The 72089-nt window shown below is 45.4% G+C and overlaps 2 protein-coding genes across 2 annotated transcripts; both read left to right on the forward strand.

Moving 5' to 3' along the window:
• The first annotated feature begins 23193 nt into the window (after positions 1 to 23193).
• Positions 23194 to 24796, forward strand: LOC109752254 (transcription termination factor MTERF8, chloroplastic). Its single transcript, XM_020311163.4, has one exon. The coding sequence runs from the start codon at positions 23293 to 23295 to the stop codon at positions 24463 to 24465; it is 1173 nt and encodes a 390-aa protein (XP_020166752.3). The 5' UTR covers positions 23194 to 23292; the 3' UTR covers positions 24466 to 24796.
• Positions 24797 to 42971: 18175 nt separating this feature from the next.
• LOC109752306 (agamous-like MADS-box protein AGL80) lies at positions 42972 to 43526 on the forward strand. Its single transcript, XM_020311205.1, has one exon. The coding sequence runs from the start codon at positions 42972 to 42974 to the stop codon at positions 43524 to 43526; it is 555 nt and encodes a 184-aa protein (XP_020166794.1).
• Positions 43527 to 72089: the final 28563 nt, after the last annotated feature.

The following is a 72089-nucleotide window of genomic DNA, read 5'->3' on the forward strand; positions in this document are numbered from 1 at the left end:
ACCTGGGAATCCAAACGATATTTCTATCTCTGATGCTGAAACACAATCTGGTAATGAACATGAACCTAGTGAAAATGTTAAAGATGATGTTCATGATGATGCTCAACCTAGCAATGATAATGATGTAGAAATTGAACCTGCTGTTGATCTTGATAACCCACAATCAAAGAATCAACGTTATGATAAGAGAGACTTTGTTGCTAGGAAGCACGGTAAAGAAAGGGAGCCATGGGTTCAGAAACCCATGCCTTTTCCTCCCAAACCATCCAAGAAAAAGGATGATGAGGATTTTGAGCGCTTTACTGAAATGATTAGACCTATCTTTTTGCGTATGCGATTAACTGATATGCTCAAAATGAATCCTTATGCTAAGTACATGAAAGAAATTGTCACTAATAAAAGAAAGATACCGGAAGCTGAAATTTCCACCATGCTTGCTAATTATACTTTTAAGGGTGGAATACCTAAGAAACTTGGAGATCCAGGAGTACCAACTATACCATGCTCCATTAAGAGAAATTATGTTAAAACTGCTTTGTGTGATCTTGGAGCCGGTGTTAGTGTTATGCCTCTCTCTTTATATCGTAGACTTGATTTGAATAAGTTGACACCCACTGAAATATCTTTGCAAATGGCTGATAAATCAACTGCTATACCTATCGGTATTTGTGAGGATGTGCCTGTTGTGGTTGCAAACGTTACTATTTTAACGGACTTTGTTATTCTTGATATTCCCGAGGACGATAGTATGTCTATTATTCTTGGAAGACCTTTTTTGAATACTGCAGGGGCTGTTATTGATTGTAACAAAGGCAATGTCACTTTTCATGTTAATGGCAATGAGCATACGGTACACTTTCCGAGGAAACAACCTCAAGTTCATAGTATCAATTCTATTGGAAAAATTCCATTGATTAGTTTTGGAGGTTTTGAATTTCCTCTTCCTACTGTCAAGAAGAAATATGATATTCTTACTATTGGGGATGTGCATATCCCCGTTGAGGTAACATAGTGTTATTCGAAATTTCTCCGGTTCCATGTTATTCGGAATGAGTTTGTTAACAAGACTGGATCAACATTGTTAGTGGATTCCTTTTGATGAGCATGAGATGGATGAAACTAGAAAGCACAACCTTCTGTACCCTCTCTCTACTTTCTGTTATTAAGTTGAAATAAAGTAAAAATAGTATTTTTCTGTCAGTTTTCTGAATTATCCGTGCAATATAAAAATACACCGAAAATAAAAGTTCTCCAAATGCCCAGAAATTAAAATATGATTTTTTCTGGAATATTTGAGAATATCTGGCATTGAGAACACAGCAGGGGGAGCAAGCACCTGGCCACGAGGGTCCAGGGCGCGCCCCCCTACCTCGTGGGCCCATGGTGGCTCCCCTCCACTTATTCCTGCACCCACACACTTCTTCTTCCTCCCAAAAAATTCACCATCCAGCTCAAGCATGAGTTCTAGCTCATTTTGCTGCGATTTTCAATCTCCTTGCTCAAAGCACCTCTCACAAAACTGCTTGGGGGATTGTTCCTTGGTATGTGACTCCTCCATTGGTCCAATTAGTTTTTGTTCTAGTGCTTTATTCATTGAAAATTTGTGCTACCTAGGTGACCATGCTCTTGAGCTTGCATGTCAAATTTATATGGTTCCAAGTAGTTCTAATGCATGATATAGGCTCTAGGCACTTGTAGGAGTAGTTGCTATAAATTGTGTTGAGCTTGGTTCACTTTTATTTGAGCTTACTAAAAATTTCAGAATTTTTCAGAAAATAATGAAGAGATTTTTGAGGGGCTCATCGAGACGAAGCTCGAAGGAAAAGCAAAGTGAGGAAGCAGAGAGGCCCAAATATAATTTGCCTCGCACTGCGGAGGTTCGGCTGTGTGAATGGCCTTCCGATGATTTCTTAAGAGCAGCCGGGATTTATGATGATTTTTATGAATTGGCTGAGAATGCAGGCCTCACCGACTTCCTCCGCGACCAACGCGAACAGTATCTCTTACTCACCAATAATTTTGTGCAAAACTTCTACTATTATCCTAAGGAATCACCTCCTTCAATAGAGTTTCATTTATATGATGTGGTTAAGAAGATGTCACTAGATGAATTTTGCAGGGTTTGCAAAATACCTTTCGAGGGTAGCTTAGAGCAACCACATCGTAGAGATGTGGATGGGTTTATTGACACTATTACTGTAGGGGAAACTAGGAAGGTTTCCGATGCAAGAATCACTAGCATACATTTTCCTGTTTTACGCTACTTTGCAATATTTGCTAGTCGTTGCTTAATTGGTCGCAGAAACTGTGGAAACCTTAGTGTTCCTGATATTATTATTTTGTTCCATGGTTTATTTTGTGACAACTCTGTTAGTATGGGCGGTATTATTGCTAAAAGGTTAAGTCTGAACCGTACAAAGGGCCCCATCTTTGGAGGTATTTACGCTTCACGCCTTGCTGCACACTATAACATACCTATTAGGCACTATGAAAAAGAAGAAAAATTACTGCCCGCTGCTTATTTGGATTATAAGAGTGTGGTAGCGCATGATTTTATTGTTAAGAATAGGGAAGGGGCGCTTAAATACAAATTTTTCTTTGATAAACATCACCTGGAGACTATTACCTTGCCTGCTCCTTCCTTGTTTGATTTATCTGCGGGCCCGTATCTAGTTCCGTTGGCGGCCATCTACGCCTACCGGAACCCTACATCAGCCACAGAGCCGGAGCCGGAACCACAATTTGAACCTCCACGACAATCTAATTACCAGTGGGATCCGGAAATGATGGCCAACCAGTGGCAATCAGAGTCTTCTTCATCTCAGTACGACCCCAACTACAACTTTGGATATCCGCCAGGCCATCCGTGGCAATAAACCAACTTAGGCCAAAAGCCTAAGCTTGGGGGGTACGTATTTCCCACCGACATTACATTTATGTTCACACATTCATTGCTAGATGTCGGTGCTCATACTTTTTCACTGTAATATCCATGCTAGTTTATTTTTCCTTTTTATGCTTTCTTCTTGTGTGTTTGATAAATCTTAAGAAAAACCAAAAAAATTAGTAATAGCTTTTAGCTAGTTTACTTTTCATGCTGTAGTAGTAATAACTAAAAAGAAAACCCAAAAAGATTTCCCGTTCTTCTTTTGCTTGTTGGGAGCTTTCCCGTGTAAATAATTTATTTTCTTTTCTTTTCTTTGGGGGTCGATAGGAGAAGACCATAATTAAATTGTTGAAGTGGCTCTTATATGCATTATTGTTTATTTAACCAAGAGCCCATATTGCCTTGTCGTCTCTTGTTTATTGAATGCTCGCAAATTCTAGCTTAGTCCAATGCACGTGCACTGTTATTATTATTCACTTCGTTCGGTCGTGCAAGTGAAAGGCAATTATGACAATATATGATGGACTGCCTGAGATGAGAGAAGCTGGTATGAACTCGACCTCTCTTGTTTTTGTAAATATGATAAGTTCATCGTTCCTGATTCAGCCTATTATGGATAAACATGTTTGCAATGACAATTAGAGATTATAGTTGCTCGTGCCATGCTTGATTAGCTATGAGTTATAATGGTTTACCTTGCGTGCCAACATGCTATTAAAATGGTTGTGATGTGGTATGATGGGGTGGTATCCTCCTTTGAATGATTTAAGTGACTCGACTTGGCACATGTTCACACATGTAGTTGAAACAAATCAACATAGCCTTCACGATATTTATGTTCATGGTGGATTATATCCTACTCATGCTTGCACTCAATGTTTATTTAATTTTAATGCATGTTCATGACTGATATCGCTCTCTGGTTGGTCACTTCTCAGTCTTTTGCTAGCCTTCACTTGTACTAAGCGGGAATACGGCTTGTGCATCCAATCCCTTAAACCCCAAAGTTATTCCATATGAGTCCACTATACCTCCCTATATGCGGTATCTACCTGCCGTTCCAAGTAAACTTGTATGTGCCAAACTCTAAACCTTCAAATGAAATTCTGTTTTGTATGCTCGAATAGCTCATGTATCAACTAGGGTTGTCCGTATCTTCCATGCCAGGCAGGTTATTCTCAAGAGGAGTGGACTCCGCTCCTCACTCACGAGAAAATGGCTGGTCACCGGGATGCCCAATCCCATGCTTTATGCAAATCAAATCAAAATAATTGCAAACAAAACTCCCCCGGGACTGTTGTTAGTTGGAGGCACTCGTTGTTTCGAGCAAGCCATGGATTGATGCTTGTTGGTGGAGGGGGAGTATAAAATTTACCGTTCTGTTTGGGAACCGCCTATAATGTGTGTAGCATGGAAGATATCGCCATCTCTTGGTTGTTATGTTGACAATGAAAGTATACCGCCCAAAATATTATCTATCTCTGCTTTAAAATCGAGCTCTGGCACCTCTACAAATCCCTGCTTCCCTCTGCGAAGGGCCTATCTATTTACTTTCATGTTGAGTCATCACCCTCTTATTAAAAGCACCAGCTGGAGAGCACAGCTGTCATTTGCATCCATTACTATTAATTTATATTGGGTATGACTATGATTGGATCTCTTTTACCATGAATTACAATGTCTAGTCAGTCCTTGATCTTTAAAGGTGCTCTGCATTTATGTTTTGCGGCCTCAGAAAGGGCTAGCGAGATACCATCCTGTCATATCATATTATGATTGTTTTGAGAAAGTGTTGTCATCCGAGATTTATTATTATTGCTCGCTAGTTGATTATGCCATTGATATGAGTAAACATGAGACCTAAGAGTTATTGTGAATGTGGTTAGTCATAATCTTTGCTGAAAACTTGAATGCTGGCTTTACATATTTACAACAACAAGAGCAAACAGAGTTTGTAAAAGTTTTTCTTTATCACTTTCAGTTTATCAACTGAATTGCTTGAGGACAAGCAAAGGTTTAAGCTTGGGGGAGTTGATACGTCTCCGTCGTATCTACTTTTCCAACCACTTCTGCCCTTGTTTTGGACTCTAACTTGCATGATTTGAATGGAAACTAACCCGGACTGACGCTGATTTCAGCAGAATTGCCATGGTGTTATTTATGTGCAAAAACAAAAGTTCTCGGAATGACCTGAAACTCCACGGAACTTATTTTCGGAAAATATAAAAAATACTGGAAGAAGAATCCACGTCAGGGGGGCCTCCACCTGTCCACGAGGGTGGGGGCGCGCCTGCCCCCCTGGGCGCGCCCCCTGCCTCGTGGGCCCCCTGACGCTCCACCGACCTCAACTCCAACTCCATATATTCGTGTTCGGGGAGAAAAAAATCAGAGAGAAGGATTCATCGCGTTTTATGATACGGAGCCGCCGCCAAGCCCTAAACTCTCTCGTGAGGGCTGATCTGGAGTCCATTCGGGGCTCCGGAGAGGGGAATCCGTCGCCATCGTCATCATCAACCATCCTCCATCACCAATTTCATGATGCTCACCACCGTGCGTGAGTAATTCCATCGTAGGCTTGCTGGACGGTGATGGGTTGGATGAGATTTATCATGTAATCGAGTTAGTTTTGTTAGGGTTTGATCCCTAGTATCCACTATGTTCTGAGATTGATGTTGCTATGACTTTGCTATGCTTAATCCTTGTCACTAGGGCCCGAGTGCCATGATTTTAGATCTGAACCTATTATGTTTTCATGAATATATGTGAGTTCTTGATCCTATCTTGCAAGTCTATAGTTACCTACAATGCGTTATGATCCGGCAACCCCGAAGTGACAATAATCGGGGCCACTCCCGGTGATGACCATAGTTTGAGGAGTTCATGTATTCACTATGTGTTAATGCTTTGTTCCGGTACTCTATTAAAAGGAGGCCTTAATATCCCTTAGTTTCCGCTAGGACCCCGCTGCCATGGGAGGGTAGGACAAAAGATGTCATGCCAGTTCTTTTCCATAAGCACGTATGACTATATTCGGAATACATGCCTACATTATATTGATGAATTGGAGCTAGTTCTGTGTCACCCTATCTTATGACTGTTACATGATGAACCGCATCCGGCATAATTCTCCATCACCGATCCAATGCCTACGAGCTTTTCACATATTGTTTTCCGCTTGTTTACTTTTCCGTTGCTACTGTTACAATCACTACAAAACCCAAAAATATTACTTTGCTACCGTTACCGTTACTATCATATTACTTTGCTACTAAATACTTTGTTGCAGATACTAAGTTATCCAGGTGTGGTTAAATTGACAACTCAACCGCTAATACTTGAGAATATTATTTGGCTCCCCTTGTGTCGAATCAATAAATTTGGGTTGAATACTCTACCCTCGAAAACTGTTGCGATCCCCTATACTTGTGGGTTATCATATTTTTACATCTGTGCCCCTGGTTCCTTAGCCATACTCATTCATCCCCACGCTCTTAACTTTTGCTCACTTTTCCCCACTCCCTTGCGCGAAACCCTCAGAACTGGTCACAAACGGTGGATGCCGTCGGGTCAGTGCTTTGACCGTTAACTCTGACGAGTGGGGCCACGCTGACTGTGTCGGCCGTTGGACCTGATGAGTGGGGTCGCGGCAGACGGTGCCGCGGTTAGCCCGTTGGGCCATGGTTAGACTTGGGCCGTGCGCGCGCCGCAACGACAGAAGCCTGTTATGCATGCACGACATGTCCAGCTAGCCTGCATGCATGCATGTAGCTAGCCTACGTGCATGCGCCGCCGCCCGCAGCCACGATGCGCTGACCGGCCTCTTTTTCACGCGAGCTGCCACGGACCGGCCTCATTTCACGCGAGCCGCCACGGACGCAGGGACGGTTGCTGCCGCTGGTTCGTATCATCTCCCACGCGTGTCTCCTCGATGTAGAGCATTTTTCACACTTTTAGATCCACTCGCATCTATTCAACGTGGCAATTAAAACCTATTGGCAATTAAAGTGGCATATCGATCGACGGGGCTTGTTTGAACGTAGCAAATCCAAAGTGCGGCCGGTGCCACTCCCCTTCCCTTCCCCTTTCCCTATTTAAACCACCACCTATTCTCCACACATCCATTTGCGCCGCCCCCTTCTCTTCTTCACCCAAAACCAGAGCACTCTCAAAGCGAGGCGAGGATGCAGTACAACGGCCCCACCTTCGAGCTCCCACAGACCGTGCCTGAGAGACGGTATCCGGCCGGCGTCGTCGTGGAGAGGAAGCTCCGAGTGTGGGCGTTCTCACACTGGAGGGGTGCAAGGGGGTTTGCCGAGTGGTTCCTCCGTGCGGGCTCGCCGGTGATGTTCCGACTGGCGGAAGTGCGTCCAAACTGCAGGACTCCGCCGATAGGGCTCACCGTCACCTTCACCAATAGATTTGATGCGTACTACCTCCTCGGCAAGGTGTTTTGGTGTGGATGCGAATTCATCGCATTCACAACCCACAACATCTTCACAAACTTCGACTGCTTCTTCCCCACCCGCGATGGTATGCACAGCCTCCCCTACTACATCGACCAGGACGGCATGCAGAGGGAGCAGTGAAGAGAAGGCGTAGTGAAGATGGTGGTGAAGTCCCGGTCTCGATCGTGAGCTTGTCTTGCCCTAGGGTGTTAGGGCTTTTTATCTTTTATATATTTCTATCTTAATTATGTCGTTGATTGTACCGTGAACTTTTAATCTCTATCGTGTTATCCCCTAAGAACTTTGTTATGCTTGCTACCCTTATTTGATATGTCGTTGGTTATCAGTGTTTTTGCTTGCTTTCTATCTTATTTGATGTGAGATAAATCGCTATATGGATATGGTGCCGTACACGAGCCCTTCTGCTAAATCAATCAATGATTGAGTATTCCTCAATGAAAACCAGCAAGTTTTCGCCCATTTAGAGTAGGGTCAAGTTTTTGCCCATTTAGAGTAGGGTCAAGTTTTCGCACGCGCGGATAATGGAGTAGTTGAAGTGTCAAAAAGGAAACTAAAGCTAGAAAAATGAGCCATGTTGATGTTGAAAAGAAGAAGAAGAAAAGCTAATTCTTTGAATTGTTGGTGGCCCTATTCCGTATATTGTATGAACAAAAACAAGTTAATGTTTGAATAGTTTGTGGACTATGCTATGGTTTAGGGTACCCTATGTTTTATGTAAGAAGTATGCTATGGTTGCTAGTTTTTATGTTATGGATGTATGCTTGCTACGTGAGATATCGGTCGATGGATATGGTGCCGTAGCCGAGCCGTAGACAAGCTCTCTAGATGGATATGGTGCCATAGCCGAGCCTAGACATGCTCTCTAGATGGATATGCTGGCTAATCATGCCACCGGACTTTATTTTAGACGTGGTTTCAGATGGATATCATGATCTACATAATTAAGTCTGACATGTTCTTAATAAAAAAACAAAAACAAAAAATCATGTATACAATATTTTTCTTGCAACAAAAACTTGTTTATAATACCCGCATGTCAAAAAATGAAAGTGTTGTGCCGTAGGCTATATACAGAAGGAAATTTCCATGATATGTACAAATAAATTTGACATGTGCAAGTCCAACAATAAATTGATTTACCATCATGCACTATTTTTGTTCGGCATGGCAATAAATGGATTTACCATGGTAATAATCAAGGGAAAAAATAGAGCCAGCGCGGTGGCCTTCGACACTCAACGCAATGAGACGGCCCAACCAGAGCTTAGTTTCAATTTGGGCCCTAGAACTACGTTTTTTTTCTTCTGCGGTCGGTGTTGTCTGACGAAACTGAAGAAACTGAAAGTGTACAAAACTGACGAAACTGACGGGTACCCGAAACTGACATGATCCACAAATTAAGCAACACAGAGCATAGAGCACATGCTCCACAAATTAAGCAACACAGAGCATAGAGCACATGATCCACAAATTTAAGCAAATCGTAGAGCACATGATCCACAAATTTAACCAAATCCTAGAGCACATGACACCACACTAATAACATCTCTAACGAGTGTTGACCAGCAAGTAAGCAAATTCTAGAGCAACAACACAAAAATAAAAGGGATAAAATCTTAAAGCTATCAGATTCGCCTGCTTGTTCAATTGAATCATCTGCTTCAAGTTCTTGTTCATCTTCTTTATTTCCCCCTTCAGATCTGCATCCCCAACTGTCAGAGCAGCACTTTCAGAGACCAAATTCGTTGTTGCTGATGGCAGATTGAGCTTCCGAGTTGGGGCCCCATTGAATTGAATCCGCTTAACGTAGTCATCCAGCCATTCAAAATGTGTGCATTTCTTCACGATCTGAATCGAAAAAATGAACCCTAAATCCAAGATCGAAAAAGAATTAAAAGCAAATAGAAAAAGAAATCAGAGAAAAATCATGAGATCTAACCTGCCCCTCTGGCTTGCTCTCGCATTTCATGAACTCGCGCCCATAGTTGCCATTCTTGACCTCCTTCGAAGTCAACCGTATCAGTGGCGCGCTGCGTGGGCAGTCAGGATATCGCTCCATGGGAAGTAGACCATACTGGGTCCATGAGGGGCGGGAGGCTGAAGTGGAGCTCCACATATCGCCCAAAGTCGCCGGAGAAGAAGAAGCATAGGAGTGGCTCCTCTCGTCGCCGGAGAAGAAGTAGCAGAGGAGGAGTGGCTCCTCTTGTCGCTGCAGAATAAGCACCAGAATAAAGGGGGTACCCGAAGAAAGGGGAGGCACAACCAACAAGTCTCGCAGATCGCCTCTCGCGGATCGGCCCACGATCCGACGATGCGGAGCCGTCCATGAGATCCAATGGCGCGGAGCCTGGTCGCAGCCTACCCTCGGAATTACTTCTAGAAGACCACATCTGAGGGTTGTCGCTTGGCGCTAGGGTATGATCGGACGGCTGACGTTCGGAGCTACGGTTAGGTGAAACCCCGCGGGGTTTAGAGGGGTTTTGAGCTGGTCAACGGGGTTTCAAAGGCTTTGACTGAGCATAAATAATTTTAAAAAATCGAAAAAAATATGAAACCTTCGTCGTTCGTTGTTTTATAGGACACACTAACGACAAAAAATACTAAACTTGGTATACGTATATTTAGAGAAAATAACCTAGCTAGCACGATCGAGGTAAAATGAGCACCATTAATTAAAAAAATCAAAAAAATATAAAACATGCGCACAATGTTGTCTTGTGTCACATGTAACAACCAAAAATCATAAACTTTGTCTATGGACATTTTCATGAAAAAACCTTCACACATATGAGCTATCATGTACAACGTTTCATAGAGACCAAGGAGAGGAGGTAGGGTTTCCCTTCGGTTTTTGAAAATTAAAAAAAATCAAAAAAATCACTAAAGCTTGATTTCAAAGTGAATAAGAAGGATCTGAACTTAGTTTTCCATTTTCATATGGTAAACGTGTTTTTAATGGTTTTTCTATTAAAGTATATTTTTTGAAAAAATGTAAAAATAGAAATATTAATTCAATAAATAGTGATTCTTCGAATCTACACTATATAGATTGATTTGGTGTTAATAAAAAAATATTTGGCTCATTTGGAGTAGGTCCAAAAAAAACTTGATTACAAATGGGGTTGTTTACCCTAGCTTGGGAGCTCATTTGGAGCACATTTCTCATGACTACAAGTTTTGTAGATGCAAAAGAGATCGGATTGATCACCCTAATGTTTATAATAGTTCAGCAAACTGTGCAACTCACACCACAGGGGAATGGACTGAAGTGTTGGTTCAAATTCAAAGTTTGCCTAAAATTCAAAATTTGCCTCGGTAGTTCAAATTCAAAGTTTACATATAGAATTATTACACCGTACAAGTTTTCACAGTACTTCAAATTGACGACAGAATCCTTATTACAAATCTTTAAAGTTCAAAGTTTATGACTTGCATTCAAGTTCAAATTCAAATCTTTGCCTTGCTCCTTGTGTTCAACCGTCTTGCTTCTGGTTTCCCTGGCTGGGATATTTTGTGCTTTTGAAAGCATTGTCTTGTTGCTTCTGATCTTCACTTCTAGTGGTGGCAGTTTTGTTGAGCTTTGACTGATCGAGCAAGTGATGACCAGTTGACAGTCATCTGTGGGCTCACTAATCTTTAAAGGAACTTCAGACAAAATAACTTCCTCCTCTCTTATAGCTTCAAAACCTTCGTAAGCCATGGTTTCAAATTCCGCATCAGATGATGTTTCAACCGAAGTTTCTTCTTCTCTAGGTCTTTTCTGTCTTGTGCCTCTAATTATCATAGAGCTGGGTCAAACAGAAATAAGCTTAGCCATCGATAAAAAAGAGAACATATGCAAAAAAATGGAAAGATTGCACACATACCAAGCTGCTACTTCAGTTGCTTCATTCTCTAAACTTGTTGCATTCTCCTCTGCTGTTGCATTATCCTCTAAACTTGCTGCATTCTCCTCTGCATTTGTTGCTGCCCATTGTTCCTCTTCTCCAAATGATGCATCAACTGGACTGGTACAACGCCTAGCAATACACCCTAAGATACCACATCTTTTGTACTTACGCTATTTTTTACACGACCCTCTTCACCAGCTCTTATCCTGTTTTTCCTTGGTCTTCCTGGTGGTCTAGTCAGTACAGGAGAATGGAGTTTGAACCCTGGGTCTACTATGTTCCATTGGTCATTTCCCAAGAGTGCAGGCACATTTTCAACATAACAGCCCTAAATTTGGCAACAGAGAAATATTCAGAGGAATACTGATCAACTTCACCATCTTCACCTCCAATAACAGTCATGAGATGTAGGGCATGTATGCACGGCTTCCCGCGGATCTGCCATTGCCTACAGCTGCATTCATTGGTTGCAAGGTTCACTGGATATCTCCATTCCCTATTTTTACTGTCAGTGTATGTCACCTTAGCCTCGTATGTCGACGGTCGAATGCATTTCATTATTAGTCCTCTTGCCTTGGCATGCAATGCCTTAATCAGAGATGGGAGCATAAGATGGCCAACATATTGTGTTTCTGCAATTCTTTTACAAAGAGCCATCTTTACCATGATCATTTGCTTGATCTTATCAAATGCTTGCCACAACAAAAGCCCTTTCACTGACTTGAACTTTGCATTGAAACACTCAGCGAGGTTATTGGTCACATAGTCTACTTTGCAGATTTCATTGAATTTGCTTCTTGACCACAGCTTTCCATGATGTTCATCCATGTACTCCTTCACCAAAGGATTATGAGCATACACCGCTCTCAAATGGTGCTCATGCTTCCTCAAGCTGCATGTGTATGATGTTGGCCATAGATTCTCATCATAAACTTTGCCTTTGAATTTCTTTTTAAAATTCTACGCTAGGTGTCGCATACATTCCCTATGTTCCACTCCAGGGAATACAATTTCTACTGCAGTTTCTAAACCCTTGCAAGCATCTGTGTGTATAACTAAACCTGAGGGTGTGCCTATATTCTTGCGCAACTGCTGCAGAAACCAAACCCAACTCTCCTCACTCTCTACCTCCAACACACCAAATGCAACTGGGAATAGCCAGTTGTGTCCATCAACTGCAGAAGCTGCTGCTAGCTGGCCTCTCCATCTTCCATTCAAAGCAGTCGCATCGACAGCCAAATAGGGCCTACAACCATTCAGAAACCCCTGCCAGCAAGCCTTGAAACAAACAAATGCCCTCCTGAAGCACTCCTTCTCTATTGCCTTCCCTTTTAATTTGTACTTAATTGTATGATTGTCAATCTCTACAACACTCCCTGGACTAGCCGTCTCCACTTCAGCTTTGAAGGTGTAAAGCAACTTAAAACTCTCATTCCATGGACCATTAATCCTATCAAGAGCCCTTTCCTTAGCATAGAAAATCTTCATGTATTGTACATTAATCTTGTACTTCTCAAATAGCTTCCCATGGAGTGCTATTGGACCGATTGTTGGTGTTTCCCTCACTCAATCCAAGATTGCATCTGCCACCCACCTAGTCTTTGCAAGCTTAGATTTGTCCTTTCCCCCTCCCCCTCTAGGTGGGCAAGTGTGCCCGGGTGGGTTGCTTTTTATCTGAAACAAAATGAAAAATGATGTTAAATACAATTAAGAAACAGTACACATGATCTGAATATAGAATGGATAAATAATCTGATAACAATATTCAGTTGTAATACCTGAATCAATTTGCTCTTTCGCATAGTGGATGCATGCAACCTCCACCTACACCTATCATAAGGGCAATGAACAGTGAATCTTTCAGGCTCACTCCTATCAACCTCATAAGAGTTTTCAGTGAGAATGCAATATGTAGTCGCTGCATTACGACAGTCCACCATCGATTCGAATACGGTTCCTGGAGTAAGGTCAGGATTCTCCTTGTTCCACTCAATTGTTGGCATGTTCTCACCATCATATTCTTGTAAAACTAAGGAGTCGATGTTCTCCTCCCTCTCTTCATCATCAGTTTCATCAAATCTAGCACGGCTGCTAAGCTCCTCTGCATATTCATCTTCCACTGCCTGTTGACTGACTCTATCTACCAGTTCAGGGAATAGAATCTCATCCTCGTCATCATGTCGAGGCACTTCCTCGTCAGGCTCTGCATCTACTTCTACATCAGGTGCAGAAGGGAGAGGAGAAGTGGCAGAATTAGCGCCAGCCGACATGTTGTGGCTTTCAGAACCACTAGGTTTACTTGGTATTGACCTACAAGGAGTGCGAGGACGCTCGATATTAGCAGAGACAGATGATGTCTGAACACCCTTCGGAATACATTGTTTGCTTGCCTGAAGCACACCGATATGGATTTTACCGAAACGGCTGTCAGCATTCAAACTAAATAGCAATCCTGGATGCTCATCACAAGTTAATGGGAGAAATCTCTGCTCGGTACTATCGAAATATCTCAGTTCAACAGCATCGGCAGGGCTCCACGGATACTCACAACAAAGTGCCTCGCGGAAATCTCTGAACGAAACGCTGGTTTCTACCACTTTAGGATAGAAAAATCCAGAAATCACACACGGTTTAGTTCCACGCAGCTCGCTAGTTTCCATTCTAACCGCCAGCCGAAAAGCAAGTGCAGGATCAACCCTATTCGATTGAAATAAGATAAAGGGCGCAGTTAGGCCGAAAAATTTCAGATAAATTGCACTGATTCACACCAACGGTGGTCAAATACAGCCTAATTTACAGATCTCCTAATCAATTTGAGAGGAAAACGATGCTTACCCAGGTGGAATCCATGAATTATCAGCCTCAGATTCAACCCAATCATCTCCACGGTCGATAGGCCGGACAGGGTGCCCCCCGACATCGCTTCCTAATCCTAGATGGGGAGAGAGGGTAGATGCGGCGGAGGCGGCACGACTGCGGGGGAGGCGGCACGACAGCGACAGAGGCGGCACAACGGCGGCGGAGGGGGCGGCGCAGAAGCGACTGGATCTGATTCAGGTTACCGTGAGTGTCAGTTTCGTGACCCCACTAGTTACCACGTAACGGTAAAAATGTGGACTCCGCCCTACGCGGCCCCACTAGTCAAAGTTAACGGTCAAGCCATTGACCCGACGGCAACGTCCACTGTGACCAGTTCTGAGGGTTTCGGGCAAGGGAGTGGGGAAAAGTGAGCAAAAGTTAAGAGGTGGGGATGAATGAGTAGAACTAACGAACCAGGGGCACAGAAATAAAAATCCCAATAAACATTTATCATGATATAAGGAAATATAAATAACAACTTTATTATTGCCTCTAGGGCATATTTCCTTCAATACATGTTATTGATGTGTACTTTACTAGTGTTTATAGCAACCCCTCGGTATTTTATACTGGTTCAGTTGCAAAGAGTAGTAACTCGAAACGGGAGTTGCAAAATAAACAAAGACTAGTTAAGGGCGAGGTGATGATGTGTGTTGGAAGTGATTTCAAGGTTGATAAGATCACCATCGCACACTCCCTTTACCTTCGGGATTAGTGTTGAACCTGAAATAAATGTTATTTGGTGTTTGTGTTGAGCATGAATATGATTGGATCATGTTTATTGCAATACGGTTATTCATTTAAGTCAAAGAATAATTGTTGTTCTATTTACATGAATAAAACCTTCTACGGTCATACACTCAATATAAATGGTTTATTGAATCTCGATCATAGTGATACACATATTCATAATATTGAAGCCAAAAGATGCAAAGTTAATAATGATAGTGCAACTTATTTGTGGCACTGCTGTTTAGGTCATATTGGTGTAAAGTGCATGAAGAAACTCCATGCTGATGGGCTTTTGGAATCACTTGATTATGAACCACTTGATGCTTGCGGACCATGCCTCATGGGCAAGATGACTAAGACTCCGTTCTCCGGAACAATGGAGCGAGCAACTGACTTATTAGAAATAATACATACTGACGTATGCGGTCCGATGAGTGTAGAGGCTCGCGGCGGGTATCATTATTTTCTGACCTTCACAGATGATTTGAGCAGATATAGGTATATCTACTTGATGAAACACAAGTCTGAGACATTTGAAAAGTTCAAAGAATTTCAGAGTGAAGTGGAGAATCATTGTAAAAAGAAAATAAAGTTTCTACGATCTGATCGCAGAGGCGAATATTTGAGTTACGAGTTTGGCCTTCAATTTAAATAATGTGGAATAGTTTCACAAACTCATGCCACCTGGAACACCATAGTGTAACGGTGTGTCCGAACGTCGTAACCGTACTTTATTAGATATGGTGCGATCTATGATGTCTCTTGCCGATTTACCACTATCGTTTTGGGGTTATGCATTAGCGACAGCTGCATTCACGTTAAATAGGGCACCATCTAAATCCGTTGAGATGACACCGTATGAACTGTGGTTTGGCAAGAAAACTAAGTTGTCGTTTCTTAAAGTTTGGGGTTGCGATGCTTATGTGAAAAAGTTTCAACTTGATAAGCTCGAACCCAAATCGGAGAAATGCGTCTTCATAGGATACCAAAAATAAACTGTTGGGTACACGTTCTATCACAGATCCGAAGGCAAGATCTTTGTTGCTAAGAATGGATCCTTTCTAGAGAAGGAGTTTCATGATCCTTTCTAGAGAACTTGATGAGGTAATTGTACCTTCTCTCACATTGGAAAGTAGCTCATCACGGAAAACTGTTCCAGTGATTCCTACACCAATTAGTGAGGAAGCTAATGATGTTGATCATGAAACTTCAGATCAAGTTACTACCGAACCTCGTAGGACAACCAGAGTAAGGTCCGCACCAGAGTGGTACGGTAATCCTGTTCTGGAGGTCATGTTACTTGACCATGACAAACCTACGAGCTATGAGGAAGCGATGATGAGCCCAGATTCCGATAAATGGCTTGAGGCCATGAAATCTGAGATATGATCCATATATGAGAACAAAGTGTGGACTTTGGTGGACTTGCCCGATGATCGGCAATCCATTTAGAATAAATGGATCTTCAAAAGGAAGACGGACGGTGATGGTAGTGTTACTATCTACAAAGCTCGACTTGTCGCAAAAGGTTTTTGACAAGTTCAAGGTGTTGACTACAATGAGATTTTCTCACTCGTAGTGATGCTTAAGTCTATTCGAATCATGTTAGCAATTGCCACATTTTATGAAATCTGGCAAATTGATGTCAAAACTGCATTCATTAAATAGATTTCTTAAAGAAGAGTTGTATATGATGCAACCAGAAGGTTTTGTCGATCCTAAAGGTGCTAACAAAGTGTGCAAACTCCAGCGATCCATCTATGGACTGGTGCAAGCATCTCGGAGTTGGAATGTACGCTTTGATAAGGTGATCAAAGCATATGGTTTTATACAGGCTTGTGGTAAAGCTTGTATTTACAAGAAAGTGAGTGGGAGCACTACAGCCTTTCTGATAAGTATATGTGAATGACATATGTTGATCGGAAATGATGTAGAACTTTATGGAAAGCAAAAAGGAGTATTTGAAAGGAGTTTTTTAAAGAAAGACCTCGGTAAAGCTACTTACATATTGGGCATCAAGATCTATAAAGATAGATCAAGATGCTTGATAAGACTTTCGACGAATACATACCTTGATAAGATTTTGAAGTAGTTCAAAATGGAACAGTCAAAAAAGGAGTTCTTGCCTGTGTTGCAAGGTGTGAAGTTGAGTAAAGACTCAAAACCCGACCACGGCAGAAAATAGAAAGAGAATGAAAAGTCATTCCCTATGCCTAAGTCATAGGTTCTATAAAGTATGCTATGCTTTATACCAGACCTATTGTGTACCGCACCATGAGTTTGGCAAGAAGGTACAATAGTGATCCTGGAGTGGATCACTGGACAACAGTCAAAATTATCCTTAGTGGAATAAGGATATGTTTTCGGTTATGGAGGTGACAAAAAGTTCGTCGTAAAGGGTTACGTCGATGCAAGCTTTGACACTGATCCGGATGACTCTAAATCTCAATCTGGATACATATTGAAAGTGGGAGCAACTAGCTAGAGTAGCTCCGTGCAGAGCATTGTAGACATAAAAATTTGCAAAATACATACGGATCTGAATATGGCAGACCCGTTGACTAAACTTCTCTCACGAGCAAAACATGATCACACCTTAATACTCTTTGGGTGTTAATCACATGGCGATGTGAACTAGATTATTGACTCTAGTAAACCCTTTGGGTATTGGTCACATGACGATGTGAACTATTGGTGTTAAATGACTTGGCGATGTGAACTAGATTATTGACTCTAGTGCAAGTGGGAGACTGAAGAAATATGCCCTAGAGGCAATAATAAAGTTGTTATTTATATTTCCTTATATCATGATAAATGTTTATTATTCGTGCTAGAATTGTATTAACCGAAAACTTGGTACATGTGTGAATACATAGACAAAACAGAGTATCCCTAGTATGCCTCTACTTGACTAGCTCGTTCATCAAAGATGGTTATGTTTCCTGACCATAGACATGTGTTGTCATTTGATGAACGAGATCACAACATTAGAGAATGATGTGATGGACAAGACCCATCCGTTAGATTAGCATTATGATTGTTTAGTTTTATTGTTATTGCTTTCTTCATGACTTATACATGTTCCTGTGACTATGAGATTATGCAACTCCCGAGTACCGGAGGAATACCTTGTGTGCTATCAAACGTCACAACATAACTGGGTGATTATAAAGATGCTCTACAGGTGTCTTTGAAGGTGCTTGTTGGGTTGGCATGGATCAAGATTAGGATTTGTCACTACGTGTATCGGAGAGGTATGTCTGGACCCTCTCGGTAATGCACATCACTATAAGCCTTGCAAGCAATGTGACTAATGAGTTAGTTGCGGGATGATGCATTACGGAACGAGTAAAGAGACTTGCCGGTAACGAGATTGAACTAGGTATGATGATACCTACGATCGAATCTCGGGCAAGTAACATACCGATGACAAAGGGAACAACGTATGTTGTTATGCGGTTTGACCGATAAAGATCTTCGTAGAATATGTAGGAGACAATATGAGCATCCAGGTTCCTCTATTGGTTACTGATCGGAGATGTGTCTCGGTCATTTCTACATAGTTCTCGAACCCGTAGGGTCCGCACGCTTAACGCTCGATGACGATTTGTATTATGAGTTATGTGTTTTTGGTGACCGAAGTTTGTTCGGAGTCCCGGATGAGATCACGGACATGACGAGGAGTCTCGAAATGGTCGAGAGGTAAAGATTCATACATAGGACGATGGTATTTGGACACCGGAAGTGTTTCGGGTGATACCGGGTCACTGGAAGTGGTTCCGGACAACCCCCAGCAAAGATATGGGCTTAATGGGGGCTGGTGCGCCCCCTATAGGGCCAGCCACGTGGGGAGAAAGGGAAAGGAGAGGAGGAAAAGGAAAGTATGAAGTAGGACTCCTACTTCCTTCCCCTCCCCCCTCCTTCTTTCCCCCTTGTCCAAATATGGTGGGGGCGAATTGGACTAGGGGCCCAAGTAGGATTCCTCCTACTTGGGCGCGCCCTAGGCTGCCTCCCTCCCTCTCCCTCCTTTATATACGTGGGGAGGGCACCCCTAGAACACACATCAATTGTTCCTAGCCGTGTGCGATGCCCCCCTCCACAGTTTGCTCCTCCGGTCATATTGTCGTAGTGCTTAGGCGAATCCCTGCGTGGATCACATCACTAACACCGTCACCACGCCGTCGTGCTGACGGAACTCTCCCTCGGCCTCTATTGGATCAAGAGCTTGAGGGACGTCATCATGCTGAACGTTTGCTGAACACAGAGGTGCCGTACATTCGGTGCTTGGATCGGTTGGATCGTGAAGACGTTCGACTACATCAACCGCGTTACTAAACGCTTCCGCTTTCAGTCTACGAGGGTATGTGGACACACTCTCCCCGCTCGTTGCTATGCTTCCCCTAGATAGATCTTGCGTGATCGTAGATTTTTTTTAAAATACTACGTTCTCCAACAAAAGCGCATCTGATAGGGGAGCTGTTCGGGAACGTGGTGCTGAATTACCCCAGTCAAGTTCAGTGGCGTAGCTAGGACGTGAACAGGGTGGTCCATGGACCACCCTGAAATTCCCCCATAGCATGTATATAGCATAGTAGAAAAAATCTTTGAAAATAAATACATTTATGTAAATATTTCTCTTATTGGACCACCCTGGCACACTGGTCTGGCTACGCCACTGCTCAAGTCCTCAACAGGGATGGGATTTTATATTTTGCAAATTTCTTTGGCATCCAAGTCATGGAAGATTTGTTTAATCAAAAAGAAAGAAACTCGGCGTTCCACTCTTTTGCATCTGGTGTCATAAGCTGATTCACCAATCTAAGTCTCGATCTCTTGATTAATTCAGTTATTCGGAGACCGTCTTTCCTAAGGACCCATTGGTCCCTTTGGATCTGTATACTCCTACCATTGCCCACTCGCCCAGGCGCTATTTAAGAAGCTCTAAGCCAAACTCAATGCCCCTCATGTTGCGGATGCATCAGAAGAGACAACCGTATCCAGAAGGTTCCCATGCCATGATGGTAATACTTGGACTTGAGAACTCTGGCACACAAATTGTTTGGTTTTTGGATTAATCTCCAAGCTTGCCTCGCAAGCAAGACCTGGTTGAACAAATGCATGCCTTTGCCATGTTCATGATCTTTGCACTTGTCCTTCTTAGCTCTGTGTTATCTGCTTGTGCTACATAAGTGGTGATAAGGCTGCAATATCCACCCACACAGCCAATCCTTACAAATGGTTGAAGATAGTCGTTTATTCCTAGCCAACTTTGAATGAGAGTACAACGTCAATATTCAAAGGAGAGAGTCGTTACTCGGAGCGAGTTTTTTTCGCCTCATGATTCCCCAGAATCTGATTCTGGGAAACTGCCCACAGAATCAGTTGTCCAGTTCTTTTTATTCCAGTATGTGATTGATGTATGAGTTGTGTGCTGAAATGTTTGTAACACCCCTAGACTGAACTGAGTGTTGAATTGCTAACACTTCGTTATTTCAGACAGTTTCATGTCTCATATGAACACAAAAGTGAGTTACAAATCTCACAAAGTATTTAATATTGCAATATAAAAGTGAGTTGCATATATCATAAATTGCTTAATATTACAAGTTAAAAGCGAGTTGCAAACTACAAATAGAAGGGGTAATCTTCTTGACGCATACGACAATAATTTGCTTGACGATGGCATTTCCAAACCAAATGCAAGCATTCCTGCCTCAAATTCCTTGTCTTCTTGTTTTTTCTATCCATCTGCCACAACCACATATATACATAGGAGGTTAACAACAAGATACAATAGCAGCAATATAGTAAAGAAAAAAAAATATTTTTAACTAAGCAACCATCAATCATACAATTTTTTTGTACCAGCCATCAATCCATTCCATCAATTACTACATGTTTGCACCATCCTAAGCAACATACAAATTAGCGAACAACTAAGCATATGATTTTTTTACAGTGTATTCATAAAGCAACAGAGAGAAAATAGAGATATATGAGGGGGAGAGAGGATGAAACATAGTATAGGTTGGCCTGAGTGGCATTTTGAGGGTAAATACCTTGTCTAATAGGGGTAGGTGTTGGAAACGAAATGTTTACTTTTGAGGGGCTGGCCAGAATCGAGAGAATCGCCAAGTTTCCACGATTCTAAAATGCATTGTGATTGTGGGTTGATTCTATACGATTCCTGGGCAAGACATGAGTCTTTTGCGAATATGATGTTTCAGATAGTGATTCTTCATAATCCAGTCAAAAGAATGGGCCCTCTATGGGTCAACTCTAGACCAGTATGGCACTTGGGTTGGCCTTTTTTCGGATGGGCCACGCCTTGGCCCATCTGAAATTGGCTTCTCTCCTACGCGGGCCTCTCTTGCCGATTCTGCTACAATACTTCCTATTGTTGCCTTGTCGAAAAAAAACTTCCTATTGTCGCCAGTGGGTTCTCCTATTCTGCTCGTAGGTCGCGCGCGTACCCCTGGTTCGCGCGCTGCATACATGGGCCGGCCCAACTAGCTCATGTCTGGTTTTAGTAAGATTTTAGGGCTTTCCCAAAACGGTTTACTTTTTTCTTATTATGTCTTCTGTTTTTTCTTTTATTTATTGTTTTCCTTTATCATTAAATTTCCTTTTTTCATCTTTTCTTTTTTGTATTTTTCATTTTTCTTTCCAAATTTCACAAACATTTACTGAAACCGGTGAATATATTTTCCAAACCGGTGAATATTTTTTAAACTCCAATAATTTGTTTCTAATAGGGTGAAATTTTTTTGTATAAACAATTTGTTCATCAAATTAAAAAATGTTCATATTATTCTGAAATTGGGAACAATTTTTCAATTCGTGCAGGTTTCTCTAAATTGTGAACATTTTCAATTCACAAACATTTTTTGAATTCGTGAACATTTTTTGAAACCATGAACAGTTCTTGGAATAATGAATTTTAAAAATATTCTTGATATCATGAACATTATTTAAATTCACGAACATTTTCTTGATATAATGAACATTGTTTAAATTCACGAACATTTTTCATAAATTCGTGATTTTTTAAATCATGATTTTTTTTTCAAATTTCATGAATATTTATTTGTTAATTGCGTACATTTTTGGTATATTTTCTAAAGTTCATGAATATTGTTTTGAATACACGGACATTTTTGTTGAAATGGCGTATATTTTTAGATTCTTTGAGCATTTATCATTTCCCGAACATTTTTAAAGTCATAATTATTTTTTAAATTCACGAACATTTTTTCACAAGTTACCACTATTTAGAAATCCTGATTTGTTTTTAAAAAGGGAATAACTGAAAACAAAAAGAAGAAAACAAAAAATAAAAATAAAAACAAAAGGGGCTTCCCGCCCCGCAGATTGGCAGTCCCACGAGGGCGTGTGGGGGAGGGACGGTGGTGCGCACGCTTCCCTGGTTCCAGGTGCGCTGGTCGCCATAAAGGAGGTTCCGTCGCCAGCACTGCTTCTTGAGATGTATCCAGCATGCTGACATGGTGCCACTAATCTAACCCATCCCAATTTTCGGTTCGCCGAGCTCTCCTCTTCATCACGCTCTCACATTGGAGTAGATGTAGTGAATGAAGTGCTTTGGCCGAGCTCACTATTGTTGTGCACAGGGTGACGGTGATCGCCATTGCTGATGTGCTCGGCAAGGGTACATGGATGATGGCAGGTTCCAGGACCAGGCCACCACGATAACCAGGGGAGCAATAGCAATGCCAGCTCTCACCGCCTGAAACCCCAGATGCCTAAAATTTTGGTAATGAGGTACTAGTAGCACTGTACTTTCTCTGGAGCATATTCGGCAAGGTTATTTACCAAGTCAACTTTTACAGAACAGAAAAATGGGTCTAACAATCAGAGATCCAATTCAATATATATACGACATGACACTATAAACCGACGAGTGTAAATAAACGGGGCTGGGGTTGACCCGACCAATGAAACATTAACACTTCATAACTGTTGGGCGCCATGTTTAGTGCTCATTTTCATTAACTGGGAAAGGGAATTGTTTCACGCCGTCGCTAGCCCATTCGACAAACAGGCTCAGATCCTGGTTCGTCTAACTACATTGCTTGCAGTTTGCGCGATTGAACCGGTGCTAGATTTACTACTTGTGATCGGGTGGTATCTTTTTTTACCTTATTAGTGAAGTCATCACAGATAAAAAGGAAGATAAAATCTCAGTTACATATTTTGGAGACAATTGCATTTTTTTTAGAGTAGTGAAAAGTTCAATTACTTTGAGAAGAAAAAGTAAACTCTACTCTAAACTCTTCACTGTACGAGTCGCTCCAGCCCAGCCCAGCCCATCTCATCGTCAGACGAGCGAGACTGACACGTGGGGTCACTTGGTCAGCATCCAGGTCGAACCGGACCACTTCACCCCTCTCCTCCAGCACAAGCCCTTCCGCCGCCGCCGCCGCCGCGACGTCGCGCCGCCATGCTGCGCTTCCGTAGCTGCATCCTCGCTCGTATCCTCTCGTACCCCTCCGCCTCGCCCGCCTCCTCCATCCACCGACTCCTCTCCGCGGCCGCGGCCGCGCCCGCCGTTTCCCCAGAAGACCCTAGCAGCTTCGCCGTGGAGGAGTACCTCGTCTCCACCTGCGGCCTCACCCGCCCGCAGGCCCTCAAGGCCACCCCCAAGCTCTCCCACCTCAAGTCCCCCGCTAACCCCGACGCCGTCCGCTCCTTCCTCGCCGGCCTCGGCCTCTCCGGCGCCGATGTCGCCGCCCTCGTCGCCAGCGACCCGCAGCTCCTCTGCGCCAGCGTGGAGAAGACCCTGGCCCGTAACGTCGACGAGCTAACCGGCCTCGGTCTCTCGCGTCCCGACATCGCGCGGCTCATCTCGCTCACGTCCGCCGGCGGCCATTTCCGCTGCAGAGCCATCGTCTCCAGGCTGCAGTACTACCTGCCCCTCTTCGGCTCCCCCGAGAACCTCCTCCGGGCTCTGAGCCACAGTTTCTACCTCATCGGCGCCGACATCGAGAGGAGGATCAAGCCCAACGTCGCGCTCCTGCAGGAGTGCGGGCTAGCTGCTTGTGATATTGCCAAGCTGTGCCGCTCCAAACCGAGGATGCTCATCACCAGACTGGAAAGCATCCAGGCGATGGTGGAGTGTGCAGAAGGCCTTGGTGTGCCCCGTGGCTCTCCAATGTTCAAGCATGCGCTGGATGCTGTCTCATTCATAAGTGCGGAGAAGATCGCCACCAAAGTGGACTACCTGAAGAAGACGTTCAGGTGGTCAGATGCTGAGGTGGGCATGGCCTTGTCTAGGTCTCCAATGATGCTGAGGCATTCTATGGATGCACTGCAGAGCAAATCAGAGTTCCTTATCTCCGAGGTCGGGTTGGAACCGGAGTACATCGCTCATCGGCCGGCAATGCTCAATTATAGCCTGGATGGCCGGCTCAGGCCCCGGTACTATGTTGTGAAGTTTCTCAAGGCAAATGGATTGCTAGATCGCGACAGGGACTACTATTCAGTTTTCAGTTATGTCGAGAAGGTATTTGTTCAGAGGTACATATGCCCTTACAAGGATGCTGCGCCACACCTCGCTGAAGACTATGATGCTGCACACAGGGGGGGAGTGCCAGCTAATTTCAAATTCACATGAGCCAAGAACGGGCAATGAAAATTGGTAACTTTGTATGACATGACAGAGTTTTCATTCTGTCTAGTAAGCTGGTAATTCACGTTAGTGTTTATTTTTCCGCCTAAATGGAAGTTGGTTTTCTGTTCAAGTATCCCTGCCTCTGGCACATACTGGTTTGGTCATTGTTATTGACTAGTGAAGCTGATAATTTTATTCCTGATCCCTGAGGTGTTGTCATTTAGTAGACAAGAAAGCATTGCCTACGATCTCTGAAAAATGAGGGTCAATGGATATATTTGTGTTTCCAACTTCCGTATAGGACAATGAAATAAAGCAATAGAATTGTCCTGCATTGTTTTGCACTAAGTATATCAGTATGATTTCCGTTCATTCCAGATTTTCTATTTCCATTTTCATTTCAGTGTCTTTTGTTTTCCACCATATGTAAGTACTCCCTCCGTCCGGAAATACTTGTCGTAGAAATGGATACAAATGGATGTATCTAGAACTAAAGTACATCTAGATACGTCCATTCCTCGGACAAGTATTTCCGGACGGAGGGAGTACTAAGTTATTGCAGTTCAGTATTTTATATCTAAATTGTGCTTAGAAAATACTCCCTCCGTCCCAAAATAAGTGTCTCAACTTTGCCCTAATTTTAGTACAAAGTTGTACTAAAGGTAAGACACTTATTTTGGGACAGAGGGAGTATGTTTCTGTTGGGTAGCTTCTATGCCTTTTGATTTCTTTCCCCTTATCCTTCTAAGATTAATTATCTTTGTTCCTAAATCCTGTAACTGAATTTTACTTCTGCTGACAAAACTTTGAATCTTGAAAAGTTGACCTATTTGAATTAGTCCCATCATTTACATCTGTCATTGATCATCAAACTAAACCAATGAAGGTGACATGAATTAGTCTTATCATTTTTGCCAAACAAACCGAGGTTATATTATACATACATACGGAGGTTTCAGTAACTAGAGAGAACAGTTTGGTTGGTAACTAAATTCATTTTTTGTTCATTGCGAGCTACAACAGGTCAACGGTTCAGTTTATGGAATGGTTCATTACCTGTATGCTTGCTATGAGAAGCTGTGCATTTTCTTCAGGCCGATTATTCCAGAAGGAAAAACGTGTGCTTTTACACTAATGTTCTACTCCCTCCGTTCGAAATTACTTGTCGTAGAAATGGGATGTATCTAGACGTATTTTAGTTCTAGATACATCCATTTTCGAGACAAGTAATTCCGAACGGAGGGAGTATGTGCGGCTGGGTGGGAGAACTTTCTTCAGTCCTCATTTTTTTTCAAGAAGTTGGGGTTCAATGGGAGTGAAACAACTGGTTTGCAGGATGAACACTTTTTTTTTTGTCTTGCCGTGTGATTATTCGTGGAGTATTCATTTGTTGTTTTAGTGCGTCTTAATTCTTAACTATGTTGGCACCTGCCTCAGCCCTGTTCATGATCCTTGCGGCCTCGTACAGTTGTCGTTCTTAGCTCTGTGGTTTCTGCTGGTGCTCTCTTTTCTCTCTGGTTTTTGACTCGTAAGAACAGCACGCAGGCTGCCAGATGGTTTCAGAAAGAAAAATGATTTTAGCTTAGCCTGAACAATGTGCAGGCAGCCAGATGGTTTCTTATCAATCAGAATGAACTATTATTAGCTATATTTTTCTGTAGCAGCCAAGCTTGCAGGGGCCAAGTTTCTACACCTCTGATGGGTTATTTCGGACCGGCACGAAGCTGAACTAAATTTAGCCATTTCCAGGTCTGATCTGAGCTCTTTCTAGTCTGGAATGAATGGATGAGGACCGCATCTGCATCTTCTTCATCTTAACCTTAATTAGTGTTGGCATTTGAGATGTGCTCTGAGGTGTGTGTGGGTTGGAACAGATCGATGCAACTGATTGTTGATTGATTCATCACTGTTTTGCCTCTGTCCCTGTCTCCCTGACCGAGCTTTAGTCCGGCGTGCAAAAAGTATAGTCTGCACATATAGATTGTTACTAGCAGAAGGGCCCGTGCGTTGCAACAGGAGAAAAAAAAATATTATAATCTTCAATGGCTATGACAACATTTTGCTGCATTACTAAGATACACTATCATCCTCTTTCTCATTGCATGTGTTGGCCTAGGTGGGGCGATTCCCAAACGTATTTTTCCAGCCGCTACCGTGTGAGTCGGCATAGGTGGGGGGATTCCCTTGTCTAAAACGTATTTTTCAAGCCGCTACTGCATGGGGGTTTCCTTTTTGGCGCGTAGCGACCTAGCGTGTACTCCTTCCTGCCTTCGACCCAGTTTTGGGCCGGCCCATTTTCTGCTTTTTTCCTCATTGGCTTTGGGAAGGTCACTAGTTTTTTTTCTTTTTTGTCTTTTTTTTTGTGAACATCTTTTCAAATTTGTGAATATTTTCGTGTAATCGTGAACAAATTCTCATAATCATAAACTTTTTTAAACTCATGACCATATTCGAAATCCTGAACATTTTAAATTCGTGAATATTTTTACAAATTTTCGCCTATTTTTAAATCATGAACATTTTTTGAATTCATAAACATTTAGTACTATTTGCAGATATTTTTATAAAACTGTGAACATTTTTAAACTATTTTTATTGAATCGGGGATCATTTTTATAATTGACGAACATTTTTCTGAAAATTGGTGGAACCATTTTTAAAATTCAGTAAGATTTTTTTGATTTAACAAATATTTTTTGAAATGCATGATCACTTTTTGAATCAGCGAATATTTGTGAATCAATAAACTATTTTGTAATTCATGAATAGCTTTTGATTTTAGGAAATTTTTTAAAATTCATGATTTTTTGTTGAATTGGCCAAAAGTTTGTTCAAAATTAATATTTTTGAATACACAATTTTATTTTCAAAATCTTGAACATTTTTTTGCTCAAAATTGTGATGTTTTTTTTCAAAATCACGAACTGTTTTTGAATCCACAAACTTTTTTTGTTTTATTGAACATTTTATTAGAAAGATCTTATTTTTTAAAATTTGGGAACCTGTTTGAAATCCCAATTTGTTTAAAGTAGAAAAAAAATACCAAAAACAAAAATAGAAAACCAAATTAAAAAACAGGCTGCCCACACATGGGTCGGTCCAAACGGACGCAATGTGTCTTCTGCTAGCGAGGAGAGCGCCGTATAGGATGTTCCTACTGCGTGGGCCGGTCCAGGTGGTGGATTTTCTTGTGCGAAACGTTTTTTTTTTTGTCACTTATAGGTTGCATATCCCTAAAAAAACTTATAGATGGCATCGACGGGTAGTATTTACAAGTTTGCAGGCAATTTCGTGACGGGCGGACAGAAGCACTAATCCCTTTAGTAGTAGGTATACCGTATACATGAGGAATGAGTTTGCATACCAACAAAATACTGGCAGGATGGGGCTATGGCATTTGGTATTGGCAGAACGTGAAGAAATAAGTATTCTACACTTGTGTGTACCCAGAATCTCCCTCGACAGCGATTCCATGAAGCTACAGGAAATTCGCACTACCTCCTTCAAATTTTCATTAACTCAAATAGAGTTTTCTTTTCTAGATTTCAAGATTCCTATTGTTTCTATCCCCTGCAAAATCAACAGGGGTCTACATAGGAACAAATTTCTAAAGACTATTATTGTACTCCTACAAAGTTATTTCTATGAGATTTGTCTGATTTTTTTTTTTTTTTGAGAATCACTGGGGAGAGTTCTTCCACCTGAATATATTGCTTAAAAAGCGGCCAAAGCCAAGAGTCACCCCTTGGGCTTTAGCTAAAATCAGATTGAAAACCTTAACAAGTTGACCTCGTTTACGAGGGAAACCGGGCAAAAACCGTACAACAAAATTAAAGAAGAGAAGAAATGTCACGACATAGCTAGCATATTGACGACCATCACCACGAGAGGCCAAAGTAGACGAGGGGTGCTGCCGAGGGATCACAATACCAAGACTCTACAAACAACCGAATGCACTACATCGGCGTATGTGCCAAACCCCATGGCACAACAGAGGAACATCCACAATCAAAGAGTGCCAAACCATAACACGAACCTTGACTGAGACCTCCACCATGACAGACCCGAACGATTAACAAGTTGGGGAGGCATCATTGTGTCGCCATTGAGCAAAGGTGAACCCAGACGACACCAGGAGCCCGAAGCTTGCAACAACTCAATGACAACCAAAGGGAGGATCTTGAGCATACACAACAACAGGAGGAGACCATGCGAAGGGCAGCCAAAGAGAAACATATGAAGAACACACCACCGTTAACCCCAAGCTGGGTGCACCACCACGACCACCGAACGCACCACCCTCAACCACACACAACAACAGAAAGCCGTCGTTTGAGTCTCCAAGACGACACCGCCAAGGAGGTAGTGTTGTCGAGCACACAACATCATCATCCAACCCGGAGAGAATGATCTTAGGTTTTCACCTGGAGACCATAAAAGCAGTACTGTAGGTGCGGAACTCCACAATGGCACATCAGCAAGGAGAACAACGGTCCAAGACGCCGCTCCCATCGACATCAACATAGTTGATGCAGGGATCTCACCCGAAGTTTGAGAACATCCCTACAGCATGACGGTAGTCCACCACCACCATTAAACCCTCCACGCAACGAAGAAGCACGACGAACTACCACATCCAAGTGCATCTCATGGAGAGCATCGATGACCAAAATTCAGCACTAGGCATTGATCCACCAATGGTCGACCGGATGCAGGCCACCGAATGCAGCTCGAGCCATCGTGCCCCACGGAGCACCATGTCAGCAAGGAGAAAAGGAGCATTGGCCGAGGCCAAGAACCACCATGGTTCTTCTGCAACCATACATCAGGCACGCCAACACACCCCATGGTGCCACCGCGCGTCGCCGGAGACCAGATCCGAAGCGCCCGCCACACCAACTGAAGGAGGGGGGGGGGGGTATAAATCAAAACTAGCTATCGCAACACCGCCACCAATCCACCACCACCTCCACCACAACCACTCACAACCACTCACTGCCACCACCTCTGCCCCAAGATGTACCACTATGGCCAAGATGCAACTGGATCTAGCCAGGCCAGCAAGCCACCACCAGCATCACACCTCCGTCAAACCATCACCACCAGACTCACTCCCGCCGCCTTGCTCACCAGAACCAGATCAACCCGCAGGACAAGAAGCAGGGTACCTTTAGCGAGCGCCCTGGCCAACACCACCAACTCTGGCCTCGCATGTGACTGCGCCATGGCCGAGGACATTAGAGGCAATGCCACGACCAGGGAATGACGTGTCCCGAAGGCCCAGATTGAGCCCTCCCACATGCAGCCACACAACCACTGTTGGTGTCAAAACCGGCGGATCTCGGGTACGGGGTCCCGAACTGTGTGTCTAAGGCTAATGGTAATAGGAGGCGGGGGACATAATGTTTACCCAGGTTCGGGCCCTCTCGATGGAGGTAATACCCTACTTCCTGCTTGATGGATCTTGATGATATGAGTATTACAAGAGTTGATCTACCACGAGATCGTAGAGGCTAAACCCTAGAAGCTAGCCTATGGTATGATTGTTGATGATGATGTTGTTGGTCCTACGGACTAAACCCTCCGGTTTATATAGACACCGGAGGGGGCTAGGGTTACACAGAGTCGGTTACAGAGAAGGAAATCTACACATCCGAGTATCCAAGCTTGCCTTCCACGCAAAGGAGAGTCCCATCCGGACACGGGACGAAGTCTTCAATCTTGTATCTTCATAGTCCAACAGTCAGGCCAAAGTATATAGTCCGGCTGTTCGGATACCCCCTTATCCTGGACTCCCTCAGTAGCCCCTGAACCAGGCTTCAATGACGACGAGTCTGGCGCGCAGATTGTCTTCGGCATTGCAAGGCGGGTTCCTTCTCCGAATACTTCATAGAAGATTGTGAACACGAGGATCGTGTCCGGCTCTGCAAAACAAATTCCACATAACACCGTAGAGAGAATATATTTCACAAATCTAATATGCTGACAACTTTTCACTGCGTGACATCACGCCGCGGCCCGGTCATTATTCGAACCGTTTTCTCCCTGCCTGCCACAACACGTATTGCGAGGCGGTTTTATTGGCACGTCTTATCGAAGCAGAGATCGTGTCCCCTTATCACGGGATTCTCATCAATACGGGCGTGGGTAACCCAATCGTGTTACTGGAATAACTCCACGGTTTTAGGCAAGTTCCAAACGGTCACGCGGAGGACGCTTGATATTCACCCCCTTTATAAAGAGGTCCAGACCTGTCCTTTTCTTTCCACGCCCGATCCTTCCCTTCCCTTACCTCGAGTTCCAACACCCAAGGCTCAGGCTAAGCGCTTCGGACCTTCAATCATGTCCGGATCCAACCTTCAAGGCCGGTGGCTGGCCTCTTCTGTAACAGAGGAGGATGTCAAGAAGCTTAGGGAGGCTAGGTATCTGATCGCCGAAATCTCCCACCGGCTACCTGCTCAAGGGCAGGTTATCCCTACTCCCGAACCTAGCGAGAGTGTCGTATTTGTTTCCCACTTCCTTCTAGGGCTTGGCTTTAGTCTTGATCCCTTCGTAAGAGGGCTCATGTTTTATTTTGGGCTAGATTTCCATGATCTAGCTCCAGATTCCATCCTTCACATCTCGTCGTTTATCGTCGTGTGTGAGGCCTTCCTCCACATTACCCCCACTTCGGCTTATGGCTCAAGACCTTCAATGTGAAGCCGAAGATGATCGAGGGGCGACACGCAGAGTGCGGAGGCGCTATAATAAGCAAAGGTGCCGACGCCCCATGGCCGAAGGGTTCCTTCCCGGAGGTGTCCGAATTATGGCAGTGTGAGTGGTTCTACATCATTGCCCCCCGGGGTACAAAGTGGGTGGCCGCCCCAGCCTTTCGCCCGGGCCCTCCGCCTCAACTGGCATCGTGGGTCAACAAAGGGCTGGACTGGGGGCCAATTAATGACGTGCTGACATTCCAAAGCCGCATCCGAGATCTCCTCAGGAGGGACGCCAGTCTCGTCCAGGTAATGCAAGTAATGCTGGTCCGACGGGTCCCGCCGTGCAAGTGTCGCCCTCTCCGTATGTGGGAGTTCAACCCAGAAGGACCGTGAACTATTCAATACTTCTTCGGCGTGACGCTCGAAGGGATGTATCAATTATTCTTCAGACCAAGAATAAAGTGTCCGGACACCACGGAGGATGCGGGTCTGAACTGCAACCGTCCAGATACCCAAGTAAGTAACTCTGCAACCGAACACACCATTATTGTGTCTATTATGACATTATTCTGATAAACCACCCTCGGCCAGGATTGGATAAGGAAGGCGGAGAGGATCAGGTGTTCGGCCCCTCTTCCTGAAGGCTTGCCGAATCCTGTTCTAGCCAGGATGCTGGAGCGCGCACCCTACCAAGTGCCATCAGGAGAAGATGAAGGGAGGCGCAGAGAAGCCGAGAGCGGGCTTCATGCATTACACATCCAAACCAGGGGAATTAGTACCCCCGCAAAGGAGGGTAATCGGAGAGGTGAATCGAAAATTGCCTCTCCCCATGGGAAGAAAAGGAGCGCCCCTGAAGATTTGGAAACGGAGGCTTCCAAACGAGGGAAGAAAACTTTGCCAGGGGCCCCGGCTCGGAGGGCATCCTTACCGCACAGCGCCCGCAAGGGGGCCAACCATCAACCGAGCCGTAAGTGAACAAAGGCACTTTGATAAATATATCCTTTTTTCCTCTCCGAGAATAACGACCAGGACACATGCTTTACAGTCCGGCTCCTAGCCCTTCTCAACAAAGTTTGTCTTCGGGGGATCTTCTTCCGGAGATGATGGAGAGCGAGACGCCTTCTCCTGCTTCCCTGCATCATGAGATGGACAACCCCGAGGTGTCGTCGCGGAGGATTTCTCCTGATCCGCCAAGGCCGGAAGGTAACTCTTCGGCCGCCCGAAGTCCAGAGTGTCCGGCTCCCAAAGAGAGCAGCAGAAAGAGCCCGGGATTGTTCGGTGCCCATCCGGACACATTAATGGGTCTTTTAGAGCAATCGGCTATCTCAGAGGCACATCGTACCTTAATGGGTACGTTGATTGAGAGGATTTCATCCGCTAAGAGCGGGTTAAATGAAGCTTTTACAAGCCTGCTAAGAGGCTTTGAGCTACGCAAAGTAATATATATACTTTTGACTGTACCGCACATGATAGGTGTGCTCTGTATAGATAGTAGCCCCTGAGACTCTGGTTGCCGACCAGCGGCGAACAGAGGATCATAGTCCCAGGTAATGACCGCACTGCTATCATGTGCAGACAGCTGAAGGTCCGGCGGCTGACCGGACTGCTGATTTTGCCGAACTGAGGCGGCAGCTTGATGCGGCCGACGCCGACATCGTGCTTGTGAACAAGCAGCTTGACGAGGCGCAAGGTATGTATTTTTAGGTGATTAGCAAATATTAAGAGGAGCATGATGCTAGTATCTATAATATGCTTTGATTGCAGATGGAGCTGCTGCCGTGGAGATCCTGCGGGCGGAACTTGCCCGAGCCAAGGAGCAAGCGAGAAGAAGTGATGCGGCTGCCCTAAAGGAAGCCGAAGAGTTAAAGGCCGAAAAGGCTGCTCGTCGCTAGAGCGAAGAGAAAGTAGCCAATATGGCTCTTGAGCTGCAAAATGCCGCCAGCCGCTATGAGCTCCTCGAGAGGGAGAACCAGACGAAAGTGGCTGACTTGAAGAAGGCCTTAGAAGCAGCCAAGGAAGCGCGCTCGGGAATCAGAGCGGCGCGGGAGGAGCTTCGCCAAGCCGGAGATATCACGGCTGGGAAGCCATTCTTATTACGGACGAAGTTCGGCGATCCGAAGTATGCCCTCTGGATAAATTATGGAGTGCTGCAGACGCATACCTGGATTTAGCGAAGAGTGCTGCTGATGCGACTGAATACTTCAAAGATCAAAAGGATCATGAGGTGGAAAAGTTGTTTTGGTCGCAGTTCAGTGCTCCAAAGCGTCCGCTGCTGTTAAATGAACAAATGGCCGGGTGGGCCGAACTCCATAGGTTGTCCGGGCTTGCCATGAGATATGTCGTGGATCATCTTTGGCCGAAGGAGCCGAGTCCGGAAAGTTATTTTGGTTTAGTGCAATGATTTCTTCGTGCTATGCCGCATATCGACGCTATAAAGAGGTCGGCATGCATAGAGGGTGCGCGGATGGCTCTTGCCCGTGTTAAGACATACTGGGCAGAGATGGAGGCCACTGCCATTGCAACCGGGGGTCCGACCGGAGGCCAGGACTCGCCCGAGCACTATTTTTGAAGAAGTCCTAGAAGGTGCCCGTGTAATAGAGGCTCAGTGCTCCAAAAGTACCATGTTCTAATGACAGGTATCTTGATTGTGAAAACAATGCTATTTTGATTATAAAGGCTATTTTATACTTTTGCCCGTAAAGTATTAAGTGCCTCCTGTGCGGCCGTTTATGTATATATGTATATAACCTGAAAGATAGCAGTCGTCGGCTTCAGCCCCCACACATATAATGCGGGGGGTGTTCGGTAAAACGCATAATCACACTTAATCCAACGTCTTGGTCCGTTTGAGGAGGTGATAGCGCGGCGAACAAGGCAATCGGACTATATTGCTGTAACACTTTCACTTAGCCATAGGAGTTTGACGGTGGGGCTACTATATAGCCCCTGGTACTTCCACGTTCATCCGAATACGGTGCGCGTATGTACGTGACCAGGAAACGGTCCTTCGTTAATGCGGAGGAATCCCGAAGATTCCGATGAGTCATCGAGTGGTTGACCAGTCTCACGCTTTATCATGGCAGTCAGGTTTCGGCTTTCTCTACTGAGGTGCTCGCCCAGATGAACCGGGGCACAATCGCAGTAGTTCTCCCGGTGGCACCTTAGCCAATAGAGCGGAACGTAAGGTATCAAAACACGGGAGCCGGGCAAACCCAACATTTGACCAAAGACATGATTCGTTGCTGATGCATATAAGGCCAAACTCGCGACGCCGAACACTCCCTAAGGTATTCGGACTTTACAACATATTCTGGGCTGAGTAACGCCCTCGATAATGACCCTAAATTTCCAGGTACATGCATTAATCTTGGCGTGACGAAATGCCAATGACGCCGGTATCCCTCTCGGTTATGTAAAGTACCGGGGGAATTGAAGCAACAAGAGACAGTAAAAAAGGTCTACGCAGGGACTTAATCTAAAAAGAAACCTTCGAATGGGCCTTGCTGCATGTCTGCGCCTTTGTCTCCGTTGTGCCGTATCCTGGAAGGGTGTAGCATGATGATCATCTGCAGAAAAGACGAAAACCCAGGTGAAAGAATCTAGTGATCGTGCGAAAAAGTTGGTTATTCTTAATGAACCATAAAAATGCAGTCTATTAATTTACTAATAGGATCAAGCCGAATTATGAGTCTTTATACGTGCGGGCAGCCCCTAGCACCACATGTGGGGGCGTGTCCGCCAACCAAGCTCAGGTTTATCTGAGCTGCTACAACTAGTGGTGCGCCGGACACGTCTAGCCGCATCCGTGGTCTTGACGACCGATCATTTATTCGAGTTGGGGAGTTGGCCTGGTTGTTAGAGCCGCCGCATATTCTGCCGCACGCCGAGAGCGCTCTATATTTCTGCTAATTGAGGTGACGCCATGTGGACCAGGCATCTTGAGTTTAAGATAAGCGTAATGCAGGACTGCGTTAAAACGGGCGAAAGCCGTTCTTCCGAGTAGTGCATGGTAGCCGCTTCGGAACGGAGCGATGCCGAAGGTTAGTACTTCGCTTCGGAAGTTGTCTGGAGAACCGAATACAACCTCTAATGTTAGAGAGCCCGTACAGCGGGCCTCTGCGCCTGGTATTACTCCTTTAAAGGTAGTAGTGCTTTGGCTAATTCTTGATGGGTCTATCCCCATTTTGCGGACAGTGTCCTGATATATCAGATTGATACTACTACCGCGGTCCATAAGGACTCGGGTGAGATGGTATCCGTTAATTATTGGGTAGAGCACCAAGGCAGCCAAACCTACATGTTGGACACTAGTCGGATGATCCCTGCGATCGAAAGAGATCGGGCAGGCCGACCATGGGCTTAGCTTGGGGGCAACGGGCTCTACAGCATAAATCATGTTTACTGTTTTGACCTCTGGTGGAAATTTCTTTTGTCCCCCAGTGTTCGGCTGGCGGGGCTCATCCGCGTCTTCACTTGGCGTCTCCTTCCCCTTGTGTTCGGCGTTTAGCTTACCGGCCTGCTTGAAGACCCAGCATTCTCTGTTGGTATGATTGCAGGTCTTTCGGGGGTGCCATGAATCTGACATAATTTGTCTAGAATCCTGTTTAGGCTGGACGGCCCATCTCTACTACCTTTGAATGGCTTCTTCTGTTGACCGGGCCAAGAGCCCCTGAATCCGGCATTGACCGCCGTACTGTCTGGGCTGTCTTCATTATTTCGACGCTTTTTTCTATTGCGTCGTGGCTTTCCGTTGCCATCCCTGACTTCGGATGTGCCTGGGTCGCTGGTACCACTGCGGGCCAACCAACTATCATCGCCCGCGCAAAAGCGGGTCATAAGGCTTGTGAGGGCTGCCATTGTCCTCGGCTTTTCCTGGCCGAGATGTCGAGCGAGCCATTTGTCCCGAACGCTATGCTTGAAAGCCGCTAAGGCTTCGGCGTCCGGGCAGTCGACGATTTGATTCTTCTTAGTGAGAAATCAGTTCCAAAGCTTTCGGGCTGACTCTCCGGGTTGTTGAATTATGTGACTTAGATCGTCTGCATCCGGAGGTCGGACATAGGTCCCTTGGAAATTAGCCCTGAAAGCATCCTCAAGTTCCTCCCAACTTCCAATTGAGTTTTCGGGAAGGCTTTTCAACCAATGCCGAGCTGGTCCTTTCAACTTGAGGGGAAGGTATTTAATGGCGTGGAGATCATCTCCGCGAGCCATGTGGATATGAAGGATAAAGTCCTCAATCCAGACCCTAGGGTCTGTCGTTCCGTCATATGCTTCTATGTTTACGGGTTTGAATCCCTCTGGAAATTCATGATCCAGCACCTCATCGGTGAAGCACAGGGGGTGTGCGGCACCCCTGTATTTGGATGCTTCCGACGGTTGTGGTGTTCGGTTTTGATTCTGAGCTGTTATTCGATCGGTATAATCGTTTGGGCGGCCCTGATCCTGTGTCGGAGCACGCTTCCTAGATCCATAGATGGACCTGGCCATACCGGCTTTTTTGTCCAGGTGCTCACGTAAATCGTGTGCTGATTTGTGTGCGGCATTATTAGCTGCTTTATCTCGGCCACGGGGTGGTCGGTCCGACCGGTCGGCCGTATTATTTTTCGGCGGCATGGGCTTTATGGCCTCGTCGTCGAATTCAGGCAGAAGCTTGCGCTTTGGGTAGCTCTTGGGGTGGCGATCACCGTCGTATTTTTCTTCAGTGTCAAGCACTTTGTTCCATCTGCGGTTGAGCGTATCCTGTGCGGCATTAAGCCTTTGCTTCTGCTTCTTCAGGCTCCTTGCAGTGGCGATAAGCACTTCGCGAAGGTCTTCTTGCTCCAACTGCTTTTCCGGGATGATGAATGCATCGTCGTCCAGACTGTTTTCCTCTCCGGAGGCGGGTTTATGAGTGTTATCTCCGCTGTCACTATGATCAAACGGCAGCCCCGGTCTATGTTCGGCGTCCCCCGGCTCTTCCTGCTCCATCGCTGGGTCCATGGGGTCGTCCGGGGTATTATTTCTTCTTGCGCTATTATAGCTATTTTTACTGTGACGGGATTTGGAGCGGCGCCGACGCCGTCGCTTTGGTTGCTTATCAAGGGGATTATCCTCCGTTGCATCCTTCTGTTTCTCACCGTCACTTTCTCTGGGTGTATCCACCATGTATATATCATATGATGAGGTGGCTGTCCAGCGCCCTGTGGGCGATGGTTCATGTTCTTCTCCGGCATCCTCGTCCATACCGTCGATGTCTTCGGAGTCGAAGTCAAGCATGTCGGTTACGTCATCGACAGTGGCTATTAAGTGGGTGGTGGGTGGGGAACGAATTTCTTCGTCGTCCGCCTCCCACTCGAGCCGGACATAGTTCGGCCGCGAGTCTCCTGACAGGGAGAGAGATCTCAATGAATTTAGCATGTCGCCCAAGGGCGAGTGCTGAAAAATATCCACGGAGGTAAACTCCATGATCGGTGCCCAATCTGATTCTATAGGCACGGATGCACGCGGTTCGGAGCCTATGGCCGAAAACAAGTCCGAGGATCCGATGACACGGGCCTCATTGAAGGCGAAGTCTGTGTTCGGCTCCATCGCCGATGAGTGTGCGGCCTCCGTGGCGGGGTCCATCCTCGCGTCCTCGGATGGCACGATCTGCTCCGGATTAAGAGCCAGGGCAGCCGCAGGCATGATCTCACGAACACCGTCCGATGGCAGATCTAAGTCATGCTCGTCGTGACTGTTCGGCACACCTGCGGTGGGCTCGAATCCGTCGAAGATCAAGTCTCCGTGGATGTTGGCCGTATAATTCAAGCTTCCAAACCTGACCTGATGGCCAGGGGCGTAGCTATCGATCTGCTCCAGATGGCCAAGCGAGTTGGCCCGCAGTGCGAAGCCGCCGAATACGAAGATCTGTCCGGGGAGGAAAACCTCACCCTGGATTGCATCATTGTAGATGATTGAAGGAGCCATCAAGCCTTATCGCGACGACACAGTGGAACTCTCAATGAAAGCACCAATGTCGGTGTCAAAACCGGCGGATCTTGGGTAGGGGGTCCCAAACTGTGCGTCTAAGGCTAATGGTAACAGGAGGCGGGGGACACAATGTTTACCCAGGTTCGGGCCCTCTCGATGGAGGTAATACCCTACTTCCTACTTGATTGATCTTGATGATATGAGTATTACAAGAGTTGATCTACCACGAGATCGTAGAGGCTAAACCCTAGAAGCTAGCCTATGGTATGATTGTTGATGATGATGTTGTTGGTCCTACGGACTAAACCCTCCGGTTTATATAGACACCGGACGGGGGCTAGGGTTACACAGAGTCGGTTACAGAAAAGGAAATCTACACATTCGAGTATCCAAGCTTGCCTTCCACGCAAAGGAGAGTCCCATCCGGACACGGGACGAAGTCTTCAATCTTGTATCTTCATAGTCCAACAGTCTGGCCAAAGTATATAGTCCGGCTGTCCGGATATCCCCTTATCCTGGACTCCCTCAGCCACCACCAAGAGCTGTCTAGAGGCGGCCCTGTCGCTGAGAGGGGTGCCGCCTCGTGAGTAGAACACGCCGGTCACCCTATGCCAGACCAACTCACGCCACCAGACCCCCGACATTCATTAGATTTGTGTTGTAACATCGACCGACCAAAGACAACTGCGCCGCCACCACCTTCCCTGGGACATGCATCCCGTGTTGTGAGAGGAGACTCCTTTGCGTGTTGCAGCCTCACAACACTCTCCTTGACATCTTCGTCCGCCTTGAGGAGGCGCTGGAGTGCCACTATGTTGGGGGGATCGTTGTTGTAGTCAGGGAGGGTGTCCGTGTAGATGAACCGAAGCATGGCTCGGAAGGTCTCGGGCTCGATGTCCTGCAAAAGTGCAGAGTGATGGAAGAGGATGAGGACTCCAGCAAGGCGCCAAAGTGTTCTACCTCGATGAGCAGGGAGCAGGCCACGCGGTGGGCTCGACGAGCATTGAAGGCCTAGCAACGGTGAAGGAGACGTCAGTCGAGGTCGCGAGCCTGGGCTCTAGTAGGTAGCCGAGTTCTTTTTATGGGAGTATAGGTAGCCGAGTTGGTAGCCTATTTTGGGGTAATCAAGCTTCTCTCCTTTGACCCTGTGACCCTCCACATGATGGTCATGCTGCGCTTGATAGGGATGTCGGTGTAATCACCGATGAACTCGGGGGACCCTCACGACATCTTCAAGTTGTGGTTGCCCTATGCCTGGACTGCGCGTGGTGGGACAGCGACACATTGTCTCTGTGCACGACAAAGGCTGTGAAGCTTACTATGAACGCCTCGTCGAGGTGGCTAGGCTGCTTTCTAACGATCTTAAGGTAGATGGTGATGAAGCGGTAGGGCACGGGGGCGTAGTAGGGTTATTGTGCGGGTAGTAGTCTAGACTCCGAAACTGGCCACCGATGGACATGACCTCCAAGTACACCACGCCCCGACGGACATCACAAAGTATTTATGTACCGAGGAGTTGATCTCGAACGCCATGATACCACTGAAGCAGTAGGGTCTTGTGGCACCGCCCCGTCATCCCATTGTGCTTATTTCGTCGTGCCGCCCTCGCTGCTCCGTGAATTTGTTCCTCGCCTCATTGACTCGTCGCTCCGAGAACCCTCACCATGTTACCGACGCCTAGAGCACAAGACAACTGGGTCATTTTCATGCTTAAGTTCCATAATTTTCACTCTACAATGATTTTTATTTTATTTTATGAGTTTTCTGAGAAACACTGGATGTCTACTCAATACCCACACCCACTAGGTGAGCTGCGCCCGACACTCTAACTCGATCTCCCTAAGGACGGACCCAAAGGTTGTATGCAATTGATCCCTCTTGGGTAGGACTAGAGGATGCATTAAAGTGATGTCCCAATGATGGGCTTCCTCAACCTAGGTCTTCGTGAGCAAGCGAGTTGGATGACCCACTTAATTAGTTTCTTTTTGAGCTTTCATACACTTATAGCTCTAGTGCATCCGTTGCATGGCAATCCCTACTCACTCACATTGATATCTATTGATGGGCATCTCCATAGCCCGTTGATACGCCTAGTTGATGTGAGACTATCTCCTTCTTTTTGTCTTCTCCACAACAACCATATTCTCTTCCACCATAGTGATATATCCATGGCTCACGCTCATGTATTGCGTGAAAGTTGAAAAAGTTTGGGAACATCGAAAGTATGAAACAATTGCTTGGCTTGTCATCGGGGTTGTGCATGATTTGAATATTTTGTGTGATGAAGATGGAGCATAGCCAGACTATATGATTTTGTAGGGATAACTTTCTTTGGCCATGTTATTTTGAGAAGACATGATTCTTTGTTAGTATGCTTGAAGTATTATTATTTTTATGTCAATATTAAACTTTTCTTTTGAATCTTATAGATCTGAATATTCTTGCCACAATAGAGAATATTACATTAATAAATATGTTAGGTAGCATTCCGCATAAAAAATTCTATTTTTATCATTTACCTACTCGAGGACGAGCAAGAATTAAGCTTGGGGATGCTTGATACGTCTCCAACGTATCTATAATTTTTGATGTATTCATGCAATGTTTATAGTATTTTACATGATTTGGTATGATTTGGTTAGAACTAACCTGGACTGACGCTGTTTTCAGCAGAACTACCGTGGTGTTGTTTTTGTGCAGAAATAGAAGTTCTCGGAATGCGCTGAAAATCTACAGAGATTTTTTTTGGAAAATATAAAAAAATACTGGAACAAAAAGTTACTGGAGGGGAGTCACGAGGGCCCCACGAGGGTGGAGGGCACCCCCTAGGGCGCGCCCCCTGCCTCGTGGACTCCCTGTGGGCCCCCTAACACGAGACCAACGCCAGCCCCTCCTATAATTCCCCAAACTTCCAAAAAGAAACCTAGATCGGGAGTTCCGCCGCCGCAAGCCTCTATAGCCACCAAAAACCAATCAGGATCCTGTTCTGGCACCCTGTCGGAGGGGGGATCCATCACCGGTGGCCATCTTCATCATCCCGGCGCTCACCATGACGAGGATGGAGTAGTTCAGCCTCGGGGCTGAGGGTATGTACCAGTAGCTATGTGTTTGATCTCTCTCTCTCTCTCTCTCTCTCTCTCGTGTTCTTGATATGGCACGATCTTGATGTACCGCGAGCTTTGCTATTATAGTTGGATCTTATGATGTTTCTCCCCCTCTACCTTCTTGTAATGGATTGAGTTTTCCCTTTGAAGTTATCTTATCGGATTGAGTCTTTAAGGATTTGAGAACACTTGATGTATTTCTTGCATGGGATACCCGTGGTGACAATGGGGTATTCTGTTGATTCACTTGATGTATGTTTTGGTGATCAACTTGCGGGTTCCGTGACCTTGGGAATCTATGCATAGGGGTTGGCACACGTTTTTGTCTTGACTCTCCGGTAGAAACTTTGGGGCCCTCTATGAAGTACTTTGTGTTGGTTTGAATAGATGAATCTGAGATTGTGTGATGCATATCGTATAATCATATCCGCGGATACTTGTGGTGACATTGGAGTATCTAGGTGACATTAGGGTTTTGGTTGATGTGTGTCTTAAGGTGTTATTTTACTACGAACTCTAGGGCTGTTTGTGACACTTATAGGAATAGCCCAATGGATTGATCGGAAAGAATAACATTGAGGTGGTTTCGTACCCTACAATAATCTCTTCGTTTGTTCTCCGCTATTAGTAACTTTGAAGTGACTCTTTGTTGCATGTTGAGGGATTGTTATATGATCTAATTATGTTATTATTGTTGAGAGAACTTGCACTAGTGAAAGTATGAACCCTAGGCCTTGTTTTGAAACATTGCAATACCGTTTGTGCTCACTTTTATCATTAGTTACCTTGCTGTTTTTATATTTTCATATTAAAAAAACCTATATCTACCATACATATTGCACTTGTATCACCATCTCTTCGCCGAACTAGTGCACCTATACAATTTACCGTTGTATTGGGTGTGTCGGGGACACAAGAGACTCTTTGTTATTTGGTTGCAGGGTTGTTTGAGAGAGACCATCTTCATCCTACGCCTCCCACGGATTGATAAACCTTAGGTCATCCACTTGAGGTAAATTTGCTAATGTCCTACAAACCTCTGCACTTGGAGGCCCAACAACGTCTACAAGAAGAAGGTTGCGTAGTAGGGATCATCCTCCACGGCTCCACTTATATATGGGGAGGTAGGGGCCTAGGCATCCAATCTTCCTATCAACATCTGTCATATGAGACATCGGTATAATACATAGCAGACATGCAGGATGAAGGGTATTATCTCATCACGAGGGACTGAACCTACCGTTCTTCTCATGTGCACCCAATCCGATCCTCTATGCATGCCACCAATGATTAAAATCCATCAGTATGCAAGTCAAGGATGGCTAGAATCTACACTAAAAATATTTTCTTAATTTAGATATAAATGAATCAATGGTCAATGGGATGATCTATATTTTGAAAAAACACCCAACTTTGGATAGAATTAAACAGAAAAAATAGTTTGGCAATACATTTTTGTAAAATAGGCATATCCTAGTAATACGATGCATGTGCCTCTTCAGAGAAACCTTCCATACATTTTCTCCCATGATTATCGAGAAAGTTCATATTGATTGACGAAATCCTCGATCTTAGGAAGTAAATCTAAATTTTTTTGCTATATACCAAAGTTACTGCTGGGCACAATTAAGTTTGGCCTCCAAATCTGTCATATCCTCCCTCATCCTAGCAGGTCCGCCACTATAAATCTACCCTACCTCCCTTGCTTTCGACTCACCCAAACTGGCAATTTTCCTTCCTTTGTAGATTTTCTCCTTAGGTGACAATGGCTCGCAAGAAGGTGGACCTCCGGTACATCCGCAATGACTCGACGCGGCTCAATACCTTGAAGAAGCGTACCAAGAACCTGATGAAGAAGGCCAGTGAGGTGGCCACATTGTGCAACGCCAAGGCCTGCGTGCTGGTGTATGGTGAGGGCACAATGGTGCCAGAGGTGTTCCCATCCCATGCCGAGGCGGTGGCTATCCTGAATCAGTTCAAGAGCATACCGGAGGTGCCACAGCTAAAGAAGACGATGGACCAGGAGACCATTCTTAGCAAGCGCCTTGTACAACTCCGACATCAGGTAGAGAAGATTAGGCGCGAGCGCGAGGACCGTGAGGCCAGGATTCTCTTGCACAAGGCCATGGTCAGCGGACACCTCCCAGGAAACATCGAGGAGCTCACAACCATGGAATGGAAGTTGGAGTTAATCCTCAAGAGCCTGGGGGAGCGCATCACGAAAAGAAGTGGGCAGCCGCCAGTCTACCAAGCCCAGGCACCATATGTCACTGGCGGCATGGACATGAGGTCTTCAATGTATCAGGCGTTGCAGCAGTAGCATGAGGGATAACTTGACATGGCGAGGTCCCAAGGGGACCCCGACACCCAGATCTACAATGGCCACAATACCGGTCTATGAATATGTAAGAAGGGAGAGGAATTCCACATGTAGCGCATGACCAGCTACATGTGCATCTCTTTTTATTTAGTTTTGGAATGGCTAATAAGATGGGTGGATTACCTGCAAAAAAATTAAGATGGATAGATGACATTGTCAATAAGATGAGGCATTTGGTTTCAGTGTTGCTCTTTTAGTAAAGGCAATTTTAGTCGTTGTTATTGTTATTATGGATCTCTTCCATGCTCTATTTGTTTTATCAGTTAGTTGCAACGTTGAGGTTGTACCTACTCTTGACGTCAACTTGTTTTGTTAAGTATATTTTTTTTGTTGACTCTTAGCACTGCATCAAGCGACCCAACTATGTAGAGTTACCTCTCGGCTTCTGCATAGCAAGATGCACACTGCCTATGCGAATCCTTAATAGTTGTCGGGAAATGAGAGCACATGTACTAAAACATTTTCACTACTACATTTCATTTTCGAAACGTGTGATTATAACATTGAGTGCTAGGATGTTGGCCTCTACACCCGCAACGTCTTGGGCATGTTTCACAATTAGGTGACTGTGTCGACCAGTTTCATCATTAATCAAGTTCCATGCCACTCCGGAGAGAGCACTGTGTTTGAGCTATACTCAAGCTACTATGAGAACCCCAAACTCTATTGGGTGCATCATGTGATGGGAGATGTGGTATATGAATGCAGTTGCCACTACTTTGAAAATGAATGGTGTGATTTGTGCACAGATAATTAGGTAGATGGTGCACCCAAATGTGTTCACTGCGATATTTTCTGGGGAGGTGGTCAAAAGCAGCAACGACAAACGTGGAAGGCGTTGTGCACCTGCTGAACTTTGGACTGAGTGAAAGGGCATTATAACTTTTTTCCCCAAAACAATTCCCACTCAGCCTATCCCACGCTCCCACCTATTGCTATTTGCAGGACCCTCAGAGGACTAGCATACAAGAGGAGAAGTGTATATAATATGCAAAATTATAACATCGCGTACCATAGTCACTCTTTATATATGTAGTCCTTTATAGAACACATCCAACTCGAAGGATTTCCATTTTCAAAGCACATGAAATAAAATGCACTGGCATGTGTCAAGTACATTATGGAGGCTGAAATGTATATAATGTGGTTGCAAATAGAAACATAACCTCGAAACATCAGTAAGTAGTAGCGCTACCGCAATCGAGCTATTTTCCTAGTGTATGCCTATTTTCTAAGTATCCTTTTTCCGGTACTCGACAAACATGTCCTTTCCCGAGTGCGAGAAATAAAATACTCGGCAACCACAAGACACATGACAAGCATGGGCCTTCGCCAAGTGGCACAAAGAAAAAAATTCGGCAAAAGAGAAAACACATGGCAAAAGTTGAATAGGGAACTTGTCAAAGCCCAGAGATATGTGCCCTTTACAGCTGCAAATGACGGCACTGTAGCGGCAAGTCGTAGTTTGCCAAGTGTCTACTGCTAGACACTCATCAAATAATTTTCTTTTCTTTTTTACATGCCAAAAATGTTTGCTGAGTACCAGTCACAGAGCACTCAGTAAACCTGTTTCTTTCTTTGGTTTCCCTTCTTTTTTCCTTCCTTTTTCCTTTCTTATCTTATCTTTTCTTTTCTTTCTTTCTTCTTGGGTCAGATTTGCGTGCAAAGTGCCACATCACCTTTTCTTCTTCTTTTGGCCATGGAATTTTTTCTACACACAATATACACTATTAGATGTAACATGTTAAAATTTGGCATTTTCTGGGTATGTTTTCTATGTTCAAGCCATTAGACGCATTTCTAGGCATTTAATGGATACAATTCAAATTTAAATTGCATGTACATGAAATTATTGCTAAAACTGGATTGAAAGGTCTAGTTGATGGTATTTATTCTATGCTTATGTCTTATATAAGGAAGTAGAAGTAGTTCCAAACACCCATGGGGCCAAGACTCAGGAACAAACATGGAGCTTTGTGGTTATTTAATTCTGAAAATATCAAACTAAGCCATAAAAAAGGAAACATTGCATGGTGTCATGATATGAGCCCTAAAGGCTCTGGTACAAACTTGATTCTTTTAGAAAAGTTGCCACATAGATTGCTTAGAGACGATACCACCTGCAAGGAAGAATCTAGGTTTTGATAAGGAAGAGGTCAGGTTTGGAGGCAAAGAACTGTTTTATCCGTTGGCCTTGAAACTTTCTCTACAGTCAGCATACACCATTAAATATAACATGTCAAAACTTACCATTTTCCCAGCTTAGTTCATTATACTTAAGCTATTAAGTGCATTTCTAGGCATTTCATGGATATAATTCATATTTGATTTGGAGGTACATAAAATAGTGGCCACAAATAGGTTGAAAAACTTGTTGATGATCACTAGTCTGTGTTTAGCCTTTATAAAAGGAAATAGAAGTTGTTGCAAACACCATCGGGCCGAGACTCGGGCACCAACATGGAGCTTAGTGGTTATTTAATTCTAAAAATTTCAAATGAAGACAGAAAAACATGCAAATTTGCATGGCGTCAAGATATGACTCCTAGAGGTTGTGGTTAAAATTTAAGCATGCTCCAAAAAAGGAAATTATTTCGTAGACTACTTCAAAACGGGACCATCTCCGAGGAAGAATCTAGGTTTTAGGATGGAATGGATCATATTTGGAGGCAATGCGACTGTTGCTTCATTCGTTGGCCTTGAAACTTTTTCTATGCTCAATACAAACCATTACATGTAGCATGCATGTCGGAATTTGCTATTTTTGGGCCCATTTGCTATATTTAATCCATTAAGTGCATTTATATGCTTTTAAACTTTTAAATATCAAATCAATTCAAACATTATGAAAAATCCTAAAAAACAGCTTATATGTAGTACATTACATTTGAAATTGTATTGAGGTATATAAGATAAAAAAATGTATTGGGTATCCAAGTTGAGCAATTTTAACCTGCTCCCTCTTACCCCCCTTTTCACATGGGAGGTTAGAAGGTAAGAGTTAATTAAACCCACTGCTTAGTGCAATCAACGGCTCATACTCTTACCTCTCATGCATGTCAAAAGGAGAGGTAAGAGGGAGCATGTTAAAAAACATCAAAGTTATTTTTTTGATGTCCTATAAAAGGAGTTGGCCGAGTGTAATACTCGGGCAAGTCATTTGTGGGTTCTGATTGGTAAGCTTGACACTCCCACTATCGTGATCTCCATTGCTTATTGCCCACAGATCTAACAACTGGCAATGACAGTGTAGGTCGAGGGTAGGTCATCTCTACCATGAATCCACCCAAGGGGGCGGGAAGGACAAAATGCCACTCGCAACAGTGAAATTGAGGGAGGGTGTTAAGAGATAAGTCTTGCAAGTTCTAGAATAGATAGTTTGTTGTAATCTCTTTGGTATGATATAAACCCAATCTAACTTATATGCCACGGATGTTCTGTAATCCTAGCGATCCTAGAGACCGATCAGCAAATGCCCTAGCGAGGTTGTCTGGCTTTTATTAATACACGACGACCCAAGACCAAAGGATAACGCCTTTGCCTGCATATTCTTTCAAAATCCATCTGCATATTTAAGAATTGTGATGTGCAATATCTTTTGCTTCCTTTGTGGGTAGGCTTTAGAACTCAAAATTATGAGGCAACTTCAAACGTATACCCACTATAATGCTCTAGAGCTTTAGGTACTGTTTCATCAATTCAAATTCAACAGGTGGTCGCATATATTATTGGGCTATGTTTTTTTGAACCATGCAGGAGGACTGCATGCATTATATTAAAGATAGAGAGAGGGAGAAATACACGACCAAACATCCATCAGAGTTACAACAAGGACAACCTAAACTACTTCAAACAAAAAGACCCACCAAAACTGTCTACAAACACCGCAAACCGAACGAAACTAATGTAATACAAAACGACCTAGACTTGCTTGTGCCCATTCAACCACGTCAATCATAATTTGATTGATGATTCCTTGAAGCGGTGTGTGTGAATTTTCAAAAATTCATCCATTTCTTTCCCTCCATATACTCCATATAATTAGTGGTACCATTGTGACAGCCTGGAATTTGCCCTTTTCTTTTTCTGAGGATTTTCTTGAATTTCTTGATTTGAATTTCTTTTCTGTGGCTATGTGGTTCCAAAACTTGGGAAGATCATGTCTTCCTAGGTTTTATAGTGGCTTGTCATCCCCAAAACCATTCCTAGCTCAAGTCATTTCCATCCTAGCCCAAATCCCAATATTCTTTTTTATTGGGAATATTCCTTTTCTGATAAAGGAATTACCCTTTTTGCCCTAGGTTGTGAAGCAACCTATATTTCCGTCACTTCAAAAATTCCCAACTAATTCTCATAAATTTTTTGGGTCATATCTTGATCAAATATGACAAAACTTTTCATTGCCATGTGCAAAAATAATCCTCCAATAATTATTTTCCTATTCTGCCCTAAATGACACTTTGTGAAGCAAGTGTTATTTATCTTTTCCCAGTTGACTCCAAACTTCTTAGACACCTTGTACTATCCATATCAATGCCCTGTGCCAAAATTCAACCTCGTTTGCCTAGTAATTATTTTTCAATGATTTTTCAAAGTTTCTGCCCAGGAAGAAACTTTGTGAAGGAAGTATATTCTAGGCATGTCCAAATGAGATGAACTTTTGCCACATCCTTTATTTGGTAAAATCATCACCCTCCACCCAATTTGAGCACATTTAACCTTTCTATGTGAGCACAGCTCCAAATCTTGGTTTCTGGTCAGATTTTCAGTTTGTGAAGCAACCATAACACGAACCTTGACTAGGACCTCCACCATGACAGACCCGAACGATTAACAAGTTGGGGAGGCATCATTGTGTCGCCATTGAGCAAAGGTGAACCCAGACGACACCAGGAGCCCGAAGCTTGCAACAACTCAATGACAGCCAAAGGGAGGATCTTGAGCATACACAACAACAGGAGGAGACCACACGAAGGGCAGCCAAAGAGAAACAGATAAAGAACACACCACCGTCAACCCCAAGCTGGGTGCACCACCACGACCACCAAACACACAACCCTCAACCACACACAACAACAGAAAGCCGTAGTTTGAGTCTCCAAGACGACACCTCCAAGGAGGTAGTGTTGTCGAGCACACAACATCATCATCCAACCCGTAGAGAACGGTCTTAGGTTTTCACCTGGAGACCATAAAAGCAGTACTGTAGGTGCCGAACTCCACAATGGCACATCCAGCAAGGAGAACAACGGTCCAAGACGCCGCTCCCATCGACATCAACATAGTTGATGCAGGGATCTCACCCGAAGTTTGAGAACATCCCTACAGCATGACGGTAGTCCACCACCACCATTGAACCCTCCACGCAACGAAGAAGCACGACGAACTACCACATCCAAGTGCATCTCATGGAGAGCATCGATGACCAAAATTCAGCACTAGGCATTGATCCACCAATGGCCGACCGGTTGAAGGCCACGAATGCAGCTCGAGCCATCGTGCCCCACGGAGCACCATGTCAGCAAGGAGAAAAGGAGCATTGACCGAGGCCAAGAACCACCATGGTTTCTTCTGCAACCATACATCAGGCACGCCAACACACCCCACGATGCCACTGCGCGTCGCCGGAGACCAGATCCGAAGCGCCCGCCACACCAACTGAAGGGGGGGGGGGTATAAATCAAAACTAGCTATCGCAGCACCGCCACCAATCCACCACCACCTCCACCACAACCACTCACAACCACTCACCGCCACCACCTCTGCCCCAAGATGTACCACTATGGCCAAGATGCGACTGGATCTAGCCAGGCCAGCAAGCCACCACCAGCAGCACACCTCCGTCAAACCATCACCACCAGACTCACTCCCGCCGCCTTGCTCTCCAGAACCAGATCAACCCGCACGACAAGAAGCAGGGTACCTTTAGCGAGCGCCCTGGCCAACACCACCGAGGCTGGCCTCGCATGTGACTGTGCCCCCATGGCCGAGGACATTAGAGGCAGTGCCACGACCAGGGAACGACGTGTCCCGAAGGCCCAGATTGAGCCCTCCCACATGCAGCCATGCATCCACCACCAAGAGCTATCTAGAGGCGGCCCTGTCGCTGAGAGGGGTGCCACCCCGTGAGTAGAACACGTCGGTCACCCTATGCCAGACCAACTCACGCCACCAGACCCCCGACCGTCATTAGATCTGTGTTGTAACATCGACCGACCAAAGACAACTACACCGCCACCACCTTCCCTGGGACATGCTGTTGGGGAACGTAGTAATTTCAAAAAAATTCCTACGCACACGCAAGATCATGGTGATGCATAGCAATGAGAGGGGAGAGTGTTGTCCACGTACCCTCGTAGACCAAAAGCGGAAGCGTTAACACAACACGGTTGATGTAGTCGTACGTCTTCATGATCCGACCGATCAAGTACCGAACGTACGGCACCTCCGAGTTCAGCACACGTTCAGCTCGATGACGTCCCTCGAACTCCGATCCAGCCGAGTGTTGAGGGAGAGTTTCGTCAGCACGACGGCGTGGTGACGATGATGATGTTCTACCGACGCAGGGCTTCGCCTAAGCACCGCTACGATATTATCGAGGTGTAATATGGTGGAGGGGGGCACCGCACACGGCTAAGAGATCAATGATCAATTGTTGTGTCTATGGGGTGCCCCCTGCCCCCGTATAAAAAGGATCAAAGGGGGGAGGTGCGGCCAGCCTTGGGGCGCGCCAGGAGGAGTCCTACTCCCACCGGGAGTAGGACTTCCCCCTTTTTCCTAGTTGGATTAGGACTTGGGAGGGGGGAAAGAGGAGAGGGAGAAGAAGGAAGGGGGGCGCCGCCCTCTTCTCCTTGTCCTATTCGGACTAGAGGGGAGGGGCGCGCGGCCCAGCCCTAGCCGCCTCTCCTCTCTTCCACCTAGGCCCACTAAGGCCCATTATGTTGCCGGGGGGTTCCGGTAACCTCCCGGTACTCCGGTAAAATCCCGATTTCACCCGGAACACTTCTGATATCCAAACATAGGCTTCCAATATATCAATCTTTATGTCTCGACCATTTCGAGACTCCTCGTCATGTCCGTGATCACATCCGGGACTCCGAACAACCTTCGGTACATCAAAACATATAAACTCATAATATAACTCTCATCGAAACGTTAAGCGTGCGGACCCTACGGGTTCGAGAACTATGTAGACATGACCGAGACATGTCTCCGTTCAAAAACCAATAGCGGAACCTGGATGCTCATACTGGCTCCCACATATTCTACGAAGATCTTTATCGGTCAGACCGCATAACAACATACGTTGTTCCCTTTGTCATCGGTATGTTACTTGCCCGAGATTCGATCGCCGGTATCTCAATACCTAGTTCAATCTCTTTACCGGCAAGTCTCTTTACTCGTTCTGTAATACATCATCTCGCAACAAACTCATTAGTTGCAATGCTTGCAAGGCTTAAGTGATGTGCATTACCGAGAGGGCCCAGAGATACCTCTCCGACAATCGGAGCGACAAATCCTAATCTTGAAATACGCCAACTCAACAAGTATCTTCGGAGACACCTGTAGAGCACCTTTATAATCACCCAATTACGTTGTGACGTTTGGTAGCACACAAAGTGTTCCTCCGGTATTCGGGAGTTGCATAATCTCATAGTCATAGGAACATGTATAAGTCATGAAGAAAGCAATAGCAACATACTAAACGATCGAGTCCTAAGCTAACGAAATGGGTCAAGTCAATCACATCATTCTCCTAATGATGTGATCCCGTTAATCAAATGACAACTCATGTCAATGGCTAGGAAACATAACCATCTTTAATCAACGAGCTAGTCAAGTAGAGGCATACTAGTGACACTCTGTTTGTCTATGTATTCACACAAGTATTATGTTTCCGGTTAATACAATTCTAGCATGAATAATAAACATTTATCATGATATAAGGTAATAAATAATAACTTTATTATTGCCTCTAGGGCATATTTCCTTCAGTCTCCCACTTGCACTAGAGTCAATAATCTAGATTACACAGTAATGATTCTTACACCCATGGAGCCTTGGTGTTGATCATGTTTTGCTCGTGGAAGAGGCTTAGTCAGCGGGTCTGCAACATTCAGATCCGTATGTATCTTGCAAATTTCTATGTCTCCCACCTGGACTAAATCCCGGATGGAATTGAAGCGTCTCTTGATGTGCTTGGTTCTCTTGTGAAATCTGGATTCCTTTGCTAAGGCAATTGCACCAGTATTGTCACAAAAGATTTTCATTGGACCCGATGCACTAGGTATGACACCTAGATCGGATATGAACTCCTTCATCCAGACTCCTTCATTTGCTGCTTCCAAAGCAGCTATGTACTCCGCTTCACACGTAGATCCCGCCACGACGCTTTGTTTAGAACTGCACCAACTGACAGCTCCACCGTTCAATGTAAACACGTATCCGGTTTGCGATTTAGAATCGTCCGGATCAGTGTCAAAGCTTGCATCGACGTAACCATTTACGATGAGCTCTTTGTCACCTCCATAAACGAGAAACATATCCTTAGTCCTTTTCAGGTATTTCAGGATGTTCTTGACCGCTGTCTAGTGATCCACTCCTGGATTACTTTGGTACCTTCCTGCTAGATTTATAGCAAGGCACACATCAGGTCTGGTACACAGCATTGCATACATGATAGAGCCTATGGCTGAAGCATAGGGAACATCTTTCATCTTCTCTCTATCTTCTGCAGTGGTCGGGCATTGAGTCTTACTCAACTTCACACCTTGTAACACAGGCAAGAACCCTTTCTTTGCTTGATCCATTTTGAACTTCTTCAAAACTTTGTCAAGGTATGTGCTTTGTGAAAGTCCAATTAAGTGTCTTGATCTATCTCTATAGATCTTGATGCCCAATATGTACGCAGCTTCACCGAGGTCTTTCATTGAAAAACTCTGATTCAAGTATCCCTTTATGCTATCCAGAAATTCTATATCATTTCCAATCAGCAATATGTCATCCACATATAATATCAGAAATCCTACAGAGCTCCCACTCACTTTCTTGTAAATACAGGCTTCTCCAAAAGTCTGTACAAAACCAAATGCTTTGATCACATTATCAAAGCATTTATTCCAACTCCGAGAGGCTTGCACCAGTCCATAAATGGATTTCTGGAGCTTGCACACTTTGTTAGCTCCCTTTGGATCGACAAAACCTTCCGGTTGCATCATATACAATTCTTCTTCCAGAAATCCATTCAGGAATGCAGTTTTGACATCCATTTTCCAAATTTCATAATCATAAAATGCGGCAATTGCTAACATGATTCAGACAGACTTAAGCATCGCTACGGGTGAGAAGGTCTCATCGTAGTCAATCCCTTGAACTTGTCGAAAACCTTCCGCAACAAGTCGAGCTTTATAGACAGTAACATTACCGTCAGCGTCAGTCTTCTTCTTGAAGATCCATTTATTTTCAATGGCTTGCCGATCATCGGGCAAGTCAACCAAAGTCCATACTTTGTTGTCATACATGGATCCCATCTCGGATTTCATGGCCTCAAGCCATTTTGCGGAATCTGGGCTCACCATCGCTTCTTCATAGTTCGTAGGTTCGTCATGGTCTAGTAACATAACCTCCAGAACAGGATTACCATACCACTCTGGTGCGGATCTTACTCTGGTTCACCTACGAGGTTCAGTAATAACTTGATCTGAAGTTTCATGATCATCATCATTAACTTCCTCACTAATTGGTGTAGGTGTCGCAGAAACCGGTTTCTATGATGAACCACTTTCCAATAAGGGAGCAGGTACAGTTACCTCATCAAGTTCTACTTTCCTCCCACTCACTTCTTTCGAGAGAAACTCCTTCTCCAGAAAAATTCCGAATTTAGCAACAAAAGTTGTGCCTTCGGATCTGTGATAGAAGGTGTACCCAACAGTCTCCTTTGGGTATTCTATGAAGACACATTTCTCCGATTTGGGTTCGAGCTTATCAGGTTGAAGTTTTTTCACATAAGCATCGCAGCCCCAAACTTTAAGAAACGACAACTTTGGTTTCTTGCCAAACCACAGTTCATAAGGCGTCGTCTCAAAGGATTTTGATGGTGCCCTATTTAACGTGAATGCGGCCGTCTCTAAAGCATAACCCCAAAATGATAGCGGTAAATCAGTAAGAGACATCATAGATCGCACCATATCTAGTAGAGTACGATTACGATGTTCGGACACACCATTACGTTGTGGTGTTCCGGGTGGCGTGAGGTGCGAAACTATTCCGCATTGTTTCAAATGAAGACCAAACTCATAACTCAAATATTCTCCTCCACGATCAGATCGTAGAAATTTTATTTTCTTGTTACGATGATTTTCAACTTCACTCTGAAATTCTTTGAACTTTTCAAATGCTTCAGACTTATGTTTCATTAAGTAGATATACCCATATCTGCTCAAATCATCTGTGAAGGTGAGAAAATAACAAAATCCGCCACGAGCCTCAATATTCATCGGACCACATACATCTGTATGTATGATTTCCAACAAATTTTTTGCTCTCTCCATAGTTCCGGAGAACGGTGTTTTAGTCATCTTGCCCATGAGGCACGGTTCGCAAGTACCAAGTGATTCATAATCAAGTGGTTCCAAAAGTCCATCAGTATGGAGTTTCTTCATGCGCTTTACACCGATATGACCTAAACGGCAGTGCCACAAATAAGTTGCACTACCATTATCAACTCTGCATCTTTTGGCTTCAATATTATGAATATGTGTATCACTACTATCGAGATTCAACAAAAATAGACCACTCTTCAAGGGTGCATGACCATAAAAGATATTACTCATATAAATAGAACAACCATTATTCTCTGATTTAAATGAATAACCGTCTCGCATCAAACAAGATCCAGATATAATGTTCATGCTTAACGCTGGCACCAAATAACAATTATTTAGGTCTAAAACTAATCCCAAAGGTAGATGTAGAGGTAGCGTGCCGACCGCGATTACATCGACTTTGGAACCATTTCCCACGCGCATCGTCACCTCGTCCTTAGCCAATCTTCGCTTAATCCGTAGCCCTTGTTTCGAGTTGCAAATATTAGCAACAGAACCAGTACCCCAGGTGCTACTGCGAGCATTAGTAAGGTACACATCAATAACATGTATATCACATATACCTTTGTTCACCTTGCCATCCTTCTTATCCGCCAAATACTTGGGGCAGTTCCGCTTCCAGTGACCAGTCTGCTTGCAGTAGAAGCACTCAGTCTCAGGCTTAGGTCCAGACTTGGGTTTCTTCTCCTGAACAGCAACTTGCTTGTTGTTCTTCTTGAAGTTCCCCTTCTTCTTCCCTTTGCCCTTTTTCTTGAAACTAGTGGTCTTATTGACCATCAACACTTGATGCTCCTTTTTGATTTCTACCTCCGCAGCCTTTAGCATTGCGAAGAGCTCGGGAATCGTCTTATCCATCCCTTGCATGTTATAGTTCATCACGAAGCTCTTGTAGCTTGGTGGCAGTGATTGAAGAATTCTGTCAATGACGCTATCATCCGGAAGATTAACTCCCAGTTGAATCAAGTGATTGTTATACCCAGACATTTTGAGTATATGCTCACTGACAGAACTATTCTCTTCCATCTTACAGCTGTAGAATTTATTGGAGACTTCATATCTCTCAATCCGGGCATTTGCTTGAAATATTAACTTCAACTCCTGGAACATCTCATATGCTCCATGATCAAAACGTCATTGAAGACCCGGTTCTAAGCCATAAAGCATGGCACACTGAACTATCGAGTAGTCATCAGCTTTGCTCTGCCAGACGTTCATAACATCTGGTGTTGCTTATGCAGCAGGCCTGGCGCCTAGCGGTGCTTCCATGACGTAATTCTTCTGTGCAGCGATGAGGATAATCCTCAAGTTACGGACCCAGTCCGTGTAATTGCTACCATCATCTTTCAACTTTTCTTTCTCAAGGAACGGATTAAAATTCAACGGAACAACAACACGGGCCATCTATCTACAATCAACATAGACAAGCAAGATACTATCAGGTACTAAGTTCATGATAAATTCAAGTTCAATTAATCATATTACTTAAGAACTCCCACTTAGATAGACATCCCTCTAATCCTCTAAGTGATCACGTGATCCACATCAACTAAACCATGTCCGATCATCACGTGAGATGGAGTAGTTTCAACGGTGAACATCACTATGTTGATCATATCTACTATATGATTCATGCTCGACCTTTCGGTCTCCGTGTTCCGAGGCCATATCTGTTATATGCTAGGCTCGTCAAGTTTAACCTGAGTATTCCGCGCGTGCAACTGTTTTGCACCCGTTGTATTTGAACGTAGAGCCTATCACACCCGATCATCAAGTGGTGTCTCAGCACGAAGAACTTTCGCAACGGTGCATACTCAGGGAGAACACTTATACTTTGATAATTTAGTGAGGGATCATCTTATAATGCTACCGTCACTCAAAGCAAGATAAGATGCATAAAAAGATAAACATCACATGCAATCAATATAAGTGATATGATATGGCCATCATCATCTTGTGCTTGTGATCTCCATCTCCGAAGCACCGTCATGATCACCATTGTCACCGGCGCGACACCTTGATCTCCATCGTAGCATCGTTGTCGTCTCGCCAATCTTATGCTTCTACGACAATCGCTACCGCTTAGTGATAAAGTAAAGCATTACAGGGCGATTGCATTGCATACAATAAAGCGACAACCATATGGCTCCTGCTAGTTGCCGATAACTCGGTTACAAAACATGATCATCTCATACAATAAAATTTAGCATCATGTCTTGACCATATCACATCACAACATGCCCTGCAAAAACAAGTTAGACGTCCTCTACTTTGTTGTGGCAAGTTTTACGTGGCTGCTACGGGCTTAGCAAGAACCGTTCTTACCTACGCATCAAAACCACAATGATAGTTTGTCAAGTTGGTGCTGTTTTAACCTTCGCAAGGACCGGGCGTAGCCACACTCGGTTCAACTAAAGTGAGAGAGACAGACACCCGCCGGTCACCTTTAAGCAACGAGTGCTCGTAACGGTGAAACCAGTCTCGCGTAAGCGTACGCGTAATGTCGGTCCGGGCCGCTTCATCTCACAATACCGCTGAACCAAAGTATGACATGCTGGTAAGCAGTATGACTTATATCGCCCACAACTCACTTGTGTTCTACTCGTGCATATGACATCTACGCATAAAACCTGGCTCGGATGCCACTGTTGAGGAACGTAGTAATTTAAAAAATTTCCTACGCACACGCAAGATCATGGTGATGCATAGCAACGAGAGGGGAGAGTGTTGTCCACGTACCCTCGTAGACCGAAAGCGGGAGCGTTAACACAACGCGATTGATGTAGTCGTACGTCTTCACGATCCGACCGATCAAGTACCGAACGTACGGCACCTCCGAGTTCAGCACGGGTTCAGCTCAATGACGTCCCTCGAACTCCGATCCAGCCGAGTGTTGAGGGAGAGTTTCGTTAGCACGACGGTGTGGTGACGATGATGATGTTCTACCGACGCAGGGCTTCACCTAAGCACCGCTACGATATTATCGAGGTGTAATATGGTGGAGGGGGGCACCGCACATGGCTAAGAGATCAATGATCAATTGTTGTGTCTATGGGGTGCCCCCTGCCCCCGTATATAAAGGGACAAAGGGGGAGGTGCGGCCAGCCTTGGGGCGCGCCAGGAGGAGTCCTACTCCCACCGGGAGTAGGACTTCCCCCATTTTCCTAGTTGGATTAGGACTTGGGAGGGGGGAAAGAGGAGAGGGAGAAGAAGGAAGCGGGGGGGGGGGGGCGCCGCCCCCTTCTCCTTGTCCTATTCGGACTAGGGGGAGGGGCGCGCGGCCCAGCCCTAGCCGCCTCTCCTCTCTTCCACCTAGGCCCACTAAGGCCCATTATGTTGCTGGGGGGTTCCGGTAACCTCCCGGTACTCCGATAAAATCCCGATTTCACCCGGAACACTTCCGATATCCAAACATAGGCTTCCAATATATCAATCTTTATGTCTCGACCATTTCGAGACTCCTCGTCATGTCCGTGATCACATCCGGGACTCCGAACAACCTTCGGTACATCAAAACATATAAACTCATAATATAACTCTCATCGAAACGTTAAGCGTGCGGACCATACGGGTTCGAGAACTATGTAGACATGACCGAGACATGTCTCCGGTCAATAACCAATAGCGGAACCTGGATGCTCATATTGGCTCCCACATATTCTCTGAAGATCTTTATCGGTCAGACCGCATAACAACATACGTTGTTCCCTTTGTCATCGGTATGTTACTTGCCCGAGATTCGATCGTCGGTATCTCAATACCTAGCTCAATCTCGTTACCGGCAAGTCTCTTTACTCGTTCTGTAATACATCATCTCGCAACAAACTCATTAGTTGCAATGCTTGCAAGGCTTAAGTGATGTGCATTACCGAGAGGGCCCAGAGATACCTCTCCGACAATCGGAGTGACAAATCCTAATCTCGAAATACGCCAACTCAACAAGTATCTTCGGAGACACCTATAGAGCACCTTTATAATCACCCAGTTATGTTGTGACGTTTGGTAGCACACAAAGTGTTCCTCTGGTATTCGGGAGTTGCATAATCTCATAGTCATAGGAACATGTATAAGTCATGAAGAAAGCAATAGCAACATACTAAACGATCGAGTCCTAAGCTAACGAAATGGGTCAAGTCAATCACATCATTCTCCTAATGATGTGATCCCGTTAATCAAATGACAACTCATGTCAATGGCTAGGAAACATAACCATCTTTAATCAACGAGCTAGTCAAGTAGAGGCATACTAGTGACACTCTGTTTGTCTATGTATTCACACAAGTATTATGTTTCCGGTTAATAAAATTCTAGCATAAATAATAAACATTTATCATGATATAAGGAAATAAATAATAACTTTATTATTGCCTCTAGGGCATATTTCCTTCACATGCATCCCGTGTTGTGAGAGGAGACTCCTTTGCGTGTTGCAGCCTCACAACACTCTCCTTGACATCTTCGTCCGTCTTGAGGAGGCGCTGGTGTCGGTGTCAAAACCGACAGATCTCGGGTAGGGGGTCCCGAACTGTGCGTCTAAGGTCGATGGTAATAGGAGACAGGGGACATGATGTTTACCCAGGTTCGGGCCCTCTCTATGGAGGTAATACCCTACTTCCTGCTTGATTGATCTTGATGAATATGAGTGTTACAAGAGTTGATCTACCACGAGATCGTAATGGCTAAACCCTAGAAGCTAGCCTATGGTTATGATAATGAGTATCCGCCTATCCGGACTACCCTCTCCGGTTTATATAGACACCGGAGAGATCTAGGGTTACAATGGAGTCGGTTACACAAAAAGGAATCTACATGATTAGTTGCCAAGCTTGCCTTCCACGCCAAGGAGAGTCCCATCCGGACACGGGTGCCGTCTTCGGTCTTCGTATCTTCACAGCCCATCAGTCCGGCCCATAGCTAATAATCCGGACGCCCGAGGACCCCTTAGTCCAGGACTCCCTCAGTAGCCCCTGAACCTGGCTTCAATGACGAGGAGTCCAGCGCGCAGATTTGTCTTCGGCATTGCAAGGCGGGTTCCCTTCTTCCGATCTCCAGAATAGTCTTCAGACGTAGTAAGTACATCCGGACCTGTGTATGCAATTGCAGAGAATACAACATTTCACGATCCCAATCCGCTGATAATTGTTTGTGACATTACGTCACGCCTACCCGGTTATTATTCCGAACCGTTGGCTATCCCGCCGTCCCATGTCTCGGGACGCGGTTTTACTGGCACGTCTTGTCAAAGCAGAGATCGTGTCCCCTTATTCACGGGATTTTCATCAATGCGATCGTGGATAACCCAACCGTCCCCTGGGTACAACCCTTTGGAGATAGGTAAGTCTCGAGACCCAGGAGGAGGCGCTCAGTATTCAGGGTCTTTATATAGGGACCTAGACTCGTCTTTTTCCTTTGCGCTTGCTTCTTCCTCAACCCCAGCCGCCTCGAGTTCTAACCCTCGGGCTCCAATCATCACCAGCCCTAATCATGTCTAGCCGTCCAGGCCGGTGGGTGGCTTCTTCTGTCACGGAGGAGGATATTGCGAAGCTCCGCGCGACGAGATATCTGACCTCAGAAATCCTTCATCGGCTCCCTGCAGCTGGGCAGGTTGTACCTACCCCCAGATCCGGCGAGAGGGTGGTATTTGTGGCTCACTTCCTCCATGGTCTAGGGTTTGCGCTTAACCCTTTCGTCCGAGGGCTCATGTTTTACTATGGGCTAGATTTTCACGACCTGGCCCCGGACTCTATTCTTCTCATCTCGACATTTATCGTTACATGTGAAGCCTTACTCCGGACTCCTCCGCACTTTGGTTTGTGGCTCAAGACCTTTGGCGCGAGGCCGCAGGTGACAGAGGAGGAGCATGCAGAATGCGGCAGCGTCATAATAGGCGAGCTTGCCAGCGCGCTTTGGTTTGAAGGATCTTTCGCCGAGTCTTCCGACCTATGGCAGCAGGGGTGGTTTTATATGACCGAGCCGCATGGCTCCAGGTGGGCGGCTACGCCCGCGTTCCGACCCGGACCTCCAATCCATCTTGCTTCATGGATCAATAAGGGATTGGACTGGTGATCCGTCAATGAAGTGCAGACTCTGTAGAGTCGCATCCGAAGCCTCATCGAGAAGGGCATCGATCTTGTGAACGTCATTCAAGTAATGCTGGTCCGCCGGACCTTGCCATGTCAGCGGCGGCCTCTTCGTATGTGGGAGTTTCATCCGGAAGGGAGGCGGACTCTTCAGCACTTCTTCGGCACCACGCACGAAGGAATGCGGAAATTATATTTCGGGGAATGAGGGCAATGGTCGGACACCACCGAAGATGTTGGCCTTGACTGCCATCATCCGGACACTGCGGTAAGCATTCACTTTCCATACACCTTCCATTCAAGCATCTTTTGACAAGATACTGAACGATCCATCTCTATATAGGACTGGATAAAGAAAGTGGTATCAATCTGGTGTCCGGCGCCCCTTCCCGAAGACTCAGCGACCGCACTGCTGATGAGAATGCTGACACCGACACCGTACCAGGTGTCTGCAGAGAAGGGCGAGAACAAGGAGAACAGAGGTGATCTCGGCCCTGAGGATAAATTAGACGCTGTGTTCGGGGAAACCGGAACCCTTTTGCCTGAGGGCAAAGGTGCAGAGGAAGCCATCCATGGTAAGAAGAGGGCCGCTTCCGAAGATCGAGAGGGGAAACCTTCCAAGAAAGGAAAAATGCCATCGTCGGGTGGCTCAGGCCGGGCAAGCGATGTTGCCGTAGAGTTTCATGATGAGGACAAACCTCTGGCCAAACAGTAAGTGAAGCCGGGCACTTTAAATGTACCTCATTCCTTTCCTATTAGTGAAGTGATCATCTGATATATGTACATCCTCGCAGGTTAACGCCTGGTGTTTCTCAATCGTCCTCCTCCTCGGGAGACCTTCTTCCGGAGATGATGGAGAGCGGTACGCCTTCTCCGGCTTCCTCGCCCAACAGGGCAGATGATTCTGAGGTATCGTCCCGGAGGGATCCTCCCGATCGACAAGCAGTGCAGGGGACGAAGAAGGCATTACCCGAAGGGGGTGCCTCTGTCACTCAGGGTTCGGAAGTCAAGAATGACGGCCCCGAACTATCCGGTTTACAGCCGAAATCCATTGCAGAGGCGAGTAAGCGGATTCCTTCAAAGGAATGCCGTACTCCGGCGGCGGTGTCCAAAGACCCTGGAGCGCCGGAAATGCTGACGGACATGCTGCGACAAGCGTCTGTTTCATAGGAGCACCATGCCTTAATGGTTACGGTGGTCGAAAAGGTTCTGTCCGCAAAGAGCGGATTGAACGAGGCCTTCACGAGCCTTCTAAGAGGCTTTGAGGTTTGTGATGTAATTTTGCCAATTGAATTTTATTGACAGAATGCACCTGTTGTATATACAGTAGCCCCTGAGACTCGGATTGCCTGCCGAAGGAGGTGATCGGAGGATCAAAAAGATATGCACAGGTACTAACCTTGATTTAATTTTAAATACAGGCTGTCCCCTCCCCGGCAGCTACTCGGAATATGGAAGTGGCCGAACTGCAGGGAAAGCTGGACATTGCGGGGGATGACATTGCATTGATCAACAGGCGTCTTGACGACTCGCAAGGTATATATTTCGAGCATTCTTTACACCAATGTGCTTGTGATTGAGGCCTGGCGCGGAAGAGAGTTTTATATGAAATGCGCGTGAATGCCGTTGGTGCTGCCGTTGTTGACGCTCTTCGGGCGGAGCTAGCCCGGGCCAAGGAGCAGGCCTGGTGTAGTAATGCGGCTGCCGAAAAGGCATCAGCTGATCTTAGAGCAGAACAAGCAGCTCGGCGCCAAAATGAGGAGAAAATATCCGCACTGGCGCTTGAATTGGAGAATGCTGCCAGCCGCTGTGAATATCTTGAGAAGGAGAATAAAGCCAGAATGGCTGAGCTTGATAAGGCCTTACAAGAGGCGAGTGAAGCTCGGTCTGAATTCAGGGCAGCTCGGGAAGATATTCGGCAGGCTAAGGAGATAGCGGCCGGTAAGCCCTTTTTGCTTCAGACTAAGTTCGGCGATCCAGACTATGCTCAGCTGAACCAGGTCTGGAGTTCTCCGGCTGAATTTTTGGACTTGTAGAAGAGTTCTTCCGATGCGGCGTATTTTTACCAAGCGCAAGAGGGGTATGCAACGGAGCATTATTTTGAAGACGTCCTGGAAGCCGCCTACCTGATAGAGGGTCAATGCTCGAAGAACATAATGTTCAAGTGAGGTGTATTAGAGTTGTAAAAGACAATTTTATAATTGATATATTTTATATTTTTCTCGAAAGCTCTTGCTCCTCCTGTGCGTCCGTTTTAATATAATCTGAAAGTTTTCTAGTTGTCGGCTTCAGCCCCCTCGTAGGAAGTACGGGGATGTTCGGAAAAAGCATGTAATCACTCTTGATCCAACGTCTTGGTCCATAAAGGAGCTGACAATGCGGCGAACCAGGCAGTCGGACTATAGGGCGTTAACACTTTCACTTAGCCATAGGAGTTTTATAGTTGGGGCTACGACATAGCCCCTGGTATGCATACGACTTATTCCGCTATGGTGCGTTACATATATGACCGGAAAAGGAGGTCCTTCGTGTTACACGGGGGAATCGCGACAGATTCTGATAAGTCATCGAGTGGTTGACCAGCTCGCGTAGCATCATGACAGTCGGTTTTCAGCTTTCTCTACTGAGGTGCTCATCCGGTCTAAGCCAGGGCACAATCGCAGTAGTTCTCCCTTTACTACCCTAGCCGATAGAGCAGAACGTAGGGTAGCAAGCACAGGAGCCGGGCAACCCAACCATTGACCCAAGACATGATTCGGAGCTGATGCATATAAGGCCAAAACTCGTGACGCCGAACTACGCTATAAAGCTGTTCGGACTTTGCTGGCAACTCATTTGTTCCCGTACCGAGCCCCTGGCAGGTAATGCCGAGGTGCATATGCAGTGCGGCCATTAAGGCCGTACTCATTGCTGAGAGAGTATGGAAGATTAGTTCGGATAAAATTTTACTGGGAGTAGAGCAATGTGCGAATGATAAATTCATATATATATATAAAAATGCCAACCCGGCTATTTGACATGTTCGGGGTCGGGAACGGAGGAAAAAGGCATAATACAGGCTCAAAAATAAAGAGTTTGGTCTACAAAAAGTTATTTTGGACCTCCTGTCGCACGTCTGCGTCGCCCGTCCTCGGGGGGGGGAATCCTTAACGAAGGTAGCCCCTTAGGTGAGTGTACGGATCCGAACTCCGATAGAGTCCGTTGTAGATGCTGTCCTTTTTGTCACCTGTTTCTTAAGATATAATAAAGAAAGAAAACAGAAAACGGATAAAAAACGTTACGGGAATGTTTGCAGGGTTGTCTGTATTGTGCTTCTGTCGATGCCCATGGTATCTTGAGTGCGTAGTGATGTACGCGCAGTGTAAACCTTGCTGGTATAAGAGGTGGGTGACGGAAGCCGAACTGCTATTTCCGTTCCGGGAGTCGTCGAACTTCGGAGGGAAATTGTTTCTGGCCCCTGGCGTTCGGCTGGTGAGCCGCTCCATTGTCTTTATCGCCTGGCGGCCTCCTCCCTTTGTGTTCGGCGTTGAGCTTGCCTGCCTGCTTGAAGACCCAACGATTTATGTTGGTATGATTAGCTGGCTTATCAGGATGGCCGTGAATCTGGCAAGGTCGGTCCAATAACCTGTCAAAGGTGGATGGTCCGTCTTGGTTTGCCTTCAGTGGCTTCTTCCGTTGACCGGGTTTTGGATTATTAAATCCTGTGTTGACCGCTGTGTCGCGTGAACTTTCACTATTATTGCGACTATTGTGCTCGGTTCGTCGTGGCTTGCCGTTGCTGTCTTGGATTTCGGAAGTACCCGGGTCGCTGGCGTTATTGCTTTTACGAGCGAGCCAGTTGTCTTCTCCCGCACAAAAGCGAGTTATCAGAGCGGTGAGGGCCGTCATGGATTTGGGTCCTTCCTGGTCGAGGTAACGTGCTAGCCATTCATCCCGGGCGCTATGTTTGAAGGCCGCGAGGGCTTCCGCGTCCGGACAGTCGACAATTTGGTTCTTTTTGACTAAGAACCTAGCCCAGAGCTCCTTGGCTGACTCGCTGGGCTGCTGGACGATACGACTTAAGTCATCGGCATCTAGTGGCCGGACATATGTTCCTTGGAAGTTGTCTCGAAAGGCGTCTTCCAAATCTTCCCAGCTGCCAATAGAATTTTCTGGCAAACTGTTTAGCCAGTACTTCGCTGGCCCTTTGAGCTTGAGAGGTAGGTATTTGACGGCGTGAAGGTTGTCTCCTCGAGCCATGTGAATATGGAGGAGGAAATCCTCAATCCATATCGCGGGATCTGTTGTTCCATCGTATGATTCGATGTTAATGGGTTTAAACCCGTCTGGAAATTCATGTTCCATTACCTCGTCGGTGAAGAAGAGAGGGTGTGCGGCTCCTCTGTGTTGGGCCACACTATGGAGCACTTCTGGTGGATTCCGTTTGCGGCTTTCGGACCGGGCGCGGTCGGGTCTGTGGCGTCCGAATAGGTAACTGTCATCGCCGGTCGGGGCATGTCCCCGCGTTCTGTACATCGGTCTTGTGTGTCCTGCTCTGCCCTCTGGGTTTTGTTGGATGTCGCGAGTGTGCCCCCGAGCTGTTTTGCTCTTGCCTTGACGGCCGAGTGGGGTGGTATGGTGTTCTGCTTGGGCTGCTGCTTGATCTGGACCGAACTGTGGTCGGCCTACCGCATTGTGCGATGGTGGTGCGGGCTCCAGCGCCTCACCGTCATATTGGGGGAGCCACCCACTAGTAGAAAAGAGGGCTTTGGTTCAGGCCGGGTCAGCCCATTAGTCCCGGTTCAGGCCAGAACCGGGACCCATGGGGGCACTGGTCCCGGTTCGTGAGGCCAGGGGCCTGCCGGGCCTTGTGGGGGCATTGGTCCCGGTTCGTCTGGCCCCTTTGGTCCCGGTTGGTGGGACGAACCGGGACCAATGGGCCTCGCTCCTGGCCCACCACCATTGGTCCCGGTTGGTGGCTTGAACCGGGACCACAGGCTGCCCTTTAGTCCCGGTTCATGCCACGAACCGGGACCAATGAGGTGCCTATATATACCCCTCGCCCACGAGCAGAGCACTCCAGTGCTCTGTTTTTCTCTGGCCGGCGAGGGGAGGGCTTTGTGGTGCTCTAGCTCACCTCCTATGCACATGAGGTGTTCGATGAAATGCCCGAGCCACACTAGTTAAGCTTTCTCCTCTCGAAGCTCGACCTCAAAGCTCTATTTTCCTCGAGATTTCTCTAGGTTTAGCGGCCCGTCACGTCCCATTCCCGTCTTCACCGCCGTCAATCGCCCGCGCCGATCTCGTCGCCGGCACCACCGTGGTGAGCCTCTTGTTCTTATCTTCTTTCTGAAAGAAACAAAATTCTTACTTTAGATGTATGGTTTAATTAATTAGATGCTCTGGAGAGCTATATGTTGTTAGATGAGAACTATGTATGTACTTTGGTTTTAATGTGATGATGAACTTCTATTAATTTGGTCACTTAATTATCTATTCATGATGTTCTGTAATGGTTTTTGACACACTTAATTATATATAATGCACGCAGATGAACCGGCAATGGATGTACGGTCACAGACACACCTCCGAGTACATTAAGGGCGTGCATGATTTTCTCGAAGTGGCTGAGGCAAACAAGCAGAATGGTTTTATGTGTTGTCCATGCCCTAAATGTGGGAATACGAAGTCTTACTCTGACCGGAAAATCCTTCACACCCACCTTCTTTACAAGGGTTTCATGCCACACTATAATGTTTGGACGAGGCACGGAGAAATAGGGGTTATGATGGAAGACGGCGAAGAAGAAGAGGACGATGACAACTATGTGCCCCCTGAATACGGTGATGCTGCAACGGGGGAAGCTCCTGAAGATCAAGAGGAACTAGACGATGTGCCCAATGATGCTGCAACGGGGGAAGCTGCTGAAGATCAAGAGGAACCAGACGATGTGCCCGATGATGATGATCTCCGCCGGGTCATTGTCGATGCAAGGACGCAATGCGAAAGTCAAAACGAGAAGCTGAAGTTCGATCGCATGTTAGAGGATCACAAAAAAGGGTTGTAAGATGGCAACACAAAACTCGGTACTGTACTGGAATTGCTGCAGTGGAAGGCAGAGAATGTTGTGCCTAACAAAGGATTTGAGAAGCTACTGAAAATATTGAAGAAGAAGCTTCCAAAGGATAACGAATTGCCTGACAGTACATACGCAGCAAAGAAGGTCGTATGCCCTCTAGGATTGGAGGTGCAGAAGATACATGCATGCCCTAATGACTGCATCCTCTACCGCTGTGCGTACAAGGATCTGAACACATGCCTGGTATGCGGTGCATTGCGGTATAAGATCAGACGAGATGACCCTGGTGATGTTGACGGCGAGCCCCCCAGGAAGAGGGTTCCTGCGAAGGTGATGTGGTATGCTCCTATAATACCACGGTTGAAACGTCTGTTCAGAAACGAAGAGCATGCCAAGTTGATGCGATGGCACAGTGAGGACCGTAAGAAAGACGGGAAGTTGAGAGCACCCGCTGACGGGTCGCAGTGGAGAAAAATCGAGAGAAAGTACTGGGCTGAGTTTGCAGCTGACCCAAGGAACGTATGGTTTGGTTTAAGCGCGGATGGCATTAATCCTTTCGGGGAGCAGAGCAGCAATCATAGCACCTGGCCCGTGACTCTATGTATGTATAACCTTCCTCCTTGGATGTGCATGAAGCGGAAGTTCATTATGATGCCAGTTCTCATCCAAGGCCCTAAGCAACCCGGCAGCGACATTGATGTGTACCTAAGGCCATGAAGAACTTTTACAGCTGTGGAATGGAAACGGTGTACGTACGTGGGATGAGCACAAACAGGAGGAATTTAACCTGCACGCGTTGCTGTTTGTAACCATCAACGATTGGCCCGCTCTCAGTAACCTTTCAGGACAGACAAACAAGGGATACCATGCATGCATGCACTGTTTAGATGACACTGAAAGTATATACCTGGAAAATGCAGGAAGAATGTGTACCTGGGCCATCGTCGATTTCTTCCGACCGACCATCAATGTCGAAAGAAAGGCAAGCATTTCAAAGGCGAGGCAGATCACCGGAAGAAGCCCGCCATGCGTACCGGTGATCACGTACTTGCTATGGTCAATGATTTACACGTAATCTTTGGAAAGGGTCCTGGTGGACTAGCTGTTCCGAATGACGCTGAGGGACACGCACCCATGTGGAAGAAGAAATCTATAGTTTGGGACCTACCCTACTAGAAAGACCTAGAGGTCCGCTCTTCAATCGACGTGATGCACGTGACGAAGAACCTTTGCGTGAACCTGCTAGGCTTCTTGGGCGTGTATGGGAAGACAAAAGATACACCTGAGGCACGGGAGGACCTACAACGTTTGCACGAAAAAGACGGCATGCCTCCGAAGCAGTATGAAGGTCCTGCCAGCTACGCTCTTACGAAAGAAGAGAAAGAAATCTTCTTTGAATGCCTGCTCAGTATGAAGGTCCCGACTAGCTTCTCGTCGAATATAAAGGGAATAATAAATATGCCAGAGAAAAAGTTCCAGAACCTAAAGTCTCATGACTGCCACGTGATTATGACGCAACTCCTTCCGGTTGCATTGAGGGGGCTTCTACCGAAAAACGTCCGATTAGCCATTGTGAAGCTATGTGCATTCCTCAATGCAATCTCTCAGAAGGTGATCGATCCAGAAATCATACCAAGGCTAAGGAGTGATGTGGCGCAATGTCTTGTCAGTTTTGAGTTGGTGTTCCCACCATCCTTCTTCAATATCATGACGCACGTCCTAGTTCATCTAGTCGACGAGATTGTCATTCTGGGGCCCGTATTTCTACACAATATGTTCCCCTTTGAGAGGTTCATGGGAGTCCTAAAGAAATATGTCCGTAACCGCGCTAGGCCAGAAGGAAGCATCTCCATGGGCCATCAAACAGAGGATGTCATTGGGTTCTGTGTTGACTTCATTCCTGGCCTTAAGAAGATAGGTCTCCCTAAATCGCGGTATGAGGGGAGACTGACTGGAAAAGGCACGCTAGGAGCGGACTCAATAATATGCAGGGACGGGCATTCTTGGTCTCAAGCACACTACACAGTTCTACAGAACTCTACCTTGGTGACCCCGTATGCCGATGAACACAAGAACAGTCTAGGCTCCAAACACCCGGAGCAGTGCGACGACTGGATTACATGTGAACACATCAGAACTCTCAGCAGTTGGTTGGAAACACGTCTCAGAGGTGACAACACTGTTTGTGATGAGCTGTACTCGTTGTCCAGGGGACCATCTTTGACTGTATTGACTTACAAAGGATACGAGATAAATGGGAATACATTTTACACGATCGCCCAAGATCAAAAGAGCACCAACCAAAACAGCGGTGTCCGCTTTGATGCAGCAACCGAGAGGGGAAAGGACACATATTATGGTTACATAGTGGACATATGGGAACTTGACTACGGACATGATTTTAAGGTCCCTTTGTTTAAGTGCAAATGGGTCAATCTGTCAGGAGGCGAGGTACAGGTAGACCCACAGTACGGAATGACAACAGTGGATCTGAAAAATCTTGGGTACACTGACAAACCGTTCGTCCTAGCCAATGATGTGGCACAGGTTATCTATGTGAAGGACATGTCTACCAAACCGAGAAAAAGATAAGATAAGGAAGCGAATATATCATACGATGAGCCAAAGCGCCACATAGTTCTTTCAGGAAAAAAGGGACATCGTGGGAGTGGAGGGCAAGACAGACATGTCCGAAGATTATGAGAAGTTTCATGAAATTCCTCCCTTCAAAGTCAAGGCTGACCCAAGCATCCTGATAAACAATGAAGATTATCCATGGTTACGGCGCAATAAGCAAATGACACAAGCAAAGAAAAAGTGAAGACTTTCTCCCGCAACTATTATGATGATACGATGCCAACTTTGTAACAGACGAGTATGATACCATTGTCCGTTTTGTACACGAAGTGCATCCAGTTTTTGCTGTAACCCTCTCAACTTTCTTGCACATGCTATGTGGATGAAATGATGATACCATGCCAACTTTCAACCTTTTCAGAGTTCATTTGAAATGCTTTTCAATTTCAGGGTCTTATAGCTCAAAATAATCAATAAATGCATGAAAAATAACAAATGAAGTCAGAAAGGGTTGAAAATTGATGATGTGGTTTTGAATGGTGCATTTTGAACACACAAAAAGTCAGGAGTTCAAATAAGTTTTAAAAAATGAAATCCCTTTGTAACAGACGAGTTTCCGTATGAAATCCTCATACTTCGAAAGAGATTGTCCGTTTTGTACACGAAGTGCATCCAGTTTTTGCCGTAACCCTCTCAACTTTCTTGCACATGCTATGTGGATGAAATGATGATACCATGCCAACTTTCCACCTTTTCAGAGTTCATTTGAAATGCTTTTCAATTTTTGGGTCTTATAGCTCAAAATAATCAGTAAATGCATGAAAAATGGTGCATGAAAAATAAAAAATAAAATAAATAAGTAATTAGAAACAAAATAATATAAACTTTAATAAAATATATAAGTAGAAACAAAATAAAATAAACTTTAATAACATAAATAAAATTTATGAAACTAAAATTATGAAAGTATTTTCTGTTCAAAACATTACAAGCAACCTCTAGTATTATTGAAACTAAAATTATATAAAATTGATGCAACTAAAATTATCGAAGTATTTTCTGTTCAAAATCATTGAAAGCAAAAAGAATTTTCATAAAGAACTTTTTTTGTTAGAAACTTTAATAGCAAAAAGAATTATCATAAAGTAAAATAAAAGGTAATTAGAAACAAAACAAAATAAAATAAATAAGTTTTTTGTTGTAAGTAGAAACAAAACAAAATAAATAAAGCAAAAAAGAAAACAAAAAACAGGCAAAAAATAAAAAATATGCCACCTACTAGGCCACCACGGCCTGAATACGACTAGAAACCCATCGATGGGCCAGGATTCAGGCCCGCAGAAGGCCCAGTAGGCCCATCAGGCATAGCAGTGACAATTAGGCCCGTAAGCCTGCAATGGAGAGGAGCTCGAGAGGGGAGCGGCAGTGGGGCATATAAACCACTGCGCGCCCCTCTCAGCTAGCGAGGTGGGACTAAACTTTCGACGCGGGCGCAGCACCACAAGGGCTTTGGTCCCGGTTGGTGGCACCAATCGGGACTAAAGGGGTGCATTGGTACCGGTTCATGGCACTAACCGGTACCAATGCCCCCCCTTTAGTCCCGGTTGGTGCCACCAACCGGGACCAAAGGCCGCCGCTTCCCGCCCTTTGGGCTGCTGAAAAGAGGCCTTTGGTCCCGGTTGGTGACATCAACCGAGACTAAAGGGTGGCATTGGTACCGGTTTGTGCCACCAACCGGTACCAATGGGTTTGCTATATAAGCTAGCACTTGTGAAAATTTCGTCAGTTCTTCGATCCCTCGGACGACGCCGCCAGGCTGCCCGTGCTCGCCGTGCCTCTGCCGCGCCCCCGACCACGCCGCCGTCGCCCCTGCCCCCCGACCACGCCGCGCGCCCTCGCCATGCCTCTGCCGCGCCCCCGACCAGCCCCACCGCCGCAGTCGCCGTCGCCCGCGCCCGTCGTCGCCGTCGCCCGCGCCCTCGCCGTCGTCGCGCCCTCGCCCGTCGTCCCTGCCCCGACGCGCGCCGCCCCTGCCCCGCCGCGCGCCGCCCCTGCCCCGACGCCGTCTCCGCGCCACTCCCCGCGCCCCTGCTTGCCCCGACGCCGCCCGCTCCTCCCTCTGTGAGCACCGCGCCTCTGCCGGCCCCGCCGTCGTGCTATTTTTTTACATGTTTTTAGATTTTTCATATATGTATGTATGTATTTTTTAGATATATGTATTTTTTATGTATGTTCATATATGTATGTACGTATTTTTACATGTTTTTTGTATGTATGTATGTATTTTTTCAATTGTAATGATGTTTTAAAAATACATATATGCAAAAGTTAGATTTTTAGAAAAGTTTTATCTATATATGTTCTTTGATTTAGTACATTTTAGGTTAGTTTCATTTTTAGAAAAGTTTTATATATTTAGGAAGAAGGAATAGAAGGAAGAAGAAGGAAGAAGAAAAAGTTTTATATATGCAAAAGTTACATTTTTAGAAAAGTTTTATATATCTAGCTAGGAAAGGAAGAAGAAGAAAAATAATGAGAGGAAAAAGGAAAATAAGAAGAAGAAGAAAGGAGAAGAAGAGGAGAGGAAGAAGATGAGAAATAAATAAGAAGAAGAAAAAAGAAGAAAAAGAAGAGGAGAAGAAGAAAGGAATAGAGGAGAAGAAGAGAAAATAGAATATTCTATTTTCTCTTCTCTTTCTTCTTTTTTTCTTCAATCTTCTCCTCTATTAATATCATCTTCTCCTCTTTTTATTTCTTCTTCGTCTTCTTATTTTTTATCGGATATGTCGTTGCTGATATACCCCGTGTCCCGATAACTTCAACACGAGGGGGGGGTTCGACCTACCCCCTCCCCGATAACATTATTTTCCCATGTATGTACGTCGTCGTTGTCGATATAACCCCCTCCCGGATAACTTTGACCGTGATAACTTATACCACGGGAGCACCCCCCGGCCCTCTCGCTCGACCAAAACTCTCAAGGACACCCAAACCCTAGAAAAAACGATGTCGGTCTCCTACCCCCTCCCGCCGCGCCCCTACCCTTGAAGCGTTGCCGAGGCCACCCCAAACCCAGAATAAGCTAGGTCTACGTTTGCACTAATATATCCACCTGCTGTCATGTTTGTGTAATAATTGCCATGTTGTAATATTTGCAGAAACAATGGAGCACGAACGAGACAAGGAA

The sequence above is a fragment of the Aegilops tauschii genome, chromosome 6 (genome assembly GCF_002575655.3).
Source record: "Aegilops tauschii subsp. strangulata cultivar AL8/78 chromosome 6, Aet v6.0, whole genome shotgun sequence".
Taxonomy (NCBI): Eukaryota; Viridiplantae; Streptophyta; class Magnoliopsida; order Poales; family Poaceae; genus Aegilops; species Aegilops tauschii.

Excerpts from the sequence above, each read along its gene's own strand:
- LOC109752254 (XM_020311163.4), top strand. The coding sequence starts at position 23,293 with ATGCTGCGCTTCCGTAGCTGCATCCTCGCTCGTATCCTCTCGTACCCC.
- LOC109752306 (XM_020311205.1), top strand. The coding sequence starts at position 42,972 with ATGGCTCGCAAGAAGGTGGACCTCCGGTACATCCGCAATGACTCGACG.